This window comes from Lipophrys pholis (assembly GCF_963383615.2).
Source record: "Lipophrys pholis genome assembly, chromosome: 12".
Lineage (NCBI taxonomy): Eukaryota > Metazoa > Chordata > Actinopteri > Blenniiformes > Blenniidae > Lipophrys > Lipophrys pholis.
The window spans coordinates 11,095,166-11,167,254 of NC_137641.1; the positions used below are offsets into that span (position 1 = coordinate 11,095,166).

At 41.1% G+C, this 72,089-nt stretch overlaps 3 protein-coding genes across 4 annotated transcripts; 2 read left to right on the plus strand and 1 right to left on the minus strand.

Moving 5' to 3' along the window:
- Positions 1–24,923: 24,923 nt before the first annotated feature.
- On the minus strand, positions 24,924–28,603 carry ccnb1 (cyclin B1). Its single transcript, XM_080477266.1, has 9 exons — positions 28,491–28,603; positions 28,293–28,418; positions 26,868–26,993; positions 26,468–26,656; positions 26,235–26,393; positions 25,869–26,105; positions 25,658–25,798; positions 25,475–25,585; positions 24,924–25,403 (listed from the first exon to the last, which is right to left on the minus strand). The coding sequence occupies exons 1-9, from the start codon at positions 28,509–28,511 to the stop codon at positions 25,299–25,301; spliced, it is 1,215 nt and encodes a 404-aa protein (XP_080333392.1). The 5' UTR covers positions 28,512–28,603; the 3' UTR covers positions 24,924–25,298.
- Positions 28,604–35,256: 6,653 nt separating this feature from the next.
- On the plus strand, positions 35,257–41,562 carry LOC308118086 (AN1-type zinc finger protein 5-like). Of its 2 annotated transcripts, none has more exons than XM_080477318.1 (6): positions 35,257–35,429; positions 38,515–38,686; positions 38,776–38,923; positions 39,105–39,208; positions 39,379–39,507; positions 40,572–41,562. In XM_080477318.1, the coding sequence occupies exons 2-6, from the start codon at positions 38,530–38,532 to the stop codon at positions 40,718–40,720; spliced, it is 687 nt and encodes a 228-aa protein (XP_080333444.1). In that variant the 5' UTR covers positions 35,257–35,429; positions 38,515–38,529; the 3' UTR covers positions 40,721–41,562. The 2 variants fall into 2 exon arrangements, with proteins under 2 accessions (XP_080333444.1, XP_080333443.1); XM_080477317.1 differs by having other exon boundaries at positions 35,261–35,509.
- Positions 41,563–46,816: 5,254 nt separating this feature from the next.
- tmc2a (transmembrane channel-like 2a) lies at positions 46,817–66,442 on the plus strand (the record flags this gene model as incomplete). The annotated part of the gene is made up of 20 exons (XM_080476243.1): positions 46,817–46,853; positions 48,983–49,021; positions 49,110–49,542; positions 51,180–51,332; positions 51,404–51,494; positions 51,578–51,659; positions 51,747–51,853; positions 51,941–52,039; positions 53,206–53,348; positions 53,777–53,924; positions 54,452–54,640; positions 54,924–55,103; positions 55,423–55,581; positions 56,668–56,796; positions 57,485–57,552; positions 59,641–59,880; positions 59,945–60,070; positions 60,721–60,799; positions 65,948–66,065; positions 66,216–66,442. 20 exons carry the CDS (start codon positions 46,817–46,819, stop codon positions 66,440–66,442), a joined length of 2,847 nt encoding a protein of 948 aa, XP_080332369.1.
- Positions 66,443–72,089: the final 5,647 nt, after the last annotated feature.

Here is a 72,089-nt window from a genome sequence, read left to right on the forward strand (position 1 = left end):
TCTTTTTCAGAAGTGATACACGTTATATTTTCATCAAATTAAATGGTACAATTTAAATCTGTTTTGTATAATTGATGTCTAACTTGAGTATTTTTTATTTCACCCAGTTTTTAATACTGCAATAGTCGTATTTTTTGTTTGTTCACACTATGTAATTGTGATACATTATTATACAATGCTTTTAAAACAAAATTCTTCATATGTGGAGGTTATTTTAACACTTTAAAACAAAATACAAATATTTTTAAATCACCCCCCACCTCACCCTTCATGAGGTGTGAGACTGTTTCATGCAAGTTGCTGTTGTATTTCCACTCCAATGTTGCAAATAGCACATCGTATTGTACGATAGTCAAACTCGGCAGTCTGTGGTCAATATTTGACACAAATCCAGTGATAAATCCAACACCTCTGAAAAAGAAAAAGTCTTTTTAAGAAACAAGAAAAGGCCTAAATCTGCTTAAACAACTCTTGAAATTCCCAAGTATTTCAATGTGTGCCCTTTAAATGGTTAAACAAACCAGAAATTGGTCGAGTAATACTTCCTGGATTGTTCTGTTGTGATCACTCAAGTCTTGTGATTTAAGTTACTGAGGGTGAAAAGCACTGAAAACAGCACTGAAACGTGGCGATATTATTGAGTTTGATGCTTTCAGACATGAGGAAGTCCCAAAAATAAGGTAGCAGAAGGCTGAGAGAAAGGTCAGAGGATGTAATCATTCACCTGTGGCTTAGAAGAGGCAAGATTATATTGCTCATGGGCCCTTTGGAAGGAACTTTTAATTATCTTTCGAATTATTTGTAAGCTCAATTATGTTCACATTATACTGTGGAAAAATAAATAGCAGATATTAAACTTTGTCTGACCTTTACAGAGGCTTTAGGTAAATGCTTTCAATAAATTCTATTCCCGTCAGCGAGACGAGTCTTGCTGGTTGGAGAGGAGGAATCGCTTTGATTTGTTAACATTTAGTTTGGATTCCAGCTTCGGTTCTGTAAACTGAACAGAACTGAACCTGACTTTGTAATTACTGATCGATGGAGATGCATTATACTCTCAAGACAAGAGGGAAACTTTTAATAATTTAGCTTGAACTTAATGCATGAGGGCATTTCATGATTTATATCGGTGGGGGTCCGACTGTGTGTGAGCAAAGCTCGCAAAGCAAAACCATAAAGACCAGGAAAAAAAAAAAGAGAGCTACTGTTGTGGCTCTGTCAAAGTGCTTCAGCCAATAAGTGAAACACATTCTTCACTGACTCCAGAGTGAGTCAGCAGAAAGGAGGATGTGTTTTCTGGAAATCAGTGGCGGGCCGTGCATTTCAGACCGAGGCCTTCACTTGTGCTGGTCTGAGTCAATCCACCCCTCGATAACCTTATTATGGCTACAAAAACCATGTTATCATGCAGAAATGCAGTATAAAAAGCCTTTGGATTACAGATAGATACTCGTGTAGCCAGAATAAATACCTTTATCACCAGTGGAGGACCTGGCTGGTTTTCCGTCCCGGGGCGAAGACTGTTCATGACCAAGACTGTTTCTGACCATGAAAAAAATCTGAGTTGACCTCTCTCCTTCTGCTGCAGCTGCATAAAGGAGCGGCTGCTATTCCCTAAACTTCTGGGGGTTGAGGAGGGTGACAAACATTTTTCAGCTTTTCGTGGTCTTGGAAACATATAACGGCAAATAACATAATCCTGAACCCTGCCAAGGAAGTTGTAGAGAGGGCAAGTAAATTGCAACGGACCTCTGTGCTCTTGGAGCGCTGCGGTGCGTTCAATGACCTCTTGGAAAAGTCCCTCTTGAAAATTGTTTTGACAATAAATGTCCCACCAAATCTCTTTATCTTCTCCTTTGGAATTTGTAGGTTGATAAAACTGCTACTAAATCAACACAACTATATTTTTGTTCATGCAGCTCGCGACAGATGCAGTCAGCTAGCGCTGGAGAGTGAACTCTCTGACGATCCAATCAGAGGGCTTGAATATGCCGAGCTGCCATCTTGGTCTGGTTTGAACTGGCAGCAGAAACCCCCTAGTCTATGAGTCTCATCTCAGATAATGAACACAGTTATTATGTCTAACTCGCTGTAGCTGTTTTAAAAGGTGTAACAGGGGTATATATAAAAGCCCTCCACATGATCACTTACTTTGATATGCACACACCCATGGCGATGGATACCATGCAAAGTGTTGATCCACTATCAGAACCTCCCAAACCTGACAGAAATACAGAAGCCACAAGCCACAAACTTAACATCTGACTCTGAACCCACTAGAGGTTTGGACTTGTTGAAATTCAGTTTTTAATTTCCACTGTCCCTCTCTAGAATGGTGACAAATTTCAAGTCGAGTCTTTTGGGCTTTTTCACCTCCAAGTGTTTCACGAAGGGAGTTTGAGCGTACAGATAAACGCGAAGGAGCAACATCTGGAAACTGCAAAACATAAACACTTTTTTAATATTAAATGGGTATGTTTAGCTTTTAGCTGAACTTACTGTGAAAGTAATTAATCTTCTGCTAAAGGAGTAAGTGTTTGTCAGATCACCAGGTATTAATCACCTAAAGACAAAAAACACCAGACCAGGAAGAGATTCTTGATATGTAATAGAGTATGATAGAACTATAGACTCACAAACCGTTTTCAAGTGAAAATATCCAACTTTTGTAGCATTTGTCCATTTATGCAAAGTCTCCCACAACATTTTTAACAAGGCTACTGATCAATAAAAACTGAGTCATTGTCAATGTTGTAAAACAGCGTGGTGTTACTGGAGCCCTGCTGAAAGTGGCTCGACATAGACTACATCGTCTGCAGCGGTTCCACGTGTATGGGGAAAACAACGCCATCTGAAAACTTTTCTCAATTGAAAACAGAAAAACAATGCAATTTAAAGTCGATCGGAGCTGCCTCTTTCTGCTTCTCAATAGTTCCAGATGCAGGAACCTTCACAATAACAGTTTCCAGGTCTGCTCAAGATCATAGAAAGTGTTTGATCACGGTTTTCTAATTTTACAACCTCAAGAAGCCTCAAGAATTCCCCGTGATTTGTGACAGACCCTCGAGGTGGTTCATGACTACACAGCGAGAATCATGGCTTCAGAGTTTGAATATTGTATTTATGTCTGGAAACTTCAAGCTCCTCAAACTATTTACATAACTACATCTAAAATAATAGATGTGAATGTAACTTTGGTATTGATCCCCTAATTATCACATAACGGCAGCAAAACTCAAGGCCATTAATTATTGACCGCTTCCCCCTGAGTTTTTGTGTTTGACTTGATTGTAAACGCTTGGCTCGCAACTGCAGCAGTTAATCGAGGGATTAAAAGGCACTTTGTATCCTCTGCAGGCAGACGTTGTAAAGCCTGCTCGCCTCGCCCGCCGTTCCTGCCGGAAGAAAAGCACTATTAATAGCTAAAGGAGCAGCAGGAGAAAGGTTCGCTATCCAATGAAACTGTCCAGGACTTCATTGTCGGAGGGTGACAAGCACAGTTGGGCTGTCCGCCACGCGCCGCACGCTCAGTCCCATTTTCCCCGCAACAATTCCATTGAGGACAATCAGGCTCCTCTGGACAGCAGAACTCGGTGAAGACCTTTTAAATGAGTGAGCTGACGGGGTTCAGAAAGGGGAATATGAATCGGTTTAACATGATGCGGATGAAACCTGTGACCGGCATGATGAGGAGCATTCTGAAAACGGAACGGAGTCGGAGCATTTTCAAAAAGTTCCACCAAGGGAGCTGTTTTCAAAAAGCAGCATTTTCAGTGGCTCCAAGCACTGTTGTCATGGAAACAGACACCCAAAACGCTAGGAAAGTTTTACATTTTCACTGGAAAACATTGTCATGTAACCGGAGTCCCAGTCACCACTTTTGTAGTTTCAGCTTTGAAAGCGGATCATCTCTCAAGATCAACTGTTAACTTGAATGACAAGACATTCAACCACTTTTAACCATGAAATAGTGTCTTGTTTTAATTTTCAGTGACTTCTGCTTCACAACGATATCAAGAGCCGACATCCAAGGATGTGGATTCCTGAGTGAGACTCTTCATCTCAACATAGGAAGAGGGTCAGAGAAGCAGAGGAAATCTCAACACAGGCCGGTGTCTGTGCTGGAAACCAACGCATGATCTCAGAAACATTTCTGGAAACCGCTGTCTGTGATACAATGACCTGATTGAAGATGACTGATTTGAACTGCCTCTTCAAAACGACATCCAAATTTAACTCGACCTACAGACCCACATTAGACTCAATGATGGGAAAAACAAACCGGAATCCTCCTTTAAGAGGGCTGGTTAAATATAAAATATGTCCAATTAATGAGCGGCTGCCGCTGCTGCTGCTTCTCGGTCACAAAAACTTGAATTTATTTGATTATTCAACACATTTTCAGCAAATTACAGACACTTAAACACTGGCTACAAACCGCTGGAAGTGAAGCCAGATCACTGAGGAGCCTGCAGCAGCTTGTAACTCTCCACCACATCACCAGGTGACACACAGAGCCGAGTCTCTTTACATCGTTACGTAGACAGCAGGGATCTATTCAGCATGCTAATGTTTTGGACAGCCGGGCGGCTCAAGCTGTGGCAGCGGCGGCCGCCATTGTGTTGAAATGGCTGACGCAATGAAAGGAGGCTAATTATCCCCGGAAAGGAGACGTCGGCGTACGCTCCCGGCACAGTTTTGTGTGTTTTTTAATCTGAATAAGGACTCGCTTTGCATAGTTTACAACCTCAGTGGGGAGAAACAAACCAACATCTGTAAGCAATTGTCGATGAGGTGATTATTCTGTCTGGACTGTCAAGATAAAAAACTCTGTTTTACTCTCTGTATTTATTTTCTGTGTGAACTAAAATATAATTGTGTTAAATGTCTGAAACAGTTTTGATAGCATCAGTAGAGCCTAGAAGTGGGGGAGGTATTCAGTTTGAAAGATTTAAAATAATTAGAGCCCATAACCTGGTACAGTGGGTTGCTCTCATGTCTCACAGCAAGAAAATCTCCGGTTTGAGTCCAGGTGAAGGAATATTGTTGAAGTAGGATGGAATAATGCTTCTTTTTTTCTATCTGAAGTGAACACTATTTCAAATTTCAGACTTTCAAAAAGTCCTTTCTCCACCTTGATCAAAACTTACTCGGTCTCATTTGGCTGTTTATAACGTCTGAAGTGTCACCCAGCAAGGCATAGCTCAGGGGTGCCAAACACATTCTAGCTCCTCTTGTGTGGGCCGGACCGGTAAAGTACTGCCATGATCACCTTTAAATTTAAACTTTAAAGTTTTTCTTCATTGTGGCGCAGACCAGACGTGATGAAGATGCCTATAGTTTTGTAAAACCAATGACAATTTTCAGTTCCATTGTCCAGTTATTGTCATTTCCGCACAAGTTAACTATCAGTAGAATAAGACTTCATCAGAAATCAAGGTTCCACATGTGTGATTCGTCTTTTTTTGACAGAACAAAATGCTATCCCTACTGGACCAAACATGCTTCAAGCTGCATTAATTGAGAACTTCTAATTTCCAGAGATGCCTTCATGCTCGATGCAGAGCGTAGATACCAAGAATACCTGTTTATGAACTGATGATCAACTCATTAATTTATAAAAGGGTATTAGGCACACAGTCAAACGTATATGGAATAAAATCTGACAACTGAAAAGTGGCCACATTACCACACTCTAATCATAGAGTGAACCAACACAGACACAAACAACAGAATTCCCAGTCTACTTTTTCTATCGGTTTTCCCACGGAGAGTTGTATATTTTTATGGCGCCAGCCGCCGCCATTGATGTGTGAATGTGTGTGTGAATAGGTGAATGTGATTAACAGTATAAAGCGCTTTCTCATACGGTGCAAAAGCCCTATATAATTGAAATCCATTTATCATTTGTCCAAGTTCTCTGTTCCTAGTCTGATGAGAACTGTGTGCCTTAATCTTCCTGTCACCTATGTCCTCTACATCTACAACCTGTGTCTATTTACAGCAACTGTAAAATAATGCTGTCCAACAAAAAGTATCTAAATTAACTGAATAACCTGGTAACAACCAACATAGATGGATGGGGGAGTCTGCCATTTGACTGAGCAGGGAGATGACTTGAAACAGGAAGTGTTTCATATATTAAACGTGTTGAGATCTCAAAAAATCAGCTCAGAATTCAGGCCACAAATTAGACTGTTAATGTTTAAAATAAATTCTGCACAGCATATTTGAAATGTATCGCTGTCGTGATATCAGCATGCGCGATACAAATATTGTGATAGACTGACTGAAGTCTAAACATGAACATCTGTGGCTGACATCTGTACCGAACCATCTGCATAATGAGCCTCTGTGGTTGACGCGTGTAACCTGATATCAAAATCTAATTTAGTCCAACTGAGTTTTTGTGATCGGTGTAATCCTTTGGTCAAGAGGTTACATGGCATATGGCACCAAAGGGCTCCTCGGTGTCGCGTGCTAATTGAATTCCTCTCAGTCGCTTTAAATAATCAGCGTATAGGCTCCACATGTCGGGGGTCTAACACGATGTTTAGCCATGAGAAACTGAAGGCGTATGGCTTCATGCTGATCTGAAGTTTTGAGTAAATTACAGACACAGTGAGATGGTTTTTAGCATTCACGTTTCCCTGAAAACTGAAATGGATTGCACTCATCAATACAACTCATGTCTACCAAGATGCGGTGCTTGTCAATAGATTTAATTGCAGATGCTCCCACAGATCTATAGCCTTGAAATTACTTTGTGCTTCTGTGCTTTTCAAACAAAATAACTAAACTGTGATGCCATTAGATTAAAAGATTAAAGTTAGAATTGCAATGAAACAATGGAATTTTTAACTGTTTTTTGGTTTTTTAAAATTAGCCGACATAACACAAGCATGAGGCTCAAGCTAGCAGCTACCTCATTGCTAGCAGACTAGCGTTAGCCACGAAGCGACGCTGTCGGGGTGAGTTTGTTACAACATGCATGCAAAAGGCTGCAAAATGCAGCAATTATAGGAGGTTTTTTTTCACTGAATCAGCAACAGAAAGTGTTATTAAAATCGACTTTATGTTGAGTTTGAAGTAATTTTCTGTACTAATTGCAAAACATTTTGATAAAATATAGACTATTTTAAAAGTTATCCTCAACACCACAACAGAAAAAGTTTAAAGTTTGAATATAAAGGTTATTATGGTTCTATTTGAACTCTAGGTGAAATTGGGCTGAATGTGGTCCCCGAACCAGAATGTGTTTGACACTCCTGATCTAGTCCATCCAGCCTCCGTCCCAGGCTCAGTATACAGTAACAGCCATCTGATTTGAAAACCTTTCCAGGCCTGGAGAGTGAGAGAGAGACCGACACAAAGAGAAGGAGACAGAGGAATGACTCTTGGCATCTGTGTTGCTTTCGTCTGTCTTGACTTTGTTGCTGACCGTGTTGTTTTTCCACTGTGTTTTAGTGTTTTCGCTGTGTGCAGCCCGAGCCGAGCTTCCCCGAAATGAGACAGAAGCCGAGCAGCGGGAGAGCAGAAATACCTCACACTATGGTGAAAACACACATGGCGCACTTCATGTGTGTTCACATTTGGATTATCGGCAGGGTTTCACCACGGCTTAAGATGCATCTCACCAGAGGTCGCCGAGTTCAGACTGTAACAGACAGGAGGACAGTGGGAATCCTTCTGAGGTCTGAAACAGGAACAATGGGCTGCTATCATCCTGCGCACGCCTTCTAATGACTGTGGGTGTGATATCTGTATATGACTGAGAAACAGTCGGGGGAATTCAATAAGGCTTTCACTCACTTCACACTCTCACATATCATACAGGGGTGTTAAAATACAGCCGTCACCTACAAACGTCCTGAGGATTGAACAGTGCAGCACAGTGCTTTTCCAATTTTAATAATTGACTCCAAACATTTTCTGTACATTTTTCCCGACCATTTTCACATGCTGACTGAAAGACTTATTGTGCAGAATAAATATAACTAAGAAAATAGCCTTTGTCAGTAATTGATGCCTCAAGCATCTTTGTATAGATCCATTAATGTCGCACTTTTGTGAATCCTTTCAAATGTGATTTAAATGTTTTTTGCAAACAGAAAATGAAAGAATCGATTAATGCCTGCCTTTGTAAAGCCATTAAACATTTGCAATGTCGAGAAAAACACTTGAATGTGCTCAGAAATTCAAAAAAGCACATTAGCCTACCTTAGGTCCTCTCACACAAGATTTGTTGACTTACTTTCATGTATAGAGCCATGATGGTCATAACAGTGCAATTCGAAGAACTCACTGATTTACAAAATATACAAATACTCCTGATTTGGTGGAAGACCTCCAACACCTCTTGGTAACAAGAGGAAACTAAAATGAATTCTGAAGGTTCAACATATATGATCTATTACCAGGCCTTAAACCCGGCCTGGTAAACAACAGGATAACATTGGGGTCACTGGGTGGCAGGGCAAAATGCTTGGATGATCCATCTAAAGACACAAAATATCCGAGTGAATCTATTATAAAAGTCCTGCAGAGAAAAATTATTCTAATCCCCAAAGGCAGGATAGGCCCGGGTTACATAACCGTGTTTCAAACGAAAACACATCCTTTCTGCATTGGAGAAAATGGTGAATGGACATTTTGCCATTTGGACCGATAGGGAATCAAACCAGCAACCTTCTGTTTGAGAGACAACCCACTCTAGCAACTGATCCACAGCCACTGTCATGAAAGGTTTCATCTTTACACAACAATGTCCATTTACACGGAACCAGCCTAAAAGCTAAAAAAAAAAAAAGAAAAAAAGATGTAGTTTTTATGGTAAGCCACTAGTGGGTGCTGTTTGTTTCTGTCATGAAACCACACACATGCGCAAAGAGCAATCTGCCATAAACATTAAGAATGGCAAGTAGATAGACATTCGTGTGGACGAAAAAGTTGGATTGTTGTTAGGGTGACTGTCAACTATGAAACTATGAAGTCCCAGGAGGATATGTGCTGGGAGTCGTGACACTCTGGAGGCAAATACAGTTGTTATTGTTCAGCTACTCGCACATGTGCAGATAAACTATTTACTACGGCCGTGGTGTGGATGCACAGTAGCAGCATTTCTGCCCTGTGCATGTAGACGTAGACGGAGCGTTTTAAGAAAGTTCCACCTTTCAAGACGTTTTAAAAAGTAGCGTTTTCTCTGGTTTCCATGGAGACAGAGTCAAAGTGTTATTGAAAAGTTCCACTTTGGGAACCAATTTTCCAAAAGTTGTTTATGTTTTCAGTGGCTCCGAGGGCTACTGTCGAGTAAACAGACTCCAAAACGCACCGAAACATTGTTGTGTAAACAGGGTCTCAGTGACCAGAACTGGATCCTATAATCGTCGGATTCTAATGGAGTTCATGAAATGTCTGCGGATTTTTCTTCAGGTCCTGAGTTCAATCTAAAGTTTGGGAACCTTCACATCACTGACACTTCTGTTTCTGCATGTATGTTGTTCTTGTCAGTGAGGGAGCTTTTGTTCTGCTGTAAAACGTTCAAAGCATCACTTCAGAGGTGGTGGAGCAAACCCAGGTTCAATTAGGGGTTTTGTTAGGTGTGCAAGGCCACCGGGACGTTGTAGGATTTTTGTTTGTTGCTCTAAGTTCTTCAGTAAGTCAGCAGTTCCCAACCTGGAGAACTGTCCTTTGATTTTTTTCAAAGGCTCTTGCCATTATTACTTGTGAGAACGTGTGTGTCCGCTGGCATTTGGCTTCACTGTGATCACAGATCATAACGGGGGTTTGCAGCCTTGAGGCAACCTTTCAAGGGGAGAACCTTTGCTTTCAGTCGTTCTGAGGGTCTTGCATGATGCTTGAAGGTGAATCCATGGAGGCTTTAGCAGGTTTCACAGGTTATTAATAGATTTGTAATGCTTTTCAAGGAGGCTTTAATGAATGAGACCTTTTGGTAAGAGGTTTGCAGTGGCACAGAGGAACTGCTTTAAAAGGTCCACCATTAAATTTGACGAGGTTTTTAATTTAGGGGTCTCACCTTTGAATACAAATTCAAAGAATCGGATCTGGATGAATACTTGCAGTCGTTTCACTGGTTCTTTTTCATCACTGAAGCGTCTCAGGAGTCTTGTGAGAAAGGTGGTGAAAAAGCATCGTCTTCCTTCTACATCCATCCGCACTTTATTAGCTATAGGATATTGTATTATTGACTTGAGACCTCTCTTCCTTGTCGCATACGTCTCTCCATTTTTCATCTCCGCTCTCCCTCTGCAATCATCAGTCACTGTGAGCTGGGATTACATAAGCTTCTATTCACACACACGGAATCCAGCGTGTTCCCTCTTGACCAGCAGGCTCTGCTGGCGCAGCGACCTGCGGGGGCACGGCACTCGTCATCCGGCAGAGCTGTGGTCCTTCCGAAGCCGACTCCATCACCCGGTCTCATGTGCCCCTGCTTGGCTCAGAGGGGCCGGGTGACATCACCACCACCACCACCACCACCACCACCACCCCCTTCTGCTCCTGCTTTCTCTAATGGAGGCGAGGAGCTGGCAAAGGGGCCTTGTGAATAATTTAGGAGCTCTGGTGCACTTTATAACCTGGCCTGCAAGGCTAGCCGGGACATTCTCCCTAAGTGCATTAGTGTAATAGTCGGGGAGGAAACTAGCCTTTATTGACTAATATAATCAATATCTGTGCCTCTGCATCCTATTGAGGCCCTGGAGATTCTTGTCTGCGTGGGATGATGAGCCAAACTACCAGAAAACGCTCATGAAAACCACAAAAAAAGTCACAACGCTTTAACAAAAATCAGTTTATGGCTGATTCTCAGTGAAATAATGAGCAGATGCTGTCTGGAAGCGAGCCTCCAATGAATAACAGGGCTAATTGACGTTGTCAGGTGAAGAGCCATCTGTAACAATCAGAAATATAATTTCCCCACAGCAGGGCTAAAAAAACCCTCCACAGACGATGGTATCGACTGATTATAAGAAGGAAAGAGCCTGTAATCATGTGAATTCAGCCATTTCAGTAAGTCCAGCCACGAGATGTAGAGAGCGGTTCGAAGCTTCAGGGCTGTGATGAGACTCTTTCATATTTGTACATTCATCGGAAAATCCTATATTTATTCCTTTATTCCAGTGGAGATAATAGTAGGGATGGGTGCAATTAGTCTGCTTTCACACTAGTCACACATGAATCGGCCGGTAAAACTATTTGTGTTTTAATCATGTACAAGGCTACTTAACTGTCATTAAGCCAGCCACCACTAGTAGAGTTACAGCTCAAGGAGTTACCACATTCAAAACAATTATTTGGATATTAACCGGCACTCATCAATAGCTGCCGGTTGTGCTATAAACACATTTGACATCATTTACCCACAGACACTGTAAATCCCGTAAGCTAGAAAAGATACTGCAATTTGTCAATGCAACGACCTTAAAAGAACTGTTGGCATCAAATCAAAGGAAAGGATTAGTTTAGTATGTTTTGAACTACATTTTAAAGACCTAAGAATTAACCCTTACAGGGCAATCATCGATGGAATTATTCAAATTTGACTTTGTTATTGTAATAATATTTTGTAGGACTTTTTTAGTTGATTTGTTTTTTTAAGGTATATTTATGAAACAGTTGTGTTATTAAAAAAAAGCAGACACACTGTAAATGCACTAGCTTCAATGCCATAGTGTATATCATCCAAGATGGTGTCAATGGGGAAAAATACAATAGTGTTTCTTTCATTAGGTGAAATGTGAAGGGTGTTTTCGTCCTTTTCCATAAGTGTCAGAAATTCTTGAAATCCTCCACAAACTATATGTCGATGTCCAGTAGTATGTGAAATAACTTATCAATGTTTAAAAAATGTTTGTCATAAAAAAGTCACATTTACCAAATATGTTAAATTAGTTGTAGTCTTTTGGTTAAAAACAACTACTACAAGCACTAAATGATGAACACTGACTTCAACTTCATTTGTTTACACAACAATGTTCTCAAGTGAAAATGCAAAACTTGTGTTGCGTGTTGGGTGTCTGTTTACACATAAATGGCGCTCGGAGTCACTGAAAATGCCAACTCTTACAAAACAATGTATGGAAATGGGGAAAACGCAACTTTTTGAAAATGCTTCAAAAATATTTTCCTTGTAAGTGTGTCATGAATCCCAGTCCATATTTTCCTGGGACTCGGTAGTTTTGTAGTTTATTGTCACCGAAATTAGCATTCTAACTTCATTGTCTGTCCATAATGTCCATGTACTCCCATTGTGTTTTGTGCCATATGATTTCATTACAAAAACAATGTCACACACTAGTGGCCCAACATGAAAACTTCATGGCATGGTACGGTTGGTAGAGCGGTCGTCTCCCAATCGGATGGTTGCAGGTTTGATTCCCATCCCTGCCTGTCTACATGCCGACGTGTCCTTGGGCAAGACACTGAACCCCAAACTGCTCCCATTGGAGTGCCAGCGCCTTGCATGGCTGCAGCCACCAATTGTGTGTGAATGATTGAACGTGATGAGCTATGTAAAGCACTTTAGAGGTGCTCACACAGCTGTAAGGTGCGAAATAAGTGAAGACCATTTTACATAATGTTTAGCATTTTGGCCATTTCTGTGTAAACGGCCATCACTTTCAAAACGTTGCAGTGTAAACGTGAAACATTTCTTACATGAAAAACTAGAAATATAGTTGTGTAAATGAGGCTTTAAACTTTAGCACTCTTCTCCTGTATATTCAGTTTTTTTACTGAATTTGATAGCTGATTATTTGCTATCTTGGTATTATTTGTATTCAAAATATAATTTGGATTTCAAAAAATGTAAAAGAAAATTCGACATCAAACTTCCAATAACCATTATCAATGACTGATGCATGTATTCACTTCAGAAACAGCAGAGGTGCAACGGCAAACCGTGTTTGTCAATCTCTTTGTCGCATTCGGTCAACAGAGGAGCTGGCGGAGTGACCCCGGAGGTTAATTTACAGTGTGTCAGCAGGAGCAGCCGTCTGTCCCTGTCCCTACTCCCTCCACACCGAGAGGATTTATCACAGAGGCAGAGGCAGCGATAGCCAGTCACCCTGACTCACCAAACTGGTCAGATTACAACACTGTGCAGGCCAGGAGGCATCTTGAATCAAAGGACAGCTGCTCTGACTGTTTACGTCACTTTAATCTGAACAAGGTGATCCCGCCACAGTGACTTTCTGTGTTTTGAACATGTTCAGAGTGTCTTTAACTGTGTATAGAATGCTTCTATTATGAATAATTAATCAAACAACCTTACAATCCATCAACTAGTCTGGAGTTGTCATCATAATAATCAAAGTAGATTCAGGACCGAGCACTGGAGTCATTGGCAGACTTGTTCTCATCATTACCGATCTCGTAAATCAAAACACAAACACTGGCTCAGTTCCTTCTGAGTGGAACTGATGTTACCTCAGATAATCGCCCTACGAGTCAACATTAACTTAATGACCCTTCAGGAATTAATTCGTCACACAATGACGTTCAGTTGAACACGAGAACAAACCATTGGTGCGTCAGTCGGGCTGATGAATGTGAAGATCAATCCAGATGCACTCTGCATGACCGCTGGCGAGGAGGTCACAAGACGGAGCCGCCATCTGGAGGCTGGTCTTCTTTCTCAACACTTCCCGTCAGCTTATCTTAGTGAATTGACAACAAGGCTGCTGGAAGAGCCAAACTGGGGTTGACACGACCGGATGCCGGGCTCCGCAGGCTTTATCACTGAGCTGCAGCTCCACTTATTTACACATGTGATACATTTAGGTAATGATTTGGCTTGCTGGATCAGAAATGCAGAAGATATTGAGGATCCACCTGGGCTTAGTTCAGGGGTGTCAAACACATTTTATCTCAGAGACCACATTTCATCCTGAGTGGGCCGGACTGGTAAAATAGTGCCATGATAACCTTTAAATTTAAACTGTAAACTTTCAGTTTACAGTCACATGAGGAAAATTTTCACAAAACCAAACAATTACTACGGAAAATGACTACAATCTCAACATGAAGTCAATTTTAATCGAACGTTTTGGTAAAAAATAGTGAAATGCTAAAGTCATCCTGACAGCATGGCTCTGAGGCTATCTTACTGTCTAACATGGCAGCGTCCCTGGCAGGTCAGCTCAGGTCTCAGTCTTGTGTTGTTTCCGCTCCTTTTAAGAAATTTGGAAATTTCGGTTTTGGCCCACGGGCCTTATGTTTGACACCCCTGGCTCAGTCCCTGTTCACACAGCATTTTTAAGAGAAAAATGAACATTTTTGTCATGTTTTAGATGTCTGTTTACACGACAATGCTGCTCAGAGCCACTAATAATGCAACTTAAAACAAAGGGCTCCCAAGGTGGAAGCAACCTTTTCTGACAGCTCCCATTCCCTACACGTCGTGTTCCAGTTTTTGCCTTTTGGCCTTCAGCTCAGAGTTCCTCGTATGAAGGGCAACAGGTACAAGCACTCCTTTGTCCCTGAAGCCATTTCACCTCTGATTGTGGGACAGGGGAGGAGGAGCCATACTTGATTTGATTTGTGGCTTCTCACAGGAACTTATAATAAACTCTGATGGCACTTTAACGATCTTGATTTTAGAGCTCAGTGGCTTTTAGTTTATTTTACCATTCTACTCAGTCACTGATGTTTTTTCAGCACACTGTGTTTTATACTTTGCTGCAACACAATTTTCGATACGGGGACACAACTAAACGGAACTGAACTGAAAATGCAACTTCATGCAAGACAACTTCCAAAGTGGAACTTTTTTGAAAACGCTCCGTCTTTGTGGAAACATGGGAAAATGCACCATTTTGAGAAGGCTCCGTCTCCATATAGGTGACAGAAATGCTGCTACTGTGCATACACACCACGGCCGTAGTAAACAATTCCTCTGCACATGCGCGAGTAGACGGACAATTATATCAATTCATTGCAAAAACATACAACCGCCGAAAATGTTTAGATTATTATATTATAATTTTATAGTTATCTATAGTACAGTTTATAGTCACCTGTAATAGCAGTCTATTTTCATTGTCTCTCCATACGAATGTCCATGTACTACTATTGGTAATGTTTATAGTACATTGTTTTCTGCAATTTCTTTGCAAAAACAAAAAACATTGCCCACTACTGGCCCAACATGAAAACTACGTCATTGTCAGCGTTTCTGCCATTTGAGTGCAAATGGATATCATTTTCAAAATATGGTCATTTAAATGTGGACTTTTTCAGTAACAAAAACACAAAAACATTAATAAAACCCATTGTTGAAAAAAACAGAAGAAAAACACAACGCGTGTTTATTTGTCATGCGAGAGGAGCCTTAGTGCGTTGGACTCTTGCTGTAGCAGCTTAGAAATCCCCTGAAAGAGCCTCTTGCCTGGTGATCTGCTGTCAGCCATGATGGAATGAAAGAGTGAGCACACCTTACCAGAGGTTCCTCAGGTTTCTTCAGTCCGTATGCATGTGTTTCCATCAAAACTATGAAGTATTACATTTTCTCAGTTCATAGATATCGCAAGAGTTTCATTTGGCTTTGACCATTCTGGAATTGTAAATTGTGAAGCCCTGAAGACACTCAGTGACAAGAAAGGTTAATAGAATGTAGCTTCAGGACGACACAGGGCAGATTTGGTTCATCTGAAACAAACTGTGGTACAATTGGCAAATTTATTTATAGAGCACCACTCAAACACAGGGCGATTCACAGTGCTTTACAAAAAAAGAAAAGAAATATATTAAATCAAGCATGAAGAATCTTAATCTTAATCATTTTACTCAACGTTTCCCACTGACCATACAGCATACCCATACTCTGGGACCACGTAGATCCTCCAATCAATTTCAAGGCACCAATGTGCCAGGAAGAGCCACACTGCATCCACTTACCCTGACATTACTCTGTGTTTTTCCCATGAGGTATTCAGCGTCCCAAATGACCCATAAACACTATGTCCACTCATCAGAGGACACCGACGTCACGCTGTTCCGGGAACCTACGCGAACAACGTACTGGCTCACGCTACAAAAATACATTTCTACTCAAGCGAAGAAACGAAGCCCAGCATCAAACACAAAAACAAGGAGGTGCCACACTGCATTTATTTAAAATCAATCCGTAGTCAGTCGGTGGTTGTAGGAAGTTCAGGCAGTAGGGTTCTACATGAGCAGGGGAACGTCACGCACCGTGCGTGATGAATTTCTGCAAGTGCGGACGAATCGCTTCACGGCATCACTTCAGAGATGAATCTGCAATTAATTTGAAGGAGCAATTTTCCGTTCGTGTGCACACATCTTATGATCGATTGAGAGGTCTGAACGGGTCAATATGGTCGTCATGATAACCTCTGAAGCACCATCATCGGACCACACAGTGTAGTTGGGATATTTATGAGGGTTCCATCGTAATAGTCATGTGGAAATCAAGCAAATCAGACTGATTTTGTGTTCCCGCTTCCCAATAGTGTGGTGCTGTTAGTTGGTTTGAACCAAACTTCATGCAGGTCAGATAGACTTTTGACATGGACAGCTACTGTAGTATCCATAATCTGTGTCCTGACTTCCATGTTACAATGAAGCAACATATGTTGTAGTGGATTTCCATCAGCTAAGAAGTCAAATACAGCCTCTGAAGGTGTTTGAAATTGCTAAAATGTCGATTTGGACAAAGGATATGATGTGTTTGGTCATCATACAGCTCTTTGGTCTGTACTGCGAGAACACTGTTCCCCTCGATCACATCAGAACATCTGTGGATTGCAGCGTTTCACAAACAAAATCATAGCAGTGTTTATTCAAAACGGGGCAAACAATTGTCGACAGCCTTAACTCCATGTGACGCCAACCTTTCTAACAATAAACTCGTGGTGGCATGGTCTTTGTATAATGAGATTAAGGTTCCAAAACCACTTCATTATGTTTAGGAAGCCATAGTGGTCTGAGAAAAATGTGTGTGTTCAGTCTTTGCTACGGTGAAATCATTTTTAGCTTCTATTTGATTCCATTTTGGCACCAAAGCTTTGTGATTACTTTGGAAAGCGTCATATATTTGACTCCAATGTTTATGTGAACATTATTTCACTAAAACAAAACTTTTTTTTTTACTTTTCTCTTTGATGTAGCCAATGACTTGAAATTTAATAAATCCAGTAATTCCATAACATTCCATTAGTGTAACTAATGTTGTTTTTCCAATAATATAATACATTCTTATAATTTTAGTCAGCACATTATCGAAGTTGCACTAATGTGGATTTGTATTTGTATTTGTATTTGTATTTGTCACATTCATTAGGAAGCATATTGACACTTTCTGTTATGTTTGTAATTTTTTACTTTTTTTAAAAATATCTGCATTGTATTTGCTTAATCAAATTCAAATTGGCCAAAATTATTACTTTATTGATCATCATGAAATCATGGATTATATGGATTACATGGATTATAGCTCTAAAAACAAATTTTCTACAAATACCAGGAACCATCACGGGAACATTGTTCATATTCATTTCTGTCAACACGAAAAAGAAGTCCCTGATTTGTAGGTGGCACTTGGGGAAAGCTCACCAACTTTGGGGTGGAATATGCAGTATCTGACTGATTACATCTGACTGGATATCTGTATCGTATCTTATCCAACATGATTACAAACACTACAGCCGTGTCCCAACTTTTTCTCTTCATTTATCTCCATTGTACATTGATTGAATGGAGGATGTTTCGGATGCTTCTGGAACTCGCCACCTGTTGTCTTAAATAATATATTTACAATAAAGCGCCATCAAAAACAGAACAGGTTCAACTTTCTCAGTGGACGCTCCGTGGTGCACACAGCAGTAAATCATGAACAAAAAGGACAACATACATATATTACGTGTATATACATAAGCAGACCAATGGCAGAAGGACCAAAGGAGTAACTCAATTGGATCTATAGAATGAACCGAACACCTGATGAAAACGAGTTAAACTGAAAACTGAGGAAGGCTTCAGATCTCACTGAAATGAGGTAAATATGCTGAGTCATGTGTCCTTGACCCCAAACTCGCTTTCAGTTCAGGAGCAGCCAGAATTAAAAATGTTTTTAAATGTCAATGAAGACTTGCTATTCATCCAAACTGACATGCAACAGTACAGCAGGTTTATGGAAATAATCGTTGATGGGTGTCATTCAGTGGAAAGGTGTCCAGGTCCATTTGATGAATGAAGATTTGTAGCTGCTGAAAACAAATGAAACTGGCCATCAGTGTGTCTGTCACAATTATGAGAGGTGGTTGATGATTCAGAGGTCTGGTAGAAAGCTTACACACAAAGAAATGCTCTCATCATATCATAAGTGAGACTTATTGAAATACTCTACCAATAGTCCAGAATTCCTTCTTTAGATGCTTCTTTAAAATGCAAGTCTGACCCCAGTGCGTCATATAGAGCATTCTAAAATAAACAAGTAAAAAAACCACTTCTGGTTTCAAAAGCATGCTTTCATACTTTGAGAAACGACAAGGCTACTGCTGCTGTTTAGAATCGTTGGACTAAACCTATTAATCCTCCAAGCTTGCATAGTGAAGGCCAATGGAAAAAATCCTAGTTGGGGTAAGTGAGCAACTGTGACCACACTGCAGTGTTCTGGTCCAGGAGTGCTGCTCAGACGCCAAAAATAATCTCTGAGAGCTGAAACAAGAAAATAACCTCTTTTTATCTCCCCAAAACAAGACTGCTCGCCAAAACATGCATGTAAGAAAGCTTTTGCCTCCTGCGGTGGCTCTGCCGTGGAGGATTCGATGGTTCGTAGTGTGGATAGAAGATTATTAGTTGTTATATAACTTATGTTTGTTACATCACATTTTATTTTCAAGGTTTTCCACATTTCTTTGTTTTTCTGAAGAGGGGCAGATGCATAGGATTTTTAAGAAGGGGGGCCCAAGGGGGTACCAAGAGGTACAACAGGAGGTCTATCTAAGGTCACAATCACATATTTTGAAGTGAAAACAGAAATCTTGAGTTGCGTTTTGTGTGTTCATTTATACAACAGTGGTGCTTTGTTTTTTTAATTCTCCATTTAGCAACATTTTAAAGATACAAGACAGATAATTCTAATTTTGGTCGACAGTTTTTGAAATAATTGTTTTCCTGACTCGAGTGTCAAAATATACCAAAACAGCTATTATTAAATATAATAGGAATTTTCAATATAGAAAAGAATCACTTTAATGGTTCAGTTATTGCATTTATCTCTTCTTACTGAGTTCATTCTTTCTGCCTATGACCACATTATTTTCCACTCAACATTATTATCAGCTGCCAAAGCTCATTAGATATGGAAATTCTCAATAATTGCTACTAAACCAATCACCAGACTGCTGTTTGAAAACCTCAGAATTAATTAAAGTCTGGTTCTGCAGGTTTCCCCTCCTCTGAGTCTGGTTCTGTACAAAGTCTCCACCTCTGAGGCTTCTTTTGCAGATTTCTTCATATTAAAAGAGAGTTTTTCTTTTCCACCTCTTATGTAGTTTCCTCGTGTGAGATTGTTGAATTAGTCCATTTGAAAGTGTCATCGGAATGTCAGAAATGTCGCTTTATGAACAAAACTGAATTGAACGGACTCGCAAACCATTAAACGATCCTTTTGTACTAGTACCTTGCTTATTTTCACATTTTCACTTGCAAATGTGCAAACAAGTCACCACTGACGTTTCCAAATGTATTCTGAGTAAATACTTTCAAACCATTCCACCGTCCAATCATCTCCACCCTGGGATGGCTTTATAAGGTTTTGACTTTTATCACATTTACTTACCGCACAGCACTCTTTGATTCAGTAAGGATGCATGATCATGCGTAAAGCAGCACAAACACTGAGGAATTAAAGTGGTTTTGACTTCAGACCTGAACTGATACTGTCACAGAGTGAACTCTGCACACGCAGGTGGCGTCGGCCTGGATATTGCTTGATAACACCTGTGTGCAACACTTGGAGCTTCTATTGATCGCCTTGAGACAGACCTGATTACCTCCTTTGGTTCAACTCATAATTAAAGCTCCAGGTTGCATTATATTCTTGCGCAATCAACCTATAGGGTGCTACTTCTCATGGGGAGAGAGATTCAGGACAGCACATTATTCAACTCCTAAGTGCGCCGCCGTGTTGCATAATTAATTTTTTTTACCATTTATACTTAATGGAAAATATTGTTCAGACTGTCTTCTGCCCGAGGATCATCTTTCTGCTTTATCTGTAAAAGTTAGTTAGTTTTATTTCAGTTGAATTCATACAAATCAGAACACAAGAATATTATTACAAAAAATTTACCGTCCAGCAACTGAAAAAAGAATCGTCTGAAGCCTGTGGATTTATTTTGCCACAGGAGACGTCGGTCAACAAGCATTCAACCCTTTGATTGTGAAAAGAAGATCACTTCCATTCAGGCTGTACTCATGGAGGTTAAGGTCGTCTGGTCAAAATTCACATAATGAGATCCTTTATTACCTCGGAGGGACTCAAAGGTCCTGAGAGTTCAGGATTTAAATAGGAAATCGATACCTTTTCAGAAAAAAGATTGTGTTTATTTGTGCTTGATTCCACTCTCAGGTCCAGGGGATTCATGTCTGCATGTCCGCTACAAACTATTAGCACTCCACTGAAACTCTACCGGTGCCTGTTTGCTTTACTTTGTCATTGCTGAACTGAGACACACACACTTTGAGAATGGGCATTGAATCCTCTTGAAGGGTTGCACTTGTTAAACCTTCGGCCATCTCGGACGATGTTTAGACTGGGGAAGCCGTTCCAAACATCTGACTCTCGTCTCGGGACGACCCGCCTCCGGGTAAAAGATGTTGTGCTGCTTCAAGGCTGAGCAGCTTGCCTCTGCATTCTTCCTGGACCTCAGTGCTGACTTGCAAATGCATTTAATGGCGAGTGCTTGAATAAACATGGAAAAGGACAGAGGGATTCGAGCACTGATGACTCTGTAACGTGCATGAATACATAAACATGCTGTCTCACTGGACAACTTTTAACTGTGGGATTTCAGTGGGTTTTGGTCTTCTTTTAAGAAATTTGCAACGGATGATTCAGCTCATCCAATACAAGGAAACTCCACTTGAAACAATGTCCCAGTGATTACAGAAAGAACACGTCCCGCATAGCATGCAGTTGTCTCTTTAATTGTTGTGTACGTCTGGAACATGTCGCATTGTCGAGCGAGTCAAAGTCACTGACCAGGAATTAAAGCATTGAAAAAGATGACGTTTTGTTCACAGCCAACAACATTAAAACCATCTCTCAGCACACAAAAGGGCAATTTTAGATGACTGGAAGACTTTTGAACCTTAATAAATAACAAAAGGGACTTCACTTAGAGCAGGACTTCTTTTTTTTCTTCTTATTTTCACCACTTTAGCATTTTCGGAGCACTTTACATAATCATTCACATTTATCACTTTGTGCTGGACAAGCAGGGAAATAGACTCGACTTCTATTAACAGTGAAAAAAAGATGGATTTTTGTGGTTTTTTGGGGGCTGAAGTTCTGACATTAAAAAGGTCAAAATTGTTTTACTTTGTCCCCCACAACAGCAGAGCACAAAAAACATAAACAAAGCAGGTTGACCTTGTTCTTCAGTTTATGTCACCTCACTTCTGACTCTTTTCTGGCTTTGGGTGATTTGCTTCTCACTGGTAACGATAGCGAGGTCATACAGATACTTAACCCCAACTTCTGAGGACCTTTGACGCGCACACTTTTTTTGAATCAGGCTTTAACACGGGGGTCAAACATAAGGCCCATGGGGCCAGAACTGGTCTGCAAGAGGCCCCAATCTGGCCCGCTTTTTCTTTTTTTTACACAAATTTCTTAAGAGTAGCAAACACAGCACAGCATTGAGACTTGAAGCGATGCTGCCTTGAAAACCAGATACCTCATTGCTATCAAACGAGCCTCAAAGCCACGCTGTCAGGGTGAGTTTGTAAAAGACACCCAGAATGAAACAGCGATAGGAGATGTTTTCTGGACACTTCACCATATTTTACTCCAGACGGTTTCATTAAAATTGGCTTTATTTTGAGATTGTAGTGATTTTTGGTATTAATTGTTCGGTATTGTGCACGCAACAAAGAAAAACTTTAAAGTTTAAATCAAAATGTTTTTATGACACTATTTCACCAGTCCGGCCCACTCAAGATGAAATTGGGACATATGTGGCCCCCTGAACTAAAATGCCGTTGACACCTCTGCCTTAAGACATCATTATTCTCTTTAACTTACTTTATTATACATTGTTTTAATGGATATGTGTTCTTTCCTTGTAAAGAGAATGTATTCTAACAAGTGGGTCTTTGAATTGTAGAAAGGAGCCGCAATACTAAAATTAAAGTCAAACAGGCACCGGGAGAACATGCAGAATGCACACAGTAAAACCCCTCAATCAAACCTATATCCCTCAAAAAATGTATTCCATTTTAGACAACGGATGCTACATCGCCTTAGCACGCTTAACTGGCCAGTGCGTGTGCTCGCGATGCTAACGATGAGTAAAAAAAGTCATGAATTACATGACAACCGAATATTTAAATGGTATAAATATATGCGAACAAGCAAGCAAGTCCCTGCAACACAGCAAGTCTTTGTGCTGTCGACTTGGTTAGTTTTCCTGCAACATGCCCTTCCTGCCATAATCACAAGTTTTTCCTGGTCCCCCATAGTCAAAGTCAAGAATTACCCCGATGTGCCACCAGAAGTTACAATATGAATATACACGAAATACGTTACATATATTAAACAACATGAGTAAATAGACCAAATAAATTTTAGAAATCTAGAAAGTTGCATCTTCAGTGACTCTGAGCAAAGTTGTTGTGTAAACAGACACCCAAAAAACTAAAGTGTTTGCATTTTTACTTGAAAATGTTGTGCAAACGAGGCCTGAAGAGTTTTTAAGGCGCCCATGTAAACTGTCACGAGCTGGACCAATGAGGGCAGTTTCTCTTTTTCATTAACTCGTGGTTCCAGTGACACGCTGGGGGCCATTCTTGAACGCCACACATAAAAACCAAAAGTATTCCCACGGCTACAAAACCGCACAACTTGAGTGATGACACATGTTTTTGTAATCCGCGGGTGGCAGATTTGAAGGGTATGATCGAGAGCCGAGTTGTCCCGAACTGTGCGGCTTCCGTCTTCGATTTTCCATCGTAATAAATGTCACGCAGCTGAATCTGTGTCAGGAAGGCCAAGTAAGTACCGTTCCAGGCAGCTGCTGGTATGCACCAGGAGCCCCGCACAGGAGGAATCCAGTCCTGCAAACTGACTCGGCTGCCCACTCATGACCTCAGCCTACAAGAATGAGTCCTCGGTTTGATCTGCGGGTTTAAAATCCGGGGTTTCCGGGATAGCTGAGCCTAATTATCGTGCGTCCCTTGTGGAAAACAGCAAAGGGTGCAGAAGTGGACGTATGTCATCCTGTCAGGGGGCAGACGGGCAGCTTGGGTGGAGGAACCAGTGTTGAGTCAGGTTATTTAACATTATATAACAGATGAGAGCAGAGATCTTTGAGGTGGAACCAGAGTTTGAATCCCTTCCCCCTGCAATCCTGCAGGGTTTTAATCCTCCCACCAACAATTGGTCCGTCTTCTATTTCTTTCTCTCCTTTTATCCCCCAAACCACACCTGGAAAAGGAGAAAGCTTTAATATCTGAGCCTGGTTCTGCAGGTTTCTTCCTGTGAAAAGATTTTTCCCCTTCCACCGTCTCCTCTGCTTGTATGGAATTCCTGGTTTTTCCTCCATAAAAGTGCCTTAAAATGACATTTGGTCCTGTAGAAATAAACATTACTCCTCAGATATCAATTAACCAAAGGTCCCAGTGTTTCATCCACTCCTGATTTCTGGTCAGGAGCCACACACCAACAGATGGAGCCAAGCTGTTACCCAGCGGGCCTCACGTTGCTGATGTTCACGTCATGCAGATGGCAGGTGGTCTCGGCACAAAGCTGCCTGGACGTCCCCCGAGGCGCCGGCTCCGTCCAGGGCCTCGGCTGTGAATGGGTTAAAGTGATAATAGCTCCCACTCTGAAGCCATCCATTAGCTTTAACTACTTGTGTCCTGATGTGATGTAGCTGAAATGGTGAGAAGGCTTCCCAGCCGCAGCATAGAGCTGAACGGTCACAGTATCTCCTTTCACTTGGAGCCCGGAAATGAAATTCAGGAGATATTTTTAGACGAGGCCATCAGATCAGCAGAGAAACTCAAATGCAGAGTTTCTTTAAACATTCATTAAAATACTGATGGGAGAGGTGACCAAACTTTTACAGATGTCCACACATCCTGTATAAAATGTCAAATCACATTGGAACTATAGATCATAGGTTTCTTACAAACTAAAAAGCATTCAAAACAATATGTCCATTTCTTTATACACCCATATCTAATGAGTAATCTTTAGACACGTCAAGTCCATTTTGGTATACTTAATGATAATTAAATCTTCAATATACCTTTATGGGACAATTCATGCATAATGCAGGCTCATGTAATCTTTCCCCCCCAGGACACCTCTATTGTGCCACAACTGTATTAAGGTTTAAAAGAACTGGAAGCTGCACACCATCTTTTCATGGTCAAGTTATTTAAAGTCTCAGATTAAGCAAAACGGCAACTTCTGCCACGGAACACATGGGCTAGTAAAGTAAAAGCTTTGCGTAAAATTTAGGCCTATTCAAGTTTACAATCAGGTGCAATGTAAACATTGCCGCCTAAAGGTTTAACACCAACTTAGTTTCTCTCAACATGCAAGACATTAAAAGTTTACTAGAATGAGCTATGGTCCACTCTCAGGCAACTCTTAAAGCTTGTGTTACAGCTCCCTCTAGTGGTAGAAGAGGACGAGTCAAGTATTTTGCTTAAAATCTTTAATAGATGCTTTAAGAACAAGACGCAAGAGTCACTTTAAAAACATTGCTGTACAGTTCACAAAAAGGAAAGTCTCAACCATTTAAAAGAAAAGTTTTCAAACCTTCCTAAAACCCAATATATCTACAAAATGTCCACACAGGGGGATATTTCACTCAAAGTCACACTGGAGTAGGTGGTGGGTTTCAGGCAAGTCAAAAGGAATTTACAACATAGTGATTAAAAGGCCAGTGGGGTTCCACTTTGTTTAAAAAAAAAAATGAAAGTGACATTTGATGGTCCTCAAAAGCACACATTCCTGTCATGTTAAAACATTTAAGTTAGGCTGTACAAATCAGCACATGGTGCCAAAGACTGTTCTCTCACTGGGTGAGCTGCTTTGCCAGATTCTTGATCACTGCAGACTTGAGCTGAGGGATGGAAGCAATCCTCATCTGCTTGGATGCGGAGTATTTCCCATTAACGGCCTGCGGGGAGAACAGAACGTGAGAAACCGAGGCCCCGACGGCGCCGGGACGACCCGTTTCCTCCAACTCACCATGTGCTTGGTGAGTCCGTCGTTCACTCTGATGACATTCTTGGCAATGTGCACCATAACAGGAATCAAACTCTCCGCTGTGTAGTCCATGTAGTGCTGCAGTGTGGCGTCCTGCAGAGGACAGATTAGAGCTACTGAGGCGAACACACCCGACCACAGCAGGATTTAACTGAAGATACGTACCCATTCACCAGCATCCAGGACCTTGAGGGTGAGCGCCAGAGCGGCACAAGCCAGGTGGGAAGGAGGGAAGTGAACCATCTCGTAGTCAACCATGGTGAGCTCCAGGAGGTATTTGGCCAGAGTGTGCTGCTCGGCTGTTACCTGAAAGAGAACATGAGCACATTCAACTTCCACAGAAGGTGAATTTACTCAATATAGCAGCGCTACAAACCTCGTAGATCTTCGAAGCCCTTCTGAGGAACTGCAGGGGAAGAGGACGGCCCAGTTTGAAGTTGAGCACACGGAGGATCTTCATCTCCATGTCTCGGATCTGGGCTGTGGTGAAGGCCCGGTCTGTCACGTAGGCGAAGTCTGAGATCTCGGGAGGGTACATCTCCTCGTATTTGGAAGCGAGGAACATGGCCGTCACACCGACCAGCTGGAGCTGTTTCTTGGGGACTGGGTGGTCCTGATTGAGGTGAAGCCAAAAAGTAAAACGTCAGGTAATTGTGCCATTTTACCACATGATGCAATCGAGAAATGCTCAAATGAAGTCGTCGTCCCCCCCAGTTACTTTTAGGCCACACCAACCCCTCACCTGAAGAAAGCGATCAATGATTCCCACAGTCATGTACATAGTCTCCTGCAGCAGACGGAACTTCAGGTTCACTTGCACCAGCCAGTCAATGAGGATGGCGCGCATGTTGCCCGTCACCTCCTGGCCTTCCAGAAAGTTGGGCTTGACGTCCTGCTCCACCTGGATGACACAAGAACCCCGGTTACGTCGAGCTGGTTGAAGGATTTTCGAGCTCCGGGCGAGAAGCCACTCACCTCCAGCTGTCGCAGATACTTGTAGATCTGCGTCACGTATTCACTGCAGAGCATGGGGTTGTCGTAGTCGTCTGCGTCCACGTCCCTGACTGCAGTGTTGAGGATGACGTTGGAAAAGGCCTGGCAGAGGTCGGCAGGCTTGCAGTCAGAAGTCTCCATAGGGGTGGGCGACGCCGGCTCAGGTGGAACCTGCAAGAGTGGAAATATCATCTGAAACCAGGAGGCGGCAACCACATTACTGCATAAACACCGAGTCAAGACCCCCCATTTAAATAATCGGTCAACTCTGCGCTATAGTGGTCAAGTCAAGACTCTGGGTTCTGGAATTGAGATCCATTTTTCCCAAACAGTGCTATAGATGACTCAACAGATCTGCTGTAAACTTGTTAATCCAACTCACCTGCACCTCTGGCTCGGGTTCAACATGAACAACTGGCTCCACATGGACTACTGGCTTTGGTGCTGCAACTTTGGCTGTTTTGGGGGCAACTCTGGTCTTCTTGACAGCAGCTTCTGTTTTGACAGTCTAGGATTAAGAAGAGGAGACATTAAATAAAGCCAGGTAAAACAGGAAAAAGTAGGAAATTACAAGACATCAGGAAGTCTGAACTGTTGCAACATTTCCCCCTGAATGATCAACACTGCAAAATGGCATACAATTCCTCAAGAAATATCTCCCAGTCTGAAAATAAAAAATGCAATCCTGCAGATTTACTCCAGTTCTGCTCTGAGCTAAGATTGAGAAAGCAATTATACATATACTTTCCCCCGCCCCCTGACGTTCAAGACCAAATGCACACTTTGTTACACTGGAATCACCAGAGTACTTCGAAGCAAAAGAGCACCATCTACTGTCCTGATGTTTCTTCAAAAGGGGGGGGGGGGGGGGGGGGGGATCTTGAAGCGAGTAGATGCACCGTTAATGACAGACTTCTGAAGCGCTTGGAAATTGATATTTTGTATTTAAGCATTCATATTAAGCAGCACCAAGTAGTGAGGAGCTCCATTTTTTAAATTTCTCCCAAAGTTGCTATTCAGGTTTCCACCAATACATTTTGTATTTGAAATTGGGCAAGACAATGGGACTGCATCTTTGTTATATTGCTTTACAACACTTAAAGCAATATAGAAAAAGAAACTGCCAAGTCAGAACATGGAAGGCCTCCGTCCTGCGCAGTTCAGCAGCCAAGTGACTCATTGATCAGAATTGGCTGCCATGAGAGCAAACATGCAGGGACAACTGGAACAAAGGGAAGCCTTTTTTTTTTTTTTTTTAAATAAGGACCACAACTAAAATAGTTAGTGGTGGTTTGGCTGTTCCAGTTACATTTGATGACGGAAAGTGACAAAAAACAAAAGTTCTTCCGATTATAAAGGCTGCAGGAAAACTCATGATTTCCAAACAAAGACTGGAAAAGAAAGTAACAGCAGCTCATGAAAATGGTATGAAATGCTTAAGGATTTCTTAAGAAAAATGCAAATCAACGCAAGGCCTTCAATAGACACCCTATTTCATGGGGTTAAGACAATTTAACCTTTGAGGAATTTTATAAAATATGGAAGGATTGTTAAACTTTCGACAGACAACCATTAAAAAAAAAAAGGGACCAAACCATGCAAACGTGCCTGCTGTAAAGTAAAAGTCTCATTTCAAGACTAGATGCTGATGGATCGAGTTTACCATTAGTTTAGGCCGCTGGTCATTATCAGTAAAAAACAAACATTTGGTTGCGCGTCGTTTTGCGGCATGGTTCTCTTGCACGAGCCCTGACCCGAGCAGCGTTTGAAGGTGCGAGAGAGTTTGAGGTCTTCGGGACCACCTCACCTTCTTCTGCACGTCTTTGATCGCGCCCGTGTTTCCGATCTCTCCCAGAGCAGCTCGAGGCTTCGTGGGCCCGGTCACCGAGCAGGAATTCCCACCCAGGTCGACCCTGGCGTTGGCCAAGCGGTTCTGCAGGGACACATTTAATGAGCGGAGCTGGCAGCGCTTAAAGGGGAAAAAAATAAGTTCAGTTTTACTCACTCTGGTAACGCGGAGAGCCATTGTGGAGCTGCTTGAGCAAACAGGAGCGGCGGTGATGTGGCGAAGGGCTCGTTGTTCTGAACGCGTCGCTATCTCCGTTTAAATCCTCGCTCTCTGCGCGCTCATTGGAGGAGGCCTGAACTGTCCCGGCTTCTGATTGGTCCAGCGCATCTGCGTAGAATGCGTTCCCCAGACGATTCATGGCCACGTGGTTTGAGTTCTCTTCCGTCACTTCCTTTTCCTGTGTTTTTTTTTTCCCGGGACACATTAAAAATGTTTAAAAAAAATAATGAACCAAATCATTAAAATTAAAACGAGACAGTATGCGTGTGTACTAGTTCAAATAATAGCAATAGTTTTGTCATTGTTTGTATCCAAATGAGAAAAAAATCAACTTTATTTATCCCCGTCGAGCAATTAGGAGTGAGTGTCTCCAAGAGAAACAAACGATAGTATGTATGTGTAATAATAACTCCAAATTTCACAATGGTGTTACTCTGGTGCGTGAGGGTACAGTCGTGGGTGTAGAGGGTGTAGAGAAGGGGACTCAGCACACAGCCCTAAAACTAAAACTTCAACATTTCACCGCCTTCTCCTCCCTCAAGTTGCTAAAGTTACAGAAAAATTAAAATAAGCTGACATGGTCAATCAATACAGCATCGACTCACATGAAATGCAAAATGAATGAATGAGTATTTGGTCATGTTTTGCCTTCAAGCAGGACCCTTTTCCTTTTCAGTGTACGTGCAAGCAGTTTTGAACCAACTCTTTTCTTTAATGAAATTAATGAGTGGATGTGTCAGGACTTTTTACAACTCAGCCCAGAGAAAGCTGAGGTCTTTGTTTTTGGCCCCAAAAAAGAAAGGTTAAAGGTCAGTGCTCATCTTGACTCCAGGTCACTCAGGACATCAAATCAGGCCAGAAATCTGGGTGTAGTTCTGGACTCAGACCTGAAATTCAACAGCCACATTTCTTTTTTACTGAGACCTGTAAAACAAACCAAAATTTGCTCCGAGTCTCGTTTGATCAGAAATCATTTATTTCTTGTCATATTTGTCGGATGGTAGGAAGCTGATTTTGTTATTGTCTTGATGTGGTTGTTGAATTTCAGCTCTGAGTCCATTAATACACCCAGATTTCTGCTTGATCTGATGTCTTGGGGAGTAAATATGAACACTGACCTTTAACCTTTCCTCTTTGAGGCCAATAAAAACGTCCTCTGTGCTTTCTGTTTTAGTTTGAAAAACGTTCTGACACATCCACTCATTCAGTTCATATCTGTACCTATTCAGCAGACATATAGGACTATGGTCATTCACTGACACTGATATATAGACTTGTATGTCACAGGCAAGTAGATGTTAAATAAACGAGACCCAAGGAAGCTTTGGGGAACCTCACAAGTGATTCTCATACGCTTAGATTCATATTTACCTATTGGCACAGAATAATCTCTCTCTCTGGCACAGATGATTTAAACCATATTAATGCAGTGGCAGAAATTCCTAGTAGTTAATATTGTACGTTCTTTCATGCAACTTTCTACCAGTTTGACTTATGTTGATTCAAATGATGATACATTTATTGCTAAATAAGCAAAAACAAACATTTGTAGTTATTTGTTAATAAGTGTTGTAGTTTCTTTGTTTTTATCAAGAAAGCTGAGATCTGCCACTGTGAGTGTTAAGATAGGAAATTGATTTGACTGATTTATGACTTTGCTTTGCTGCAAGAGTTTCAAATGTACTTTGTACGCGGGTGCGCGCACACACACACACACACACACACACACACACACACACACACACACACACACACACACACACACACACACGCACACAAACACACAGAGTGTCTGTCTTTCTTAGGGACACTTCAACGTGAGGACAGAATGTTCTGGTCTCTGCTGCAGCTCCACCACCTGAGCCTTCCTCAGACTGTTGTGACCAGAACTCTTTGGAGTGATGTCACAAGGAAGACACTTCAGAGCTGATATTACCAACTCATTTCATGAACTTATCAGGCAGGCGGGCTCAGTCATTAAATGCAAGTACGACAAACTCAAAGAACAAACTGTTATCAGTTATGGATGACCCTGGTCACTCAGTGGAGCAATTTCTCTGAAAGACTGTTTTGCTTTGCTGCCACAAAAAAAAATCACATGAGATCATTCATGCAATAACACTGTGTCACTCCTCGATGGTGGAAGGAGAACGCTGAACTCACACGATCAAGCTCAAGTCATTTATAGCTGCTGCAATGACACAAAGAGTTTGAACAGTTTTGTTGACACTGTAATATTGTGCACGTTTGTGTGCGTGTGTGTGTGTGTGTTTAGAATGTGCACGAATGAATGGAATCTTTTGTGGGTATTTCCAATGATTTTATGAAAACTTTTATTTTCTGTGTCATGATTTTCCTTTCTGTGTGGTATTCTTGCACTTTTTTTAAAGTGGCATTCAATATCTTTTTGTTGTTTAAACTTTATCTCGTTGCATTACTTCAGAATAAAATAACACTGATGAACATGCTATGGGTGAAGGGGTTCTTTAGATATTCTTTACTTAGAAGCTTTTGGCAAAAACACACTGAGCAGTGGTTCATTTAGAACAAAGCTGTTCTTGCACATTATTAGTCTCTGTTTTAGTTGGTGGAGGTTTTCAACATATTTTTTTAAATAATTGTATTTTAATTCAAATCCATCCATCCTGAGCAATGTATCTCATCCACACCATGATCAATCAATTGAACTTTATTTATATATTAAATGAAATAAACTCTATTTATGTAGAAAATTTTAGTACAGTAAAATGCAGCACAACGTGCTTTACAGGGTTAAAAAAAAACAAAAAAACAACCAAAACAGTGTTATTTCTCTTTCTGGTCCTCGTCAACACACAAGACTCTGAATCCTGTAGAAACTGAGATGTGAGATGTTTTTTGGGGGGAAGACCGGAAAGGTGGACATTACTGTAAGACAAAGGCAAACGTCAGCATCTCTGTTATGGCCAGAGACAGTAATGGGCAGACTCTGGGTGATTCCTAATTGAGTTGAGGGAAGTTTTTCTGCCATCCATGATTGAATATCTAAAATTCGATTCAAAAGTTAATCAGAAAACATGGAAATGTTCTGCTGTGTGTCATCAGCATAGCTGTGAAAGTCAATGCTATGTCCCCTGATGACATCCCCAAGCGGAAGCATGGACATGTTGAATGGGCCTAAAATTGAACCTTGGGGCACACCGCATTTGATTTAGTGAGCACGTATCCATACTTACCAGAAATCTTCTATCTGTGAGGTGGGATTTGAACCAGTTGAAAACAGTACTGGAGAGAGCCAGCAGGTGCCTCAGTCTGTTTAAAAGAATTGTTTGGTCTACTGTAACAAAAGCTGCACTAAGATCCAGTGGCAGCAAGACGAAGATCTTATGTTGATCTAAGTCGCACGTAAAATCATCGACAATCTTTATTCAGTCCGTCTCTGGGCTGTGGTTCAGCCTAAAACCAGACTGAAGTATCTCACCAACATTATTATTTGTTTTTTTTTTAAATCCTTCAAGTCAAAAGTTTCTCTGTACTTAAAAAGAGTAAGTTGGATAAGTTGGATACCGGTCTAGACTGTTTAGTTATTGAAAACATCAGGATTCATATTGCTCTTCTTTAGAAGGGGCCTCACCACAGCTGTTTTAGAGGCATGACATAAAAACATTTAAAAGCTCACCCTCAAAGGTTTCATAAACACGTTTCAGAAGCAGATGTAGCGATTGTGTCTAAAAGGCAGGTGTCTGGATTTACCAAGTATTTCAACATCAATCAGGACAAAACTGATTGATTGGTGCGAAGTCGGTTTTCATTGGGATCAGGGTGGCTCAGGTGGTCGAGTTTGAAGTTGCTCCATTTTCGCTCAGCTATCCAGCGATTTCTTTTAAGTTGTCTTATCCTTCCTCTAGTGTTAGGGTCGGCACCGACCCCTTTTTAGGTTAAGCATGCATAAAAGTACTACATAAATTTGTTTATTGCATCAAGACTTTTTGACTTTGTCAGAAACTTCTATTTAAAAAAGATAAAAAAAATAATAATAATAATAAAATGCTTTGGTGAAAATGATGGCGTTTGTGTTGTTAGGGTCAGTTTCGACCCAGTTAAAATATAGCATGATAAAACAATAATAAATTCCAAAACTGAATTCATAAACACACAATCAACCAACAGCCTACAGCCAGCTCTTCCTCCAACCACTTTGAGCTTCAGTTAGGGGCTTTTGTTTTTGCCTGTTTGACAGAACAAACAAAGACGGACATGTCCAGGCATGGAAGGCCCATTGAGTTTCTAGTTGGTGACTTGCAGAGGACACACCTCCAATTTACAGCAACAATGAGAAGAAGATTTTCTCTCAGCCAAGCTCTGGATCATATCTTTGCTGACAATGAGACAGAGGACACACAGCAGTATGGTGACAGAGATGAGCAGGTCTCTGAGGAGGAAGATGATGTGGAGTATCAACCGGAAGATACAGACACATCCGATCAGTCTGGTGAGGAGGTTACCGGTGCTGAAGCTGCTGCTGCTGAAACATTCAAATCCAAAAGTGGCAGCATCTGTTGTACAAAATATATATCTGCAAAGAACACACTAAAGGTGCCACTTTTCGCCACACATGCGTCTAAACACACACACACACACACACACACACACACACACACACACACACACACACACACACACACACACACACACACACACACGCATGCATGTTCTTGTACAGAGTTTTTGTGGAACTTGTACTTGACTTCTGTAGGTGTGATTTGCTGGATTGGTTGTTGCTTGTTTGACTTTGCAAATCTATATTTAATTATAATTTGTTTATTGTTTCTTTCTAGTTCTGCTATTTTTTATTTTTTTTAAACTTGTTTTTTGCCCTTTCCTTGAAGTAAATTTATATGGGTCAAAATTGACCCGAAACACCATAGATGTTACTATAGTTGATAATATTAAAATTAAAATGAAAGAGATGTGATCTAATACCAATCAGTAATAGTCAGGTAACAGAACAACCTTTTATTTGTTTACATTATTCTCTTGAGGTTCAATTGACCACTTTTTTTAGATTAAAAACGAAGGGTATGCTGTTAAATGAAAGGCCCAGGGGGCCACAACAGAAATATTAAAACCAATATTTTAATGAATAAGGGAGTCTAACAAGGTAACCAAGATGTGAGAAACAAACTGGATGATAAATAATTGTTTTTAGGGTATTTTATGGCTGATTTAAAACCGACCCGTTAACATAAGAGATAGTAACAGAAAGCAAACACTAGAGGAAGGTTATTTATATTTATGTATGCAGAGGCATCCACAACAACAGATCAATGCAAAAATATATTACAGAGCGACACAAGACATCCGTTATTCCTGTGACCATCAAACACTAATAGTGTTATTTTACTGTCAATCTCTTTTCTGTGTATATATTGTATTTATATTTCAAGCCTTAACATGTATGCTCCTGTTCTTTTATTTAATATTCTAATGTGTTAACATTGTATTCCTTAGAGTTTAATTTGGGCCTGGTGATATGGTACAGACAGGACCTTGAGTTATTTGTACAAACAGAGTAATAATATTCACAGTAATGTGGCTGAGACAAAAGAAGGAAAAAAATTAAATAAAAGTAAATAAACCAGTGTGGCAGACTTCATCGTGATATTTCATGTAAAATGAGAATTGCATATGTGACAGGTTAATTGTTGAATACCTCTGTGTGGATGCTGATCATTGATATACATGTCTTATTTGTACTTAACTTAAGAGACTTACAATAATAATCAACCCTTAATCAGACAAACTTGAATAATGGAGTAGAGTTTTATATTTGCTTTTCTGGATTTGAAATTTCTCTAGAGATTAAAAATAGTAGTTTTTATTCATTGATTTCAAAATAGGTAATAATGTTCTTCCCTTCAGTACAGACTTTATGTGTTGTTTTGTACAGAATACGGTTCTCCAGTTCCGTGATTGTGACAGACGATTTACACTTTCAGGTACATTTGTTATCGATGTCAAGGAATAAGTGTTGGATGCATTTATGCTATGGAGTATTTTTTAAATGAAATTCTTTGATTTTGTCAGTGACTCAACATATTCTAGCATTATAGAAACTTTCTCTGATATGTTTATTGGAGTTTCAAATGGAATTATTCTAATAAATTTGACAAGTGAATTTGTAATCTTTGTAAAAAAGCTTTTCTTTTGGGTTTAACAGCAGTTAAAGAAGACGAAGAAGAAGAAGAAGAAGATTTAATCTTTTCAAGGTTACAAATAAGAAATATACCTGAAAGTGTAAATTATGTGTTTGCTCATATAGTAATTCATTTTGGACAGAATTGAAGAACTATATTCTTTACAAAACAATGACAGCCTCTCTTTTATAGTGACGTTGGCATGAAGCTGAGTGACACAAGCGCGTCATGTAGACGACAAACACCGGCAACGGGCCATTGTAGTATATGTCAAGTGCCAGAAACAGTGGAGCATGTGTTGGTGAGCTGCAGGAAGTATTGGGGTGAAAGAAGGAATATGATGGCGGGATTGATGAGAGAAAGAATGGAAGGAGGAGGACTGAAAGAGAGACTGATGTCAGGAGAAAGGCAACGGGGTTATTCTGGGGAAAATATAGAGCAGTTGGAATGACATAGAGAGGTAGAACCAGCAGATGGCGGTAATGCAACAAACATGGATGCAAACTGCCGTAAAAACAAAACGAAGAAGAAGAAGAAGAAGAAGAAGAAGAAGAAGACAAACACCGGAGGACGTCTCCTCGCCTGACTCAGCCCCAGCCAGCAGCCCTCGGAGGAGGAGAGAGAGCTCCGCTCAGAGCATTTATGTGAAAGAAGACTGAAAAAGAGCACAGTGACGACCTACCTAGACGGCCCTAGTGAGGTACAGCTCAGAAACACACCCGGTTTCTCCACCGACTCCACTCAGTTGCCAGGAAGCCCGACGTTTCTCGAAAACAGAAGGTTGGTAAACGGCTATTTAAAGCGCAGCTAGTTAGCATTGCTGCTAGGATAACCTCTTAAAATCAACATTAAACACACACAAAACAGCTTAAAAGTCGTTTTTCAAACAGAAGGAGGCTCAACACTAGATAACTCCGAGTATTTTCTGTTTTGTTAACTTATACACGTGTCTTTGAAACTTTGTACCCAGCACTGTACACAATATATGCTCTTTATCTCATAGACAACACTAATCGATTAAAATTGACCCAACTGTGGTTTTTATCTGTTCAACTGCTGAAAGTGGATATAATTCGACTTTAACTCGGGTCGTGTTAATCTGCTAGAGATTACAGAATCCCAGACAAAGCCAAACAAGAGAGCTAGCCTGTAGCATGCTAACAGTGAGATTACACGTTGCCTGTGGCTAACCAGCGTTAGCTCAACGAGCAATCGGCCACAGTATCTGTGTCATCGTGTGTATTTTAACCAAAACTAGAAACCCTATAAAACTACATGACGTTTCTTAATGCTCTTGTGGTCCTAAACATGCGGTAGTTGTGTGGTACAGCGTTAGCAGCGGCCATTAGCTTGCTAGCATGACTCAGTGGATTTGGAGAAGTGTCGCCGCTGTGGCCCGATGTGCCAGCGAACACCTCCAAATCAGCGACCTCGAACAGATCGAGGCGATTTGAGCCACTCAGATTGTGTTCTATCAAGATGTTTTATCTCGGTCGTCTGTGACGTGGGGACCGTGTTGTGGACACCTCTGGGTCAGGAGATGCTGGTGCCCTTTGTCTCATCGGTAAACATGTTGCGTTGCTCAGGTGTTGGAACACATCCGTGATTGAATCCCCAACAAATCTGGATTGAACTGTGTCGTTTCAGTACACTGGCTGTGTTTTCATTGAACTATCCAATAGCACACACATACGTATTTGGCTCGATGCCAAGCTGTGATTGCAGGACTTCTAGGGATGCCTATAAATAGTGTGTGTGTGTGTGTGTGTGTGTGTGTGTGTGTGTGTGTGTGTGTGTGTGTGTGTGTGTGTGTGTGTGTGTGTGTGTGTGTGTGTGTGTGTGTGTGTGTGTGTGTGTGTGTGTGTCGCGGTACCTCGTGAGTTAGTGTGACTGCACACGCTTTAGATCAGTGTCACATTGCACTCTCGTGACAGTGGGGATCAGCCATACACATGTCCATGTGAGCCCTGAGTTTAGGTGTAGGTGGCAGGATAGAGAGATGGAAGCAATTCACCAGTACTCAGAATGTGTGTACTTCCCTTTACTTGATTCTCCCGTGCTCCTGACTGTGGGAGTATAAACAGCGACTGCCCCCTTTGGCCATGTTTTGACACCTTCCTTTAACAACACAGGTCATAATGAGGCTGATGCAACTTCATGTCTCTGGCTATGCTTTGCTGGTGACTGTGCTCTGACATGGTGTGAGCAGTAAATAGGATGTTGTTTGTCCAGTGTTTGTGTGCGAGTTTACTATAGTTTGAGACTTTGTCAAAAGCTGTTTGCTGTTCTGAATTTCATGGCCCATCATGTCTTAACAACCAACCTTTTAATAGTCACAGCTGAGATTCTCACACCAAGTTGGTTGTCTTTCCCTTTTAAAGTCAACATTTAATTTCCTTCTCTCGACCAAAAAGTTTCTTTCCCGAAAGAAGTTGCTTTAAATGAGTATCATTTGAAATTGAAATCGTGCTCAGGTCTTGTTATAAGATAAGATATCCCCATGTCACCTAAAGTTCTGGCCGTTTCCTTGGGTGGTTCAATACACCACCTTGTGGTGTACAGTTGTATTACAAGTTGGGCTAGTTTGACCATTTCCTGACTTTGGGAGCTTTATCAGTAGTAGAACATCAGAAAAGTGTTCACAACAACATTTCAAGTGAAAACTCATTGTTTTTGCGACCAAGCATTCATAGTGACGTTACTTTCTGATCCTTTGGTCAAATTAGTTACCCTCAATCAGAAACATTGATTTCGAGAAGTGATTGTGAGACAATGCGTTGGTTTCCAGCACATAATCAGGTCTGTGAGAGTGAAGTGCTCACTATTCTCCTGCTTCTTTGACCCCATTTCTCAACATGTAACCCATCCGTCAAATGTCTCACTCAGGGACCCACATTCTTGGATGTCAGCTCTTCTGTCATCATGAAGCAGAATTCGCCAAGCATTGGATTGTTCACCCACTACCAGGGGATGTGAATTGGGATTAGACAGTCATGAGACTGGTTCGTTTTACCTTACTTATGATGGAGGTTTTGCGTTTTCACCCATTTCCGTGCAAACGGGGCAAACATTTTAAATGTCTTTTAAATGCCTAAGTTATTACTAAATTTAAAAAAAAAAATTTAAAATCTTGTGGTTCAGTTTCAACCTGCTGATCGTTATTTTACTTAAGTGTCACATCACATCTTTTATTTCAGGTGTGACTGAAGTGATTTCTTCTGCCTTTGTAATCAGTTTCCATGAGGTCAGACTGTCACACTCAGCCAGGAGCTCCATATACTAGATACATGATAATGTTGAGTATTGTGATGATGATACAACTTGTGAGTAATAAACACTTGTGCATGTCTCGATGCTTTACGATTTTTTTCTTTCAAATAACAATACCCTAATCTTTTTAAACCGATTTCAGCCAGATTAGATTTTGCTGAATGCTTATCTTTAAAATGTTTGCTTTTGTTTCCTTCAGATGCCGAGGGAGTGAATGATTGGGGTGTTTGCCTCCCCCTTTACAGCCTCTTTGGCTTGACATTTAAGTTTTTCATTCACCAACTTGGTGGCAGAGCGAGCTGCAGTCAGATTCCAACACGTGTTACCGGCTGCTTTGGATAAGGATCTGTGATTAATTGAGAGTAGCTGGATTGGATTGGGCCTTAGGTGATTGTATGTGTTTGGCAGGAGCTGCTGTTGATCCGTCTGTTGTTCCTTGAACTTTGTTTTATTTGCCTGAATGAGAGAATTCAGTCGTTTCTGAGCTGCATTGACCGTTTGTGTCTTTTCTCCAGGTGGCAAACATCGCTATGGCTCAGGAGACCAATCAGAGCCCGGTTCCTATGCTCTGTGCCACCGGCTGTGGTTTCTATGGCAACCCCAGGACTAATGGCATGTGCTCCGTGTGCCACAAGGAGCACCTGTCAAGACAAAACAATGGAGGAGTGGGCTCTTTGAGCTCCGTGGGTAAGCCTTTCTTTGTGAGCCGTTGTCTGCAGCTGCCTCGCTCCTCTCTGTCTCTGCCGTCTTTACCGAGCCTCCAATGTCTTCCTCAGGCGGCGGCAGCAGCCCCATAGTCGAGGCCTCAGCCATCCAGAGGTTAGAGGCCACACTGAGCAACGCCGCCGCTGCAGCTGTGGCCGCCGCCGAGGTGGCAGCCGAGGCCGCCGCTTCTGCTGACGCTGCTGCCACGGAAGCTCTCAGGTGAGTTTACAGTGCAGTGGACTAAAGAAAACCCTCTCGTCCATGTCCATACTGTGACAAACACAGCTTCATGTGCAGGTAGACAAAGTTCAGATCATCCACTTTTCAAATGGCTGCATATGAAAACAGTGTTGTGTTTTCTCCTGATGTTCACTAATTTGTCTCCCTTTGACCCCCCCAGCGGCATCTCCACGGCGATTTCTGTAACCCAGCAGATGACTGAGATGAGTCTGTCCTCGGAGGAGAAAGGAGCGTCTGCGAGTCACGGCGAGCTCTCCGAACCAGGTGAACCCACTGAGCCTCCATTTGCTCACTTTATTCATGTTTGTTTAGCAAGAATGAGCAGGTCTGCTCTCTGGAGATATTTTATGGTTTAATAGAAAACACTTGAACCTGTGTCTGTGTGGTAAATGAAGAGAGATGATGAATGACTCTCCCCTGTGTGTCCCCTCCAGTGGTGACTCAGCCCACTGTCTCAGCCTCCCACCCTTTAACTGCTGGCAGTGAAGAGTCCCCGACCCCCGAGCCCAACAAACCCAAGAAGAACCGCTGCTTCATGTGCCGCAAGAAGGTCGGCCTCACAGGTGAGAGACGACGCGCCATCGAAGTTCACTACAGAAACCTTTTGTCTGGAGGGACTGAAATATTTACCGTTGTAAACTTGAGCAACGCCCCCGCCACACTCACACCCTGGACCATTACGAAAAAACATTGAAGGATATATGTGAAATACAGTTCCCTTGTTAATTTCAGTAACAATGAGTTCCTTCTCTCCGAGGATAAACTTGGATACGCAAGAAATGTAATATGCAAATGTCGTTGTCGTTTTTTTGTTTTGTTTTTCTTAAACATTCAAAGTAACTCTAGAAACAGCTCCATTGTTCTTTGCTGGCTGAGATAAAACCAAACCAAACCAAGCCTTGCCTTTGTCTGGGGACAGAATAACTTTGCTCCGGGCCCTTTGACCTTCTAGTGGAAGTGACGGTGAGCAGGGGTCCCCAGCCACTGCATACCGGCACGGTGATCGGCCACAAAGAGATAATAAAACGTTTTATGTAGAAAGGGTATATTAAAGTTTTTGTGAGTCTGCATTGAGTTTTATTTTAAAAACGTCTCACTTTTCATCAGCGGTTCGATCTGCACTTGACTCTCTCGTTAAGGCCTTTTAATGCACCGTCCTGCCGGGCCGCTGTTGCTTAAAACTGGTCTGTGGTGCAAAAAGGTTGGAGAGCACCGGCGTAGAGGTAGTGATACAATCCAAACTCAAGTGGTTTGCCTGAAACACGTGGTCTGCATCACGGCTCGCCACATGTGATTGGATCACCTGGAACACACGTTAATGCCAGGTGGAAGCAGGCCCTTTGAGAGATTTCCTTTTTGTATATTGTGGAAATTTTTTGATTTTTTTATAAAATGCTTTTAATGTAAATGCTTAAACGTAATGTTAAACTTTGACTTCTGTATTAAACTTTGACTTAAATGTATAAAATGCAGACTCTTCTATAAATAAAATGTAAATAAATGTTCTACCCCTTTAAAATCGAGATTGCGTCGCAGCCGACCATTAATCTTCATTGGTTTCTATATTCACTGAAAACCAAAACCCTCCCGTGTGTTTTTAGTCTCTGACTGGACTCTTCTTCTCCAGGCTTCGACTGCCGCTGCGGGAACATTTTCTGTGGACTGCACCGCTACTCCGACAAGCACAACTGCCCGTACGACTACAAAGCTGAGGCCGCCGCCAAGATCCGCAAAGAGAACCCGGTGGTGGTGGCAGATAAGATCCAGAGAATATGAAGCTTTTAAAGAGAACAGACTCCAGCCCGACCTTCGACCATAAAGGACATGTGGCTTTTTTTTTTTTTTTCTCCTCTTCTCCTTTCCTTTATTTTCAGGGCTTTTTTCCCTCCCGGTGCATGAACGTTGCAGTTTTCAGCTTTGGTTTAGTTTGCGTGCGAGGGGGAGACGATTCCCCTTCCTGGAAGACAAGCTGGGCCTGTGTGGACTCTGCTGACAGCGCCCTCTGCAGGCGTGCTTGCTCTCTGCTGGCTTGAGTAGCAAAAAAAAAAAAAAATGGATATCATGCTTTTTTTTTTTTTTTTTTTTGTTGCCCTCTCTGGCATTGATTCCTCTTTAATAGTAATTTTGATCGATCTGCAGTCAGCTTGGACGGACCGAGAAAAGACTCCTGCGTCCTGACGCCGGGCCGGTCACACGACTGAGCCCGCTTGGTTTGATTTCCGTTTTGAAACTTGGTCCACCGATGTTCCATGAAGACGCGTCACAGAACTGCTCGCTGGATCTCCTGTATGCTGTGCTGTTTAGGGTTTAGCTCCACTAATGTTTTCATGGTTTACTTCACTATTTCTTCCACTTTTAATGTGAGTTTGACTGCGCCGGTGTAGTTACAGGTCAGAAGCCGGGGAGTGACTGAGCGAGACCTGTGGTCCTGGTTTGTCAATCATTTCCCCACCGTTGGTTGTATCAGAATGGCTGCTTAATCCTAGTGTTTGGTTTTTACCCCTTTTAGTTATGCAAGTTTGTACAAACCTCTTTATTTATATACTGCAGTGTGCATAATCTTCCAATAACACAGAATAAGTTGGATGATGTTAATAAATTCTGTTCACAAATACAGATGGAGGAGCTCTGTGTTCTGCTTTTTGATGATTTTTAGGTTTTTGCAGTACTATGTATTGATGAAAAATGACAGTTGCGCAATAACAAGCCCTTATTTCAAATGAAAACTTTGCGGCCTGCTCTGAGCGTTGCTGAGCTACCAACGTCCTCGGGTGGATACGAAATCCTTCTTAACAGATTTGGGTCATATTTGATTCTGAGCCCCCTCAGCTGACAAACACTTGCTGCGCTGATATTCCCAATCTTGTAAAATAGTTTAAAAATGGTATATTTTGGGCCACACCAGTAGACGTCATCAAATATCAGAGAATTCTATTGAGGAGTGCAACTCCCACATTTTCAGGGGAACAAGTTCTTTTTTTTCATGGTCATGTGACTTGTATTTTAGAATATATATGTGTATACCTTCTGTGACCACCAGGTGTCACTGAATGACAACTGAAAGCTGCAGTACCACAGAAAAACCTCTTACTACTGTGTTTTCAGAAACATAAGTCTGGATGGCTCTAATTGTCTCCACCAAAATATGCTTGTACATGTCATCTATGACCACTAGATGTCACTGCATGACAACAGCAAAAATCTCTATTACTACTGTATTTGACTGCCAAGGAAAAGTGTTTTTCAAACTAATTTAAAGTTTAAACCATCTACTGCGCAATTCAATATTTTTAATTCAGAGCATCTTGAGGAACACCAGAGTTTTGTTTTTCTTGTTCATGACATTTATTTCTTACAGATTTCACCCATGTTCTAGTCACAGCTGGTGTGCGGCAACGTTTTGAAACTGATGCCCGTTTATGTGGCAAAACTGCTGAAAACAAAAAGTTCACCTGTCGGGCCACTAGGGGGTGCTGCTTGTTTTTTGTAATGAAGCCGCTGCCATTTTTATTTATTGTCCGTCTGCAGAAGAACTGTTAACTCAAACCGTGGCCGTCTACACGAAAACAGCCTGAGTTTTTTGCAAAAAGTTTATTGGAGTTTTGTTTTCAGTGGCTCCGAGCACCGCTGTCATGGAAACCGGCATTTAAAACGCAAATGTTTTGCATGTCAAATGCAGCCAGATTACTGTTATTGGGACGGAGAAATCTCAAACCACAAAGACATGCAACTAACTATTTATCACAGATCCTATTGTTATAGTTATACTTCACAATAATATTGCGTGTCGTCCAGCCCAAGTAGTTCAATGTCAACATCCTATAAAGGTGCCGACTGGTCGGAAATCTTCTGTACGTCTATGAAGTGTTTGTGTGTGAGCTCATCTGTGGTTTCCACGTGATTCACGCCTCCGTGGTGGAAACGGTATCACCTGTAGAGCCGGTGAAGTTTGAGCTCTGTGACTCCTTCAGCCTGTCATCACGCCAGGGGGAGTGGGAACGAGTCCCTGAATAGTCATGAAAACACACCGACCACTCGGAGCTATTATAACTTGTATATCTTTTAATATAAACATGGATGAGTAATGATGTGGTTGGAGCCTTGTGAGAGGGGCTCATCCTCCCACACCGTGAGAACCCTGTGAAGCTTTGTATTCCGTGTAGAAATTATGCAGAGGCTTGTGACTAATTCAACTTTTAACCCTCGACTGAGTAAGACTATCCTCCCGGGTTCATGTGCTGCTTCTGTGCACTGTTTGGAAAGCTCACAGTTGCATTTTATTATAAATTAAAAAATAAAAAGCTGCAGTGCCTCAAGACATGACCCAAAAACTGAGGAGCGCAACGTGTGACAGCTGAGTCCTGAAGCTAAAGGCGTTAGCAATAACGCTATTACTGGTTACTGCTGAGTCATGTAGAATGGGCCCGTTCACACCAGCCCTGTTTGATCTGGACCAGAGTTCACTTCGGGGACTTTATGGGAAAGTCCGCTTCATTTGGGCATCAGTGTACCCAAGCTCTGGTCCACTTGAAAACGTAGGTCTTTGTTCACTCGCAAGTAAACTATCTGTAGGCTTTCCTGCAGACAGAGCGAGAGGACGTGACATGGAGCGCAGTGCATTTTGGGTAATAAACAAAACTAACGGTGCAAATCCAAAGAAGCACATGCAGGAAGATAAAGTTTGAAAATATCTCGTAGTCAGACGTGGTGTAGTGAGGAAATCGCTCATTGATCTCTGGTCTGAAGACTATCTCAAGGTTGTTTGTGGGTACCCATTAGCCATGAGCTAATTAGCCTTTAGCCACCACTGGCTGAATCAGGTTAGCCCTAAAGCTAACACCGATTATTGCTGAGTCATAAAGCACAAGGTGTTACCATCCACGCAAACACTGGTTACTGCCGAGTCAGGTAAAAGTCGTCTGGCTCAGGTCTGGAGGCTGTAACACAAGTTGAATGAATTTATTCCCTGTCCACACGACAACGCTGTTTTCATGGGACCACATCGTTTTTGGCCGATCAAGACCCACATTTGCTGAAAACTCTTCTCATTGCCGCACCTCTTGACTTGATAACCCCGCGACCCACTTAACAGCATCACGTAACAACAACAATGGCAGACTACACGCTCCAAACTGAGCTGCAGAAAACACTGATGCTATTTGGATTAATAAGACGAGATGTTGGATTTCTCGAATACGAGGATTTTTTTCATGCTCCTTGCCTTCTTCTCCATTGTTGGTGTGTTTCTATGGCATAGTTTCAGTGCCACCTATAAGTCTGGTATATGTACTACATCGTTTTGAGTAATTGTTGTGATGCCGTGTGGATGGGAAACTTTTATAGAACAGGGAGAAGAAAAATCGTTTTGGCTTGTGTGGACCGGGGCCAAAACATATTAAAAGACCCACAGTCGAACCTTTTATATTCTTTGGGCCAAGTGTGCTTGTACAACACTTCCTCTTCATACAAAAGAAAAAAAGCTGTTGATCTACACTACTCCATCTCATCGTGTTAGGTTCAAGAAATACTCATGATTAAATATTACACTGATTCACATAGAAAACCTCTTAGATAGAAAAATCACTGCATGATTAAAAAAAACAGATTTTCTTCTTGACTGATTTGATTCTTTTTGGTTTCCTTTTATTTCTATTTGACTCATAGAGACATTCAAATAGTTGAAATTAAGTGTGTTGCACAACTAGTATGTCCGTGCGTGTTTGAGATAACTGCAGTACTATAAAACAACCACTAGATGGCAGACCAGGCTAAGGCTCAAATCAAAGGGGATCGGAAGGAAACATTTCTTTGGTGAGGTTATTTACACGTAGAAGATTGTATTAATGAGAAATTAATCTTCTCTATTCCCTTTCGTTGATATTACCTTTTATGTAAGTGTTTGCAAGTGTTTGTTATACAGGCATAACATTCACAACTTTGTGGTAAAGTAGACCCCTGGAACGTCCCCCGATGGGGTCCTCCGGATGTTCAGATGCCCTAGGTGTGCCTGCAGCTCACCAGGTAAAGAAGATCCGCTCGGCTCACCTGGAAAAGTGGTAAAAAGGTGTGTTAGAAAGGAATGATGATCCCCGCCGCCTCTGATGACCGCCTCCATTATTCAGTGTTTCTCTGCAAGCTTTTCTCGCCCTGCACACACGGGTTTTTTTTCTTAAACGCTTTCGTCTGAAGCAAACTGTCAGGATATTGAGTGCAGCCTGATGATCCTCGGCTTGGCCTGCAGAAACCTAAACCTTCATTAAATCTTTAGGGCGTCTGGTCTCCTCCCGTGTGCAGGTCTCCGGTGTCGGGCCGAGTGAGAGTGCTGCAGCCTCTTCACTTAATGTTAATGTTTAGGACCCTCGTCTGCAATGTTCAGGACTAAAAGGGACGGATTTACACAATTTATTTCAAATCAAATGTGCCAGGAGCTTAAAAAACATGTTTAATATTGAAAAGGAAGATAACGCAGCTTATAGAGTGTCATCTAAATTTACCAAAGCTCCAATTTATATGTCTCATATGAAGACTTGGTAATGTTGGTTTAGAGTTAAAACAGCTTCAAACTGTTCAGCCATTTTAGAAAATGTTGCTATTTTACCCCGTTATTAGAGATTTAGCCACTTCAGCCTGTTTATAATTTTTAGCCATTTTTAGCATTTCACCATTTCAAAGTAATTTTATAAAAATTTGTATCATTTTAGTACTTTTGTGTTTTAACTCATTTAGTTGTCTGAGGACTGTTAGCACTTTTCTTTTCTTTGCAGATTTAGCCCTTCGTCGTCATTACTTTAGACATTTTGTCAGTTTTATCTTTTAATTCTTGGCCATTTTTTGGCTCCATTTACCCGTTTTCAAGTGGAAATAGAAAACTTTTGTTTTGTTTTGTGTGTCTGTTTACACGACAACAATGCTTGGAGCCACTAAAAATGCAACTTTTTGAAAATGCCTCCCATAAACAAGGGAAAACACAACTTTCCTGAAACGCGGCTACAGCATGTTGAGCACCACGTCTGTAGAAGACAGTTCTTCTGCACATACACGAGTAGATAAGACAATAAACATGTTAATAAATGTTGTCCTCCAGTTGATGGTCACAGTAAATAACAATCCAACTTGGTCGTCTGTGCATACGAATGTCCGTGTACTGCCATTTGTTAATGTTTATTTTGTATTGTTCTCTGTCTACACGTGTGTGGCTCCTTTTTATAAAAAAAACAAACAACACCCACCAGTGGCCCAACATGCTAACTACAGCATTTTCAGCATTTCCGCGTAAACGGACATCTTTTTCAAAATGTTGCCATGTAAACGCAAAACCTTTCTGAAACTTTCACTTGGAACATTGCCTTACCATTTTAAGTATTTTAGATATTTTAGACAATACAAGACTTTTTTTATTTCACATTTAGCAGTTCTGGTGATTCTGAGGCCCCCGTTTACACGACAGCGAATTCGAGTGTATCCGCAAAACTTTCTTCACTTTTGGGGGGGTCCGTTTACACGGCACAAGTTTTTAATCCGGCTCCCAAGGTGGAAAGATTCTTTCACGGCGCAAATCCGCTACACAGAGACTAAAGAGCCACATGTGGCTCCGGGCCTGCATCACCACCTCTGAGAGCTCATGAGAAAATTAAAACAGGTCTAACTAGATTGGAAAAAAACAACCCCACCCCATTTTAGGGTCACAGTGGGTTACCTCTGCAGAAATATCTCACCTGTGAAGGGCCAGTCACGTGCAGCGGTCGTCATGGTGACACTTTGCCTCAGTTACCCGAGTTAGGTGTTGGCGGGGATCCGAGGCAGACGCGATCAGGACTCCTCTGGGTGCATCCTGCAGAGGACACAGGACACAGACACCTTCCAGTCTTCATCATGCCCAGAAAGAGTGACACAGCCAGGGTGGAGGAGGGTGAGTTTCACATGAGAGGATGAATCATTTGTTCTGTTGGTCATTTATTCATCTTGGATCTGTCATTTCTGTTGGGAAATATCTTTCAATCCTCTTCATTGTTTTTGAAAACTTTCTGATTAAGTGGATTTTGATCTTTTGCAGTAAGCGGCTCTGCTTTAGTTTCTATGGCTGAGTTGAGGTGAATTGCTTTGCAGAATAATTCTAAGTTCGGTACTTTACTAGTCATAAATATAATAGTACACCTAAGCATCTACTGCAAGGTGATTTTCCTACAATTGCCAAAAAGAAACTTATCCTAAGAACGTATGACAATAGGTTTAAAAACCAATACTAACCGTTTAGCTGGCTGATAGAATCAAATCGAATATAGATTACATAATATATATCATTAGGATAGAAAAATAGTGGAAAATACATTATTCATTTACTATTGGTTAATTATATGGTCATTATAATTCTAGATGAAATCATTTGAGGTAAGGCAGCTCTAGAGGGAAATTCTTGTGGTGAAAAAAGAACACAGAATAAAAATCTCAATACAAAAAAAAATGTTCAGTAAATAATATTAAATAATATATACAGGTCTAAGTGGTGACTTGTATGAGCATAGAATAATGAAATTAACAAAAAAACAGGGCAAACAGTGTTTACAAGGAGTTATAGAGTCTTGTTGCCACAGGAATAAAGGAACCTATTCAAAGTAATAGTAGTTTTTTTTTTTTTTAATTGCTTTTGGAGCAACTGGATGATTTAATGGTTTCTGAAGAGACTCTTCGAACTGAAATACATTACAATCATCTGTCCCTGCCTTACACATTAAGAAAAGAAGTGCGTCCCTGGGTGGGCTCGAACCACCAACCTTTCGGTTAACAGCCGAACGCGCTAACCGATTGCGCCACAGAGACCGCAGTGCGTGCCGTTAAGATGGGCGTGGTCTAATTCGTACGTCTTCTTATTCACAAACTGGTTACGTTTCATTTGATCGCGCAATTGTAAGTAAACGATTTAAATCTTTCATAGAATAATGTTACTTTTAACTTTTATATGCTACGAACGTTTTGTAGATTATTGTTGCGCAAGCATTCGATGGTTCTTTAGTGAAATCCAACTTTTATACTTTACACCACAAAAAGTTCCGATAAGTCTCCAATCAGCTCCATTGGTTCTTTTCCAACCGGAACCAATGTGGGTGGACGGCTATTCCTGCTGCACAGGACCAGAACCATGTTAATTTCTGCTAGAAAGTTTCAACACAAACAATTAAAAAATAGACTTTTAAGATCTCTTTTATACGTATACATTTCCACCACCAGATGGATTTAATCATGCAGTTTCAACTGTATTTATTTTTTAATTGTTAGGTGTCCATGTAATTTATTCTTTTCCGCCAGTATCCTTGATTGATTGATCCAAAACAAACATTTCTGACACTCCCCGTACATTAGTTGTACCTGCTATTCAAAGCCTGTTTTGAGCTGCTTTTTCGCTTTAGCCAGAAAAACAAGGCAAAACCTGCCAACGTTTACCAATAAATCACATTACTTTTGTGGCTTTTTTCCTCTGAAATGGCAGCCCAGCTATCTTTTCCCATGCTGCCATCTTACTCATGGTCATTTGACTGTTTAACAAGTGCAGTAAAACAGGCTGCCTGTAAAAAAAAAAAAAGAAGACACCTTAAGGTGCAATTACCACATACCACAGTCTTGTCTGTTCTGGGCCAGCTTCTGAATGGTTCTTAATTTGGGGATTCAAGCTTTTTATATTCCTGTCAGTGGCTTCCTATACTTCCCTAACTTCATATTTAAATGGAGACAGACGCTGGTTCCAAGTTCATTCACTCTAAAACAAGCACCATTCGTAGTGTTTTTCATCTTTATGTGATTATGATTTTACTTCATGAGGGACACAATGCATTGTATCCCACAATGCATCAAAAAAATCTAGTGTCTAATCAGTGCTCACTGATGACAAGTCACTGAAAAGTGGTATAACAAGCCAAATTTGAATGGGGAAAAACACACTGAGAAAGTGTGAAATCTTGGAGTGATCTGATCCGCATGTTTGACAGGATGTTTTTAACGTCTTCTGAGGAGATTCAGACAGTCATTGTGTTGTTTCTTCCTCAGTGGGGATCGATATAGACGAGGACGTCAGTGACAGTGATGGTGAGTGGATGAAGCACCATTTCAGTGACTCTCATGAGTCAGGTGTTGATTATATCATGAAGCATTTGAAATGTGTTTCCTGATGTAGATGGTGGCACTTCCAGGAGAACCAACAGGAGGCAGGCGGGAGGAAGAGGAGGCGCGAGGGGAGGAGGTCGAGGCAAAAAAATGGCTAGCGATGAAGACGAGGAGGAGGAGGACGACGCTCCCAGGGGACGCAGGGCAAACAGGAAGAAACCTGCCAAGAAAGGTGGCGGCGATGACGAGAGCGAGGATGAGGCCCCCAAGAGGAAGAGGGGAGGGGGAGGGGCAGCCAATAGGAGGAAAGGTGGCAAAGCCCAGGACAGTGAGGAGGACAGCGATGATGCCAAGGGAAAGAAAGGAAGAAAAGGAGGGAAGAAAGGAGGGAAAGAGGAGCAAGACAACAAGGGTAAGAAGGGGGATGCTAAAGGAAAGGACAAGGGCAAAGACAAGGATGACGACAAGGACAAGAAGAAGAAGAAGAAGAAGAAGGATGACAGGTAGCTACGATCATTTTACCCAAATATTAGATGAAGGCCGTCACTATGGACCCTCATCCCACTTTTCTGAAACGTAGCACCAGAATGTACAAAAGTACTTATTAAATTTCAAACCAGAGACATGTCAGTGCATCTTATAAAGAAAAAGGAAACCTGCTCAAAATGTTTCAAATAAACAAGCAAAGAAAGTTTGAGAAAGACGGCAAGTCATCAACAAGATTGAGGGGAAGAAAGAGTCTTCCAGAGGCTTTGGAAGTAACGATGTGGGGTTTACCACTGAAAAGAAAATACGCATCAGTGCATGAAGAATGTTTGAGATTATATCATTGTTGTGATATACTGGAGAGGATTTGAAGAAACACACAGGAGAGTTGAACTCAGCTTCTTTACTTCAGAACGTTGGCTTGAATGCGACACAACTAGACTTGGAATAGATGTTCGACCTCCAAAAACTATTATTGTAAAACACTTCCGTTATTTGGCCAGGAGATGGCATCCCAACATCCCTCTGTCACAACTGATACCATAGATTACATTCTGATTACATTCTACCAACACAAGATCCAGAAAATCCACTGCACCCAGAACTTGACGCGTTCTAATGCCTTGCTCGGACCTTACTGTTGAGTTTGTCTCTTCTGTCTAAGTCTCTTTCGTCCTCTCACAACCCAAAGATACGCATGTCAAGAAATTAATCTAAAATGGTCACCGGAGAGTGGAATTGACTATATTTGAAGGACTGGCAATGTTTTCTGGATTTAATCCCCTCATAACGGCAAGTGCAGGCTCAGGTCTCTGCACACTAACCTGGATAAATTAAGCAGATACTGAAGATGAAGTACAGATGAATTTATGGGTAGGGTATTTTAAATCTGTCCAAAAGTATGTGACTGTGTTTGCACTGTGATGGACTGCTGACCTGTCCAGGGTGTATCCTCCCTTCACTTATAGTTAGCTGGGATTGACTCCAACCACACACAGCCGAGTGGCTATACTGTTGAATGACGTTGGATTAAGCAGGTTGTGGATCTTTGTAAAAGTGGAAATACACCAACCAGATTGTGATCAGCACAAAGTTAAGCTCTGGTAACGAAGAGCATTCATGCACTATGGATGGTTAACTTGCACAGACATGAAGGCACCTGTAGTTCATCCCTCATTCTTTTTATACCTTCTTATTTTTAATTGTATATTTAAACTGATGATGAGTTATTTATGATGAAAGTATGAGATTTAAGTCTTCTACTTTAGTCAAATGTAACATTTTTTGACAATTTATTAAGACATGTCTTTAAATTTTAAATGTTTTTATAAATTAGAGAATTATAATGTTTTAAATTAAAAATAATAATAATAATTTCATTCTTTTTTGGGGGGTGGCCCAGTGACTCTTCTATAATTATTAATATGTCAAATATTCTATACTTATGTCAGCATTTTCTGTTTAAAAGAAAATATCAGGTAGGCTGTTGTATGAATGAACTGTACATATGTATATGTATATGTATATGTCTCTCAGGGTCCTCCCAGGTTGGAGGTTTTACACTCTAGTATTTCATGTATGAACTCTCATGATTTTGAGCAGGCCTGTACTGTATTTGCCCCTGACGTCGGCCCCTCTGCCCCTCCTGCCCCAGTTCATCCGACTCCAGCTCCAACTCGGAGGAGGAGGACTCCATGTCGGAGGGAGAGATGGCTCGGCTGATGGAGGAGGTGGAGGAGAAGAAGAAGCTGATCACCACCATCAGGAACAAACCGTGGAGGATGAAGCGGAGGCTGGTACACCTGAGGTAGCCTGGCGCTCACGCGTGCCCTCGACCAGGGTTGAAATGTGTCTCCTTACCGCGTGATGTCTTCACAGGGAGGCTCAGCAGTTTGTGGATAAGTTTGAAGGCGCTTTGGGAAAAGGGAAAGGCAGGAAGTGGTACGCCTACAAAGTGATGATGACAAAGGTCAGGCGTATAATTCAAGCTTTTTTTTTTGTTTTTTGTCTGTATGTGTATGTTTTCCCTCTGAATGTCTTTTTTCCCCTCAGAAATGGATCAAGTTTCAGAGAGATTTTGAGAATTTCAGAACGGCATGTATCCCGTGGGAGAGGAAGATCAAAGAGGTGGAAAGTAGGTTTTATTGACGACACACCTGTGAAGATGACAGCACCTCTTGGTGGACAGGTATGGTATTTCACGTTCTCCCTTTACGAGCAGGCCACTTTGGCTCGTCTGTGGCGTCCTACTTCATCTTCTTACGCTGGATGTACGGCATGAACCTGGTTCTCTTCGGATTCACTTTCGGACTGGTGGTCATCCCCGAGGTGAGCAGAGGGAGTCTCTGGTTCTCAGCAGACAGAAGATCTTACATTTCTATGAAACAAAAATGTTATTTATTTTGTACTTGCCAGGTGCTGATGGGTCTTCCATATGGATCTGTTCCCAGAAAAACTGTTCCCAGAGCAGAACAAGACACTGCTCAGGACTATTCAGTCCTCATGGACTTCAACGTGAGTGTCATGGAAATAAATAGTTTTTAATCATTATGACCTGTGTGGAAATACTGGTCTGTCCTCATTCATTTGATTTATTTGTGTTATTTGTTAGTAATACATTTAAGACATGACAAAAGATATACAAAATACAGATACATCTAAAAAAAAAAAAAAAGTATCCTAATTTGATCTATATTTCCTTTAGCTTTACATTCATACCCACATACACATTCATGCAGACAACATATAGACTGAACAACCTAATTTCGAGTGCAGGTCACACATTGAATTCTTGATTAAGTCGGTAGCACTATAAAGAGTTCATCCATTATTCACGTTCCATATGAACACTATTAGACTGAGTTGAGCTGAAGCCTGTCCAGGTGATTCCCAACATGTGGGTTGTGTCCCGCTGCTGGGCCCTGAGCTGAGTCAAGGTGGGACGTGAAAAGTAAATTACAATAAGTACCTAAATGTTTTGATATTCAGTGTTGTAATGGAGCTTAGTATTATGAAATAGTGTGCATAGATACTATATGTCATTTAAAAGTTGTGAAAAAGTATAATAATTTCACGTGAGTAGGAAACAACCTTCAACTAAACACTGGAATGTTTTATAGCCTTTTTACACTTTAGACTCACATTAACACCCATTTGTGATGAACTGTGACGACCAAATCCTGATTTTTTTGAAAGATATGCAAGTTTTTTGTGCATCTGTTAATGTGCACCATATTTCCATTAGTCCATATCCATTTAGAATATTCTGTATCTGGAACAAATGTTTAAGGAAATTTGATCGTCACAGTTACGTATATATTTGGAACACATTGTGGATTTTACGATTGGCTGAGCCCGGAAAATGTTACGATTTTAGAGTTTGAGAATAGCTGCACTAAGTAAAAAGCAGGATATACACTGTTGATTGTCAACAACGAGAGGCAGACAATCACTTAAACACAGACTTGCAAACAATCGACCAAACAAGCCTGTCTTTGAACAACCAGCAGAAGAGAATGCAGACTCCGCTTACAAACTCAAGTTGAGGTCCTCTGGTCGTGAGGTGTGAGTGCTAACCACTACATTATTGCAGACATTGCCTGGGGCTGCACAGTAAAGGAAAACTCTGACCGTTTTCCTTGGTAAAACCTTTTTTTTTTTTTTTTTTTTTTGTCCGTCAGGGTTACTGCAAGTACTCGGTGCTCTTCTATGGATATTACAACGACCAGAGGACCATCGGCCTGCTGAAGTTCAGGCTGCCTCTGTCCTACCTCATGGTTGGGATTGGAAACTTTGGATACAGCCTGATGCTGGTGATCCGCACGTGAGTTGGCGGCATCGGGCTCTTCGAGGCCCCCGTTTATAAGAAAACGTTGAACGTAATTTCCCCTGTGAGACGTTCACTGTCAGAGATATTCCATCATAATTAAAAGCCAAGAGAAATACTTGTCAGCTGCCTTTAGCTGTTTGAGGAGACTGTTAACGATGAAATATGGAGGGAAATATTTAATTTTGGGATAAATTTGAAATAAAAAGGACAACACATGTTGTGTTGGATTGATCAGAATTATTTTCTACTAGAAAATAGAAGCATAAACGTTTTTTTTGAGGTGCAACTGTTCATAATATTGCCGACACCTGTAACTTTCAATCAGTTGGTCAAAAAAACCATGTCAGCCTGTTGATGTGATGCTCGAGAGTCAAAGCAAGTGCTTTTAAACAACTCCTTTTTCTTTATGTGTGTGTTTTCAGAATGGCCAAGAATGCTGATGTTGGCGGTGGAGACGGAGAAGAGGGAGAGTTCACCTTCGCCTGGAAGATGTTCACCAGCTGGGACTACCTCATCGGGAACGCAGAGACGGCAGACAATAAGTACGCCTCCATCACCACCAGCTTCAAGGTGAAATGTCCAGAAATCTTCTCCTCTACCTGTTGCATTACGGGTGATTTTTTACAAACTCACCTTTACGTGGCTTTGATGATAGTTTGATGGCAACGAGGTCGCGAGCTTTCATGGCAGCATCACCCATATCCCAGCCCGGGTCTCGGTGTTGTGTTGCGCCCGCTATTCTTAAATAATGTGATGAAAAAATAAATAAATCTATATTTTCTTTGAAAAAATACAGAGTGCAGGAGGTCAGGCAGGGATCAGAACAGAGTTTTTGGAAAAGCTGGTTGTCATTTTCATGTTGAGACGGTTGGGGGGTGTTGTGGCAGCTGCTGATAGTAACTGAAAAAGAAACTTGTAATCTAACATGGTTAATTTTAAAATCAAGTAATCATTAAAGTAACTAAGTTGTGTTTCAAAGGAGTAACTAGTAATCATATTACTTTTTCAACACTGCTCACCAGGAGTTAGTAGCCTTCAGCAAACGGCTTCGTGTGCTCCCCGATCAGCCCGCTCTCTGTATCTTCTGACGAGAACAGGAGTCCATCGTCGACGAGCAGGAGAACCAGAAGGACGAGAACATCCACCTGCGCAGGTTCCTCAGAGTCCTGGCTAACTTCTTCATCACCTGCAGCCTGGGCGGCAGCGGATACCTCATCTACTTCGTGGTGAAACGCTCTCAGGAGTTCGCCACCAGGGACGATCTCAGCTGGTACGAGAAGAACGAGGTGAGAGAGGCTCGGCTCCAGCTATCGTCACAGGACAGAGGTCGTCTTGGAAAAGACTCGGATCTTATATTCGGACCAGACGAGAATCAGAACGTGTGAATTGAATGAATGAATAATTTGTTTGTGGTTTTAAATCACACAGCAATAGATTTGATCATTTTTTTCTTAATATCCTCTATGTGTGGCTTCCAACTCTGTGTGTCATCTACAATCACTCCTAAAAATGTTGTTTCATATCCTCTTTTGATTTGATCCCTTCATCTTTTGCAACCTGCGAGTCCAGCTGGAGCTCATCATGTCTCTGCTGGGCCTGGTGTGTCCTCCTCTGTTTGAGACCATTGCGGAGCTGGAGGACTACCATCCTCGAATCGCCCTCAAGTGGCAGCTCGGGCGCATCTTCGCCCTCTTCCTGGGAAACCTCTACACCTTCCTGTTCGCCCTGTTCGATGAGGTCAACACCAAGGTACGACAACAGGGTTTGTCGCCACTGCTGAACAGATTTCTCTTCAGTCTGTGGCTGATAGCCTGAACAGATTCTGTCGTTAGTATTGTTTTGCATCACCATCTGTCAAACTCATCATTTGACTATGGAAATATAGATTAGATGGAACTAATTCCTCTACACTACAAATGTATTGGGCTGTACGTGGCCCCTGAACTAAAATGTGTTTGACACCCCGGCCCGGATCTGGAAACTTCTTTGGTTCATACCAACCACCTTAAAAAACTCTACATCTTCTCAAGTCCTTTTCCAAACCAGCTGCCCTCTGTGCTCCCCTCAGCTGGAGGAGGAGCAGTCCATTAAGAACGCCTCCATCTGGGCCATGAAGGAGTACTACGCCAACTTCTCCCGTCTAATCAATGACTCCGAGGCCACCCCGCCTCCCATGGACCCTTCTGATGTCATCCGAGGACCCTGCTGGGAGACGGCTGTCGGAATAGTAAAACAGACAGAAAATCCACTTTGTACACATGAATTGTCCATATTTATGCGGTTAAGCTTTTCTGTATTATCATCAAATTAGAAGAAATTATTGTTGCTTGTCTGAAAAAGATGGAATCTATACCAACTTGTTTCAACATGAGGGTGAAATGATAAAGGGCTTCATAATAGAGTGGTATGAGGCTTTTATTATTATTACAAATTCTAAGAAGCCGCTCTAGATGAGCTATAGAATATGTTAAAAAAAATTACCAAAACTAGTAGTAGTTCCCAGCTCAGGGTTTTGAGTCTCCAAGTGATCACAGGGTGACCCCTGAGGCATCCAAAGTGGACTTGATAAGTTCTTCATGTGCTTTTTTTTTTTTAAGCCTCTTGCTCTTGCAGGTTGGTGAGAGTGGGAATGTCCACCAGCATTTGGTTTCACTGTGGAGTTTTGGTGAATCAGAGCTGAAATGAAAAGGGTCGAGAGGAAGGATGTCAAACATAAGGCCGGTCGGCCAAAACTGTCCCACAAGAGGCTCTTATCCGGCCCAGAAAACCATCAAGCAAATTGGAAACATTTTAAAGAAAACATAGATTTTTTTTCACAAATTTCCTTAGTGGACACAACACAACACTGACCTGAGATCACTGTGAGCAAATTAGCATTAGCCTCAAACCCAAGCAGTCAGAGGGAGTTTGTAAAAACACATATAATGCAACAGCTATAGGGAAGGGTTTTTTTTAACATTTCACTGTATTTTCCACTAGAGAGTATCAATAAAATTGGCTTTATATTGAAATTGTTGTCATTGCCATTGGTAGAAATTGTTTGGATTTTGTGATAATATTGACGTTTTCATCACGTATACTCTGAGCCTCAACCAAAAAAAACAACTTTAAAGTTTAAATTTAAAGGTTATTATGGCACCGGTCCGGAACACTCACGATGAAATCGGGCCGCATGCAGAAAATAAATTTAATGTGTTTTTTGGTCTATATCTTATTTCTTTCAGGCAGTCTGGGTGGTGAAGCGCAGAAATCAGTGTGCAATAAACATTAAGAATGATCTAAAATCTGAAGAAAAAAAACCTGCTGTTTCCAGGAGTTTGTGAAGCTGACAGTGTCGGACATCCAGGTGTCTTACCTCACCATCCTGATCGGGGATTTTGCCAGAGCCGTCATCGTCCGCTTCCTCAACTACTGCTGGTGCTGGGACCTGGAGGCTGGATTCGTAAGTCCAACTGTGGCTGCATTTCTGCTGGAAGTAAAATACAATTATTTACTGTTTAATATGCTTCAACAAGTCCATAACCATAAAATGCTGCACCTGAAAGATGTGTACACAAAGACATCCTTTTCCACATTTCACAGCCAACATTTTGACTTTGCCACTATAGGAAGTATAGATTTAAATTCATGGCTCCATTTATCAGCATGGAACCGAAGCAGCAACATTTAGACATCATTAAGTGGAAACGAAAAAACGTGCGTAACGTTTTTGGTGTTCATCTACGTGACAATGGTGCTCAGAGCCACTGAAAACGAAACTTTTTTGAAAAGGTGGAACTTTTCGAAAAAGCTCAGGCTCCGTGGCCACGGGGGAAAACAAAACTTTTAAAAATGCCATGCAGACGGCGGAAACGCTACATCGTTTTCGACGTTTCTGCCATTTACGTGGACATTGTTTTCAAAACGTTACCATGTAAACGAGAAATTTTCTGTCATAAAAACACAGAAAAAAAGACACAATTTCACTTGAAACGTGTGTAAACGAGGCCTAACTCCGTTTTGGTCTTTGTTGTTTGTTTGGTAGTGTTTGAGTGGAATATAAAGTTTTCCTGTGACAAACTGTGAGCATAAACCACAAACTGGTCAGGATGACGCCAATGTGAGTGACGACTGTCCCTGATCACTTCCAGCCGTCGTACGGAGAGTTTGACATCAGTGGAAACGTCCTCGGTTTGGTCTTCAACCAAGGGATGATCTGGTACACACACACACACACACACACACACACACACACACACACACACACACACACACACACACACACACACACACACACACACACACACACACACACACACACACACACACACACACACGCTCCATTATGTGAACGTGCACCAGTGTGTGTTACTACAGGTATCGAGTGTCACAAACAGAATCAATAGCCCGGGCCGGAGTGTGGGTTCAAGTTGCAGCGGCACCGCGCTGCTGCATTGTGTGCAGGAATGACACATGATACAAATAGTAGCAGCTGCAGTAATTAAATAACATCATATCATGTTGTGCCTCGTGTTATTACTACCCAACCATCAATGTTTTTGACAGCGTTTCATTTAAAAGAAGTGAAATTAATTGTAATGTTTCACATTGGTGTTAAAATTTAGTGGCATCTCAGATTGTAGTTTGTGACTCGTTTTTTAGCTTGGAAATCAATGAATAAATTAAAGTGATTTGACACATATAATAACAATATTTAGATCTCCCAGCAAAAAAGACACTTCAAAATGCTTGAAATGTCCATAACCATCAGTTTAAAAATGATCAATACTTCATCTAAAAACTATGAAAATCTGACATTCTTGTGAATTCATAAGACAAGGAAACATGTTCGACAAAAGAGGACATCGTATTAAGTTGTGAGTTGCAGTTTTGGGATTTGGAGAAGAGGGGGAAATAAACTGGTATCACGAGGTCGGATGTAAAGAAGGAAAAGACACAGTAACGCAGCAGTACCAGTTGTAGTACTTATACCAAACTCTCGACTCAACCCAACTTTCTATCAGTTATGTAGTCAAAAAAACATAATAACAGCAACATGGTAGGTCATAAGTCAAAAATGTAAGAAATAGAAATGGGTAGACAATGAAAGGAAGGGATAGAAGAGGAGAAGATAAAGTTTATATGGCTATTTTACAACGAGAGGGCCTTAACCCCGACAGGGGGCGCCAAAACTTCCTGAGGGTGGGAGTCGCAAAGCCCTCAAGCCTTTTTAAAAAGGCTTGGTAAAACTTTGGTTTTACTGAAAGCATCGGTGAGTAAGCATCTAATGTCACTAAACTACTTAATTTAGGCATTTCATGCTGAAATAAGCAAAAACAAACAATTGCAGTTGTTTATTAAAATTTTTTTATAGTTTGTATTTATTTATTTTTTTAAAGCTGAGCTCTATCACTGGGTGCATCAAGATGGAAAAATTGCCTTCACTGATACAGGACCTTTTTTTTTTCTGCTTCAGTTGTGTGTGTGTGTGTGTGTGTGTGTGTGTGTGTGTGTGTGTGTGTGTGTGTGTGTGTGTGTGTGTGCGTGTGTGTGTGCGTGTGTGTGTGTGTGTGTGTGTGTGTGTGTGTGTGTGTGTGTAACCAAGAGTGCCAGACGCCACCTTGTGGGAGAACGTCTCACTTACCCGTGTGCTTATTATCTGAGTGATTCAATTCAGAATGTTTCATCATTGTGTAGCACGTTAATCATATATTATGCACTTGTAATTATTGTAATCTAGTAGGTGAATGATATATATGTAAGTAATAGTATATATGTTTCTTCCTTGAGGCTGTTCTGACTCCAATGAAACATCTCGTTCTGGTGCTATGGTGTGACTAGTAGAGCTACTTGAACTGAGAAGTGAAAGCCGCAAGGGATAGTAATAATGATAATGTCGGCTTCTATTGTTACAACCTAGCGACTTTTCTGTGTGCACAAACTCAGAGCCTGGCCCGTAGGAGCGGTTGATTATGAGTCTATGGAGCTTAAAACCTTCTTTATTGTTGTTACAACACATCCGTCTAAAAAAAAAAAAAAAGAGTGTGGGGATAAAGGAGGGACATGTGAGGAGGGTACATTTGATTAAATTACAAATACAACAAAGTCATTTCAAGGAACTTTTACAGAGGGGAAATAGCGGAGGGTAGAATAGAGGAGGGTGGAGTAAAGCAAAGGAGGATATGATGTGGTGGTTTGGTTGAGTACATGAGAACTGTCTGGAGCAAAGGTAAGATAGAGTGGTTTCGGTTGAGGAAAATAGAGTACAATAGAGTCAGCTGTACCTGATTCCATTTGTTGATTTCAGGATGGGAGCCTTCTACGCTCCTGGGCTGGTCGGCATCAACGTCCTGCGCCTCCTCAGCTCCATGTACTATCAGTGCTGGGCTGTGATGGCCACCAACGTCCCCCATGAGAGAGTCTTCAAAGCCTCCAAGTCAAACAATTTCTACATGGGTCTGCTGCTCCTCGTCCTCTTCCTGAGCCTGCTGCCAGTCGTCTACACCATCATGACCCTGCCACCTTCTTTTGACTGTGGACCTTTCAGGTAACGCTCGATGTCATGAGACTTTATAGTCAAGTGTCGGGTCTGATTTACTTTCCGTTTACAGTGGGAAAGTAAAAATGTTTGACGTGGTGATGGAGACGATAGATTTGGACTTACCAGCCTTCATGGGGACGCTCTTCAGTTATGTGGCCAATCCGGGCCTCATCATCCCAGCTGTGCTGCTCATGGTGTGAGTATGTGCATAGCGAATTTGATTTTTACATTCGGCCTTTAAGGTCACATTTACGTGACAAAGTTAATTTCAAAAACAACCAACATCACGAATATTATGCATTTTCACTTGAAACATCGTCGCGTGTTTTGTGAAGCGATAAAGTTCTTCTTCAAGCAGAAGATTGTGGCGCTCTCGATCTTCACGATGATCAAAATTACTCTGAACTGTTGGAGAACCGACGGTTGAATTTCAGACAGATCAGACCTTCTAGAATATGAACAAATGACTGAAGTCAATGGTTTTACGTTGCCACGTTCGTTACTGTAACACACATAAAACGCCCAGTCAGTTGAACAAAGGACAAGTGTCTAAAAGAGGCTGCTCACAAACATCTTCAGCCTGTAAATTTGCAGCCTTGCTCCCAAATGACTCTTCGATCTTCGCGCAGGGGAGTGATGATAGAAACTGCAAAGTTTACGCTCTCAAGTGCTGCTGGCTTCACATCCATCCAACTGATGCCAGGCAATATATACAAATACAAGCGTATAGAGACTTGTAGCACAGTATATATATTTTTACAAACAGAGGCACATTGCAGGAGTAAATACAGCCTGAGTTGTGCACATACAAAAATGTGTGATAACAACGAATTCGATCTCCTACAGATTAGCCATCTATTATCTGAACTCAGTGTCTGAGGCCTACAAAAACTCCAACACGGAGCTGAAGAAGAAGATGCAGTTGGTAAGTAGTTTTGGATTCTTTATACCTCATGTGTCAAAGTCATCAATCTTGAGTTGGCCGGACTGGTCAAATAATGGCATATTACTCTTTAAATATAAACTTTAAAGTTTTTCGTTGTTGTGGCGCAGAGTGTACGCGATGAAAATGTCTATGTTGTCGCAAAACCAAGCAATCCCTTTTGAAACTGATGACAATCTCATCATAATGCCAATTTTAATCAAACCGTCTGGTGCAAAATGCAGTGAAAAGTCAAAAATGGACTAATGTTGAATTATGCATGTTTTCAGGCCAGGCTCGTCTGCTATCTTTCTGGATAGCTCAGCTCAGGTCTCAGTGCTAAGTTGTGTCTGCAACGCTTGACATTTGTAAGAAAACCAATGTTTTGTCCGATATGTTCACGATTTGCTTGATGGTTTGGTGGACCAGATCGGATCCTCTTGCCGGCTGATTTTGGCCCAGGGCCCGTATGTTTCACATCCCCTGCTTCAAAGTATGATATATGCATACAGTGAACACTTTACGATTTATAGGATGTAGAAGTGCGTTGCCATCTTAACAGTGCTGGAAGGTATAATGGCAAATACATAGGGATTAAATAAGCAAACACTTGCATTAAATAAGTAACAACACTGCAGTGTTAACCAGCAAATGTAAGCAACAGCATCACAAACTTAATCTAAAACAGTTTTAGTGGCAAATTTTCTCAAGTTATTGTGATCATAATCGGAAACTGACACTGGCAATAAGTTTAAATTAGACTTTTGTTTACGCTCTTTCTTACAACTTGGACAAAGGGATACTGTGAGGTATAAGAAAAGTACTAAATCCCATATGTGTGACCATATATGGCATTGGACTAACTGTAACCTTAAAACTACAGGTCTTTAAATGAGATGGAGTCAAACAAACTCGTCTCAGACTTCAAGGTGACACAAGTTAGTGACAAAATGTTTTGAGGGGGTGAAGCTGTGTTCTGTTGTAGAATTCATGTGTGAAACACTTTTACATGCTGCAGAACAACTGTAATTTCATCATTACTCCACAATGGAGGACAAGAGCAGTCAGGGTGATATTGTGTACTTTTCTTCACTTCAGACCGGTGAGATGTCAGTCACAGTTTATTTGTTCCCATCATTTGTCCTGAGCTCCATCACAGCGGACACTTTCTCTTCATGCACAAAGAGATCCGTTTTCTCTGCTGAAAACACTTTCTATCACTCCATTATAATATAAATGAGCTATAGTGAGCCTGTCCTGATCTAAGGATGAATAGGAGGTACCACTTTTGTTGATTTATTTGTCAATGTGCCAGAAACACTGTGATAGAATGGTGACCTGTCCAGGGTTTAAAATACCATCTCCCATTGTCCGCTGGGATCGTCTCAGCTTCCTGCGAAGGATGGATGGGTGGGTGGATGGTTGGATGGAGATATGGATGGATGGATTGATGGATTGATGGGTGGATGGTTGGACGGATGAATGGAATCAGCCCAAAACATGTCCATGACTAATTAAGAGAGCAAACACAAACTCCTTAAATGTGTATATATGCAGACGATCCACTGTAAAACTGGACACGTCCACTTGTGACATCCACATCAGACCAGGAACTTTTGATCTTTAAAGCTTCAAACAGCCTGCATGTACTAGGCCCCCTATACACCACAACGTTTCAAGTCAAAATTAATTGTTTTGGGGGTTTTTTTTCAGAAAAGTTTCGCGTTCACTCAGCAACATTTTGAAAAGGATAGCCGTTTACATAAAAACGGCAGACGTGCTGAAACCAATGTAGTTTTCATGTTGGGACACCAGTTGGTTGTTTTGTGATGAAACTAAACACACATGCGCACAGAGAGCAATAAGCTATAAACATTAATAATGGTGAGTACAAGGACATTCGTATGGACAGATGAGTTGGATTGTTGTTACGGTGACTCTCAACTATAAAACTACCAAGTCCAAGGAGAACATGGACTGGGAGTCATGGCAAGGCAAATGTATTTATAGAGCACCATTCAAACACAGGACAATTCACAGTGCTTTACCAAGAAATTAAAGAAATACAGAAAAGCTTTATAAAGACATAAGAAATATATTAATAAAGGAAATACATTAAAGCTTTAAAAGAAATGAAAGAAATACATTAAAACAAATAATGAAGCTTTAATGATAATGATTAGCATAAACAAGCCAGAGGACTATCAGGAGGTGAACCTCCAGAGCTATGGCCTTTACCCTTTCTGGGACTCCAGTCAAAGCAGACAGACGTCTCTGCTCCCATTCCTTTGTAAGGGTGCAAGGAAAATAAAACCTCGCAAATAATACATGGAATTTCGATTCTTTTGTTAAGTACAATGAGTAAAACTGCCTAATTCTTTCGTTAGGTACAAAGGGTAAAACCTGTGTATTAAATACACGAAACCCAAGTACTGACCTACCTTCTCTGGCACGTTTATTATGATATTATAATTGTCACAAAAGTGAATATTCAAATTTGGAATACGCTCTCTCGCCATAGTCAGTGGCTGTGGTCAGTTCAGGGGTTTTACAAACAGAATAAAGAGTTTTTAAAAAAGCATAAAACGTTGAATACATATGGTAAGAGATTTATTAAGATAAATTTAATGAAGTAAAATCTCTAGTTTATTTGAATGCCTGTGCAAATAGGAATGTTTTATGTTCTGATTTAAAAGAAGTGAGTGTGTCAGCAGTCTTCATGTGTTCAAGAAATTTGTTCCATAGGGGAGGAGGTAGGAAGTAAAAGCTGCTTCACCTTGTTTGTTTCTGACGCGAGGAACACTGAGTAAACCTCTTCCTGAGGACCTCAGAGGTCTGGAGGTTTTCTATTCTTCAAGTAAATCTGAGATGTATTTCGGCCCGAGACCATTCAGAGCTTTATAGACCAGAAGTCAGTTCTTTGACATACAGGCAGCCAGTGCAGGGATTGGAACACGGGTTTAATGTGCTCCACCCTCTTTGTGTTGGTGAGGACTCTGGCTGCAGCGTTCTGGATGAGCTGCAGTTGTCTGACATATCTTTTACTGAAACACACTGTTACAAAAATCCAACCTACTGAAAATAAAATGCATATATAGAGCTGTGTGTCATCTGCATAATTATGATAAGAGATGTTGTAATGTTCCATGATCTGAGCCAGCGGGAGCATGTAGATGTTAAATAAAAGGGGCCCAAGGGTGGAGCCTTGAGGAACCCCACAAGTGATTTTAATTTGCTCAGATTCATAATCAGCTATTGACACAGAATAGTCGCGATCTCGTAAGTAAATTTAAACCAACTTAGTGCAGTGCCAGATATTCTCAACCATTTTTCCAGTGGGTCCAGCAGTATGTTGTGGTCAACTGTGTTGAAAGCAGCACTAAGATCCAGTCACACTAAAACTGAGACTCTGGAAGTGTCACAGCTCATGTAGATGTCATTCAACACTTTAATAAGAGCTGTTTCAGTGCTGTGGTTTGACCTAAATCCAGACTGGAAAACATTTAGGTAATTGTTTTGTGCCATAAAAGCATTAAGTTGTGTAAAAACTACCCTTTTCAATAATCTTACTTAAGAAAGGCAGGTTTGATATGGGCCTGTAATTACTAATTACTGAAGCATCAAGATTACTCTTTTTTAAACGAGGTTTGATAACGGCTGTCTTTAGAGTTTTGGGGAAAACACCCGTCTGAAAAGAGCTGTTGGCTATCTGTAGTACATCTGGAGCTAGACAGTTAAAAACATCTTTATATAACGATGTGGGCAGAGTGTGGAGGCTGGGTAAGGGTTAGTGCTGCACAGACTAACAGGTGAAAATCTGCCAGATTAGACAGAACATCTTTGCGTGGAGGCTCAGGTGTTATAGTCGTAATGCCCGAGGTTGACTGACTGACTCTCAGTCTGATCTGTGTAATTTCTTGGGTGAAATAGGATGAAAATCATTACAAGATGCATCTGATAACAGTGCAGGAGGCACTGATGGTGAGGGATCCGTCAGTCTGTCCACGACACAAAACAAGATACGAGCATTATTACTGTTTGGTGGTGATCTCAGCGAAGAAAGATTGTCTGGCCCTTTTTAATTCAAGGTTATACATGCGAAGCGTTTCTTTGTAGATGTCATAATGAACGTGGAGCTTAGCTTTTCTCCACCTGCGCTCTGCCTGTCTGCACTCTCTTTTTTTGGGTCTTAACCAGTCTATTATTCCTCCATAGGGCTTTTCTCCTGTCACACACTACTTTAGCTCTGACTGGTGCTGTGGTATCAATGATGTTTATAAGTTTAGGGCTGAAGTTATCTGCAAGGTCGTTGATAGAAGCTGCAGGCAGCGCTGTATGCTGGTGAATGTCTGGCTGAACATGTTCAAAATAGTCAATCTTTACATACGACAGCTGTTTGCATTGATACGTATCATTATACAAAGAAGCTACTCCACCTCCTTTTTCAACCTCGCTGATAAAACTGAAGTGTGGAGGAGCTGATTCAATGAGAGCTGCTGCACTGTTGTTTTCATTTAACCAAGGTTATGTTAAACGTGAAATCTATTTTTTTATCTGTAATAAAATCATCAATTAAAAGTGACTTGCCCGACCGTGACCTAATATTAAGTGTACCAAATTGTAGTGTGTTATAAGTACCACTGGGTTCACACTGAGGCTGACACACAACTGTTGTCAGATTGGATAGTGTAACTGTATGTTTGTTCTTACTGATAGGCTTTTGACCACGCTGCCGGCTACTTGAGATCACCGGTGTGTTAAACAAAGCAGCATGGGGACTCTCTCATCTCGGGTGCACCTCTCACGGATGCTGCTCTGGAGGCCGCCATTGTTGTCATTGTCCATCTACTCAATGGATGTGCAGAACTATTTACTATGGCAGTAGTACGAGGGGCTATTTTCCAAAAATGTTGTGTTTATTTAGTGGCTCAGAGCAAAGTTGTTGTGTGAACGGAACCACGGAACACGACAAACGTTTTCTGTCCTCACTTGAAAGCATCGTCACGTAAAGGGGACCCTAGACAGTTCCAAAATCCTCAGTGCCTTTGTCTATATTGGGTCAATTATTACACTTAACATAGTTTTAAATAAATAATGTTGTAATTGGAAAAGCACATTGGGGCTTTTCTGCCTCCTTTTATTTCCATCTAGGCTCGGGATGAAGAGAAGAACCGGAGGAACAACACAGACAGCACCAACCAGGTCATGAAAGACCTGGAGGATCTGCTGCCCAATCGATCCCTCGCCCCCCCGGCTCCACCAGAACCCGGTCCGTTTCCTCTTGAACTGACTTTGCAGAAAAATGTTCAATTCATTAAAATATGAAAATGCTATGACATAAGCTGTCCATCAATCAAATATTACAGCACTGACATCATGAAACTCAAATGACTCATGTGAATTGACTCTCTCCAAACAGAAAAACCTCAAGAGCATGAAGCAAAACCAGCAAAGACGAAGCCGGGATCAGCTGGGAAAGGTGTCAACCTGCAGAAAGACGTGAGTCTGGCGTCAACCAACCCAAACACCCGAGGGCCTGTCAACCGGGCACCCAGAGCCAGAGGTCCCGGACCAGGACCAGGACCAGGACCAGGCCCGGGTCCGGGTGCAGGTCGAGGCCGGGGTAGAGGACCCCCGCCAAGATAACACCGTGAGAGAAAAGGCCTTCCTGCTGTCTGCTTTCAACCCACTGGGCAGACCTGTGTGTCAGTCTTCTAAAGCCTTGTTTCCACTGCACAGTACAGCACAGTACGGTGCGCTACTATATGGTACGGTATTGCACTATACGGTACGGTATGGTACGCTACGGCACGGTATGGTGAGCTAAAGTGTACACAGACCCAAATCTGTTGCATGGTGCGGAAAATATAACCCCCGTAATGGTAGCCTAAAATTCAGTTTTCCACAACAGATCTGTAAAATTTCAGGTTATTTTAATGCAAGTAACAATTGTCAAAGAAAGGCTGTGCTAATACACATTTCTCCTTGTATTGACCCTATTCCGCCCACTTTCAATTCTGCGTTCTTCCGTAATTTGTGTCGGCATTTCCAGTTACTGGCAAATTACATTGTGGTGGACGGCAGGCCAGTGTTTTTATCTCGTCTCTAAAACTACCATGAAGCATAACAAACAATGCTGCTACCAGGATATTAAAGTGGGAACACATGAAAACTGAGCTGGGATGATCGGATGAGGCATCATGTTGCCTCATCCTTCCTTAATTCCGGCCTGAGAGGCAGACATGAGAAAGGACTGTGGTAACTTCCGGTGACATCTTCATCCTGTCATTAGCAGCTCAGGAGCGGCTATGATCAACTTTAAGAGTATTGAGGTGTACCAGTATCTACACAGTGGAAAGGTGGGCCATGTGTTGTCATCCAGAGATGGAAAATTCACCTTTAGAAGGCAGACGCGAGTTCCAGCTGGTCAGCGAGCGCAAGCCACCCTGCTAACCACCATGCCGATCACTCGGAGTGGGTGAAGCAGAGCCACCAGTTGTTTCTCGAGCTTCAATTTTGAGGGAGGTTCAATTCTCATTACATGAAAAAAAACCAAGACGAAATCCTTTCAAACGTGTTTTTCTTTATTACGACCATGAGCTTACACAGTGAGGCGTGTGCACGTGTATCACACCTTAGCTTACTGTGCACTTACTCATCTTCCACATCAGAGATTATGCTGCTTTAAAGGTTACACTTTATGTTCAGAATGTTGTCGTTTCAGCTGCTTTCTCCTCATTATCCAGTTGTTTTTGACAGCTCCGCACGGAGCATGTAACTGTACACACAGCTACGATCCACATGACGAACGTTTCAAACTCTTAATTCAGAGATAGATTGTCAGTTCCATTCACCGTCCAGAACGAGCTGCCACCATGCGAGCGACGAAACAACACCACAGTAGTCCCACCCACTGGAAGTTGTCAGACAAAATGATGCAATATGGCGGCACCCGAGTTTTGGCGTGGAATATGGTCAGTAAAGAAACCCTGGGGTTGTTTTTAGTGGCTATTTACAGAACAACAACAGAAAAAAAACATCCCATCGTCCCTGAATGCTTCATCAGGAAATAGTCAAATAAAACAAATATAAGCCAAGAGTGATGTTTGAGAATGAACAAATTGTTCAAAACCTGAGTCACTTTACTGCCTCATGAGTCATAATGTCCATTAGCTCACTCACTGAGTCATTCCTGCTACTGCCGACGAGCTGCAAAACAGGCAACGTCCTGTTGTGCTGCTGCTGCTCTTAACTGCAATTGTATAAATAAACCAAATTACTGAAAATCAGCCACGCTCTGGTTTCTTTTTTTGATTATACCGCTTCCTCCATCACCCGCTGGCGCTGCCATGAGCTCTGGACCAATGACATGCAGTCATTGCTGTGTGTGGTGTGGGCGGAGCTACTGGATCCTTCAGCTAATATGAGGTGTTTAGTGTGCATGTTCGAGTCAGCTCACATGAATCCTATTGTTCACATTGTCGTTCAGCACGGTATTAGATATTATTTTACTCTCAGGACTCTGCATGTTCCTGACCGTGGCTGGATGAGGAAACAACAGATCTGACATTGTCACAAATTAACACAATTATTTATTAAACAAACACAGTCTCATCATATGGCAGCTGCACAGGACGGCCATGCTCTTCCCCAGACTTAAGTTGAAGGAAAGAGAGTGAAACTAAAGAAACACCGACTTTTAAATGGGAACTTCCTCTATCTGGGTCCTCCCTGTGACCCTTGACCCCTTGACCACAATCACAAAGGACGATTCTTGACCTGCAGTTATCCTCCTTTGCTCAAGGGGCACTCCAGAGGCATTTTCATGCAGGAGTCACATTGGTCCTCGTTTACATTTCAAAAGGCTATTGTCTCTGAGTTACGGGAGAATATTGAGGCCACTGAAGAAAAAAAAAAATTCTGAGGTAAAAAAAAAAAAAAAGAAAAACCTTCATGCACAAGTTGAGATTTTTCTTTTTTCACAGAGTCCATCCCTCATCATTTGCCCGTGGATGTGAAATCACATTGAATCACCAAATTCTGACTATTTAGGGTTGCTTACTGCTTCTGAACATGTGATTTTACACAGAAGTTCCTTGACTAATAATAACACATTTTATAAGCACATCGGGATCCGTGTCTTTGTCCTTCCTACTTGACCAACGTCCACGACGGAGAGCTGCATGCTGCACTGTCCCTGCAAAGTCCTAATACTGATGATAACTGCATCATGTTTATGAGCTAAATCCTGTTCTGAAGCATCTTTTCACCACTTCATTATCACTTTCTGTGAAAAAAAAAAATCTCAACTTTAATTTTGGACTTTTTCTGGAGTGCATGAGGTTTTTTTTTAGCCTTCTAATTGTTTTTCTTTCTTTAGTGACCCTAATAGTCTTCTGTACTGAGTATCAGTGAAACCAACATGGAGAGAAAAGCACATGGAAGGATGCAATCCTATTGTCTCTAACAGTGAACTTAAGCTGGCAGACTACATGGAAGAATTAAGGTTAAAATACTTCAACAACGGAGGAAAAGGCCTGCTGCACTTTTGAGTCAGAGATGAAATGAGCATGCGCAACTGAATCAAATAACTGAGGCATTCAGGTCACTCTGATGAACTACTCATAAAAACTTGAATCAGAAAAAAGACTCAAGTTTCGCATCACTACAAGACAGACGAAAGTCCAACAAGCTCCAAGCTATAGACATAATATACGGAGATGCCTCATTCGACGTATCAGTGTGTGGCCGCCATCTTGGATGTGTCCCCCGTGCGTCCTAAGAACATTTCTTTCTACCGAGGAAAGTGTATGTCCAACTACAATAATCATAACTCCCCAAATTTTCACACGTTAAAGATTCAGCTTAAATACTTTGTGTTATGCTCTTTAACAAAGACAGACACATAGTTTTATATATTAATAAAGAAACAGTTTATTTGTTTGGATTTATTTCTCTCTCTCACTCTTATTTCATTCAAAAGTGAAAATAAAATAAAAGATAGACAGTCTTCGTAGCAAAACTTCCAGTTCTCATTTTGAATGAAAAGGAGCAGAAAAGAAGATTACTCTTGTTATGTCTGCCCTTAATTGCCTTTCAATACCTTCACAATGTTCATCATTTTAAATATATACATATTTACAGGGATTTTTTAATCATTCTATGTACAGTATTTACAGTAAAAACACAAATAGAGAAAGAAAGATAAGCATCATTTTCATGTTTGCTCAAATCAAAACTCTAAAATCTCATATTATCTCATATCATGTATACATTATTACTTATTTTCAGATCTATTTTTCATACTTTAACATTGCTGATTTTATGTGTTTCTTGAACACCAGCAGAGTTCTTGACTTTTTTTTTACTTCTTTCTGAAGTGTGTTTCATAAACTTATTCCTGTCACTGTGACTGTTCGTTCCATTACTTTGGAGTTAAAGCTGGGGTTTTAAAAGATGTCTGTGGCTTTCAAATAATAGTGACTCTCTCTTTTTTCAAACCTTTTATGGGGGTTTATTAGAAATGGGTTTTTTATTGGCTTTATACAAAACCTGAAGAATATTATAATCAACTCTATCATTAAATTTTAGTGACTTACTTTTGATAAATAGTGGGTTTGATGGATCTCTGTATTCTAAATATTGTTTTCAGAGCCCCTTTTTGTAAGATGAACAGTGGCTGTGTATAAGTTTTGCAGGTCGAGCCCCACATTCCACACAGTAAGTTAAATGTGTTATAATCATTGTGTTATATAGAGTGAGTAAAGAAGATTGATTTAGAGACAATTTGACTTTATGTAACACTGCGATAGATTTGGCTATTTTTTCCTTTATATGATTTATATGCGACTTCCATTTGAGGTCCTCATCAATGACGACTCCTAAGAAGTTTATTTCTTTAACCCTTTGAATGTCCATCCCATCTATTTCTATTGATACATCAACTGTGTTTCTTTTGTCATTGAATATTATATATATATATATATATATATATTTAACATGGAGAACTAGTTTATTTTGATCAAACCAATGTTTTATTTTTTTGGAGTTCTTCATGTACTACTTCCATTGTTTCCTGTATATCTTTCCCTGAGTAAAATAAGGTTGTGTCATCAGTAAATAAAATACTCTGTAATCTATCCCATGCTTTTGTAAAGTTATTCATGTATACTATAAACAATAATGGACCAAGTTTGGAGCCTTGGGGTACCCTTCAACTGATGTCACACTGGTCCGATTCTGTATCATTTAATTGTACATATTGCTTTCTATTCTCTAAATAACTTTTGATCCATTTTTGAGCAATACCTATAATTCCATATTTTTCCATTTTCCAAATTAGTCTTGAGTGGTGAATTACATCAAAAGCCTTTTGTAAGTCCATGAAAATACTTACAAAATGTTTTTTTTTTTATTGTTTATTTCTCTTGCTATTCTTTCAGTTAATTCCATTATAGCCATTGCTGTGGAATAACATTTTTTCTAAAGTCATTCTAACTGTTGTTTAGGATATTTTCTTTTTGTATGAATTTGTCCAGTCTTGTTGCAAATATTCTTTCTAAGATTTTTGAACATTTTGACAATAAAAACACTGGTCTATAATTTGAAAAATCATGTTTGTCTCAAATGTAAGTCAATGGTTCAATAATAGATTCAATTATAATTTTTTAGCAGTCTCTTGTTTCCACAGTTTTTAAAAAAAATTTTTTTCCTTATTTCATCTTTTTCCACATTATCAAGAAATATAATTGCATTTACTTGTGCTCTATCTACTATTTGGGGAATTTGTTTTGAAATTGTAGATCCTACACTTAAAATATTTACAAAATTCATCTGTAATATTTTTGTTCTCTTCAGATTTTTCTATATTGTCCATGACAAAATAATTTGGGTATGCGCTTTTGATTTTGTTTTCTTTAATAATACTGTCAATTATTCCCCATGTTGCCTTTGAGGTATTTTTGTTCTTATTTAGTTTTTCACTATAATATTCTTTTTTTCTTTTTCTGATGATCCATAGAAGTTTATTTTTATACTTCTTATATCGGTTTTCTCCTTCTTTTGTTCAAGTTTTTATAAAACAGTGGTCGACATGGTCCTTTTTTTTTTACAAGCTTTTTACATGATCTTGTGCAGTCAGCCCGGAACGTTCTACAGTTACTCCGTTCGTCTAATACACGACAAAGTGCAGACAGTGGTGGCGGCACAAGTCAAGATATGAGGTTTTGTATTAAACATTTCATGGACATCAGGACTATCTTACTTGCATTGTAGATGCATTGATCCTTAATAA

Bases quoted from the DNA above. Each gene is read 5' to 3' on its own strand.
- ccnb1 (XM_080477266.1), bottom strand. From the start codon at position 28,511: ATGGCTCTCCGCGTTACCAGA. The intron at 28,419-28,490 runs GTGAGTAAAACT...GTGTCCCTGCAG, and splicing joins TGGCTCTCCGCGTTACCAGA to AACCGCTTGGCCAACGCCAG. The intron at 26,657-26,867 runs GTGAGTTGGATT...CCACTCTTGCAG, and splicing joins AACCCGAGCCAGAGGTGCAG to GTTCCACCTGAGCCGGCGTC.
- LOC308118086 (XM_080477318.1), top strand. From the start codon at position 38,530: ATGGCTCAGGAGACCAATCAGAGCCCGGTTCCTATGCTCTGTGCCACC. The intron at 39,209-39,378 runs GTGAACCCACTG...TGTCCCCTCCAG, and splicing joins CGGCGAGCTCTCCGAACCAG to TGGTGACTCAGCCCACTGTC. The intron at 39,508-40,571 runs GTGAGAGACGAC...CTTCTTCTCCAG, and splicing joins CAAGAAGGTCGGCCTCACAG to GCTTCGACTGCCGCTGCGGG.